At 43.0% G+C, this 72089-nt stretch overlaps 1 long non-coding RNA gene across 1 annotated transcript; it reads left to right on the top strand.

Moving 5' to 3' along the window:
* Nucleotides 1-37586: 37586 nt before the first annotated feature.
* On the top strand, nucleotides 37587-66207 carry LOC143934926 (uncharacterized). The gene is made up of 2 exons (XR_013263432.1): nucleotides 37587-37867; nucleotides 65932-66207. It is a non-coding gene; the product is annotated as an uncharacterized LOC143934926 (long non-coding RNA).
* Nucleotides 66208-72089: the final 5882 nt, after the last annotated feature.

Here is a 72089-nt window from a genome sequence, read left to right as displayed (position 1 = left end):
TAGCCTGACATGTTTCAGGAAAAAACTTCCTTTCTTCAGAGGCATAGTTTAGGAGAGAATGTATATATATATATATATATATATATATATATATATATATATATATATATATATAGTTAATGTTGATTTATGTAAAGAAATTGTGTATAGATATATACAACTACCATTCGTCTTAAGCGTCTAGGTATATTTTGTTGCTGTTTGTCCACCAAAAAGGTGGTGGGCCCCATCCGAGCTTAGACCAGCCCTTGCTAAGGTCCCCATGGAGACGACCAACACCACATAGCCATAGGTGAACCTTTACTCAAAAGAGAGGGGTGGCAAATGGCTGAGAGCATGTTCCTTCCAGCAGGCATGGGTTTTCATAGTTCGGCTTGTTCTAAACTGATGGTGAACTCTTGTTCCGTTGGTGTTCTATAGCAGTGGTCATCAACCCTGTCCTCAGGGTCCACTAACAGGCCAGGTTTGCAAGATAACTGAAATACATCACAGGTAATATCATTTGCTGCTCAGTGACGCAGTAGTCTATTCTCCATCTCCCCAAGGTAATACATAAAACCTGGCCTGTTAGTAGGCCCTGAGGATAGGGTTGATGACCACTGTTCTATAGCGTGCATAGCTCTCTCTCTTTAAACTATGTCACCAATTAAGCTCAGACTGCTCCTCAAATAACAGATACTCAGTTTTCAAAAATTGCCCATTCTTGCCTGTTAACATTTCCTTCATTCACCTCTTCTGTAGACGTCACATCAACATCTTCCTCCCGTTGCCAGTTTTTAACCACAACTTGACCACACCCAACTTATTTCAGAGCCACAGTGCTCATTCTGCTAACCAATGCTCATTACCAGAACTATTTCTAGAACTGCCAGGAGATCAATAGACATTAACATCCACTAAATGCCTTCAGATAACAGAAGACGCAGCTTCTTTACTAAACGGGAAAAGTAACCAAAGCACCAAGCTCTTCTAGTGCATTCCACATATGCCCTTGCACGTTAAATACCGTATAGCTTCAAGTATCTTCAACGGGTCATGTTTCCATGTTTTTTCTCATTTGCACAGGTTATTCAGTATCTGCAGATCAATCACAGCTACAATATTGCCACTTCAAAACACTATTTTAAAAGATTTAAAGGAGAAGTACAGCCGATTTCTGCTGTCTGCTGAGGATGCAGAGCCAGTCCAGGCTCGGGCAAGATCGTGACAATGGAGTCATGATCTGCCCACATACCTGGCTCAGCTGCTGAGAGCCTGCCGCCACTCCTGCCTCCTCCTCAGCCCAATGATCCACGGAGCTGTGAGAACCGAGCGATCGGTCGTGTTTGGGGGGGGGGGGGGGGGGGGGTGACAGATAAATCCTAGAAAAAATAGCATACATCTCTTTTAATATATTTGTTTTCGGTGATTAAACAGTTTCTTGTAAGGAATTGCTTTATTTACAGGTGGATCCTCTTCAATAACCATATCCATCCTTTGAAAGATCTAAAGACTGAATTAAAGTTCAATTAATTGTTTGGGTGGGCCTCCACAATAAATAATTGTTTGTGACTGTGCTGATGTACATTAGGGACTTATTTATATCACTCCTTTCTGTTATTACTACTGCATATCATGGCCCATCCTTTCATAAAATCCATTCCTGGGTATGTCTGCAGTATCCAATGGAGTTCTCTCTGCCTAAAGTGGATATAAAGGCAAAAGTTTTTTTATCTTGATGCATTTTATGCATTAAGATATAAACCTTCTGTGTGTAGCAGCCCTCCTCAGCCCCCCTAATACTTACCTGAGCCCCATCTCGATCCAGCCATTAGAGACTCGGCTGTGCCCTGACGCTCCCTTCTGATTGGCTGAGACACACAGCTAGTGGGACATTGGCTCCTGCTGCTGTCAATGAAAGTCAGTGTGCCAATGAGGAGAGATAGGGGATGGGGCCAAGCCGTGGCCACGTGTCGGAATGGCTCCTTGCTGTGGAGGCACTTGGCAGGAGGGTGGGACCAGGTGCGCTGGCAAGGGGCCCCAAGAATAGGAGGAGCTGGGCTGCTCTGTGCAAAACCACTGCACAGAGAAGATAGGTATGACTTTTTTGTTATTTTTTAATAAAAATAAAAAAAAAGACTTTAAAGTGTTTTTGCCATTTAAAAATTAAAATTCAGCAGCTACAAATACTGCAGCTGCTGACTTTTAATAATTGGACACTTAGCTGTTCTAGGGTCCAGCAACGCGGGGGATCGAAGCACCGCATGTCTCCCCCTTCGTTTGGCAGTGCTGGCATTGTAACTGTGGGCGCCTGGCTGTGGCTTCACAGCCAGGCACCCACTGCGCATGCGTGAGCGGCTCCACGCGCCATGATTGGCCACGCAATCATCTGGGACCTGTCATATGTCCCAGATAATTGACAAGAGGGAGGGGGCAGAGCTGAGCCCTTCCTGCATCAAGGGGAAGTGATGTCACGAGCCCAGGCACTGAAAGAGGCAGACTATGAGGAACCACCTAGCAACAGCCATTTAGAGGTGAGTAAAAAAAAAAATTCCAATTTTTTTTTAGGAACATTGATGATTTTTTTTATTTTTTTTGGGTGCAACTCCACTTTAATATCACTTTAATGCAGCTTTACTGGAGGAGAGTTGGTAATGTGACTTTGACATATTGCTGTAGTTGTATCGCCTACCATGTCAGTAAAGATGGTGTAAGCATTGATTGTATATCCCTTATGGATTTCCAAACATTTGAGTCTTGAAAATCCCGCAATAAAAACTTACCTATCTCTAAGAACTTTGGGGTCAGTCAACCCCAGCAGAAAGTCCGGGTTTCCTATTTCTGGCATCAAAAGTGATGATGTTATAGGACTTATCTACCTGGATTTTAATGAATGGACTACTTTAACCACTTCCCGCTCAGCCTATAGCAAAATTACGGCCGGGCGGTGGTTCAGTTATCCTGACTGGGCATCATATGATGTTCTTCAGGATAACAGCCGCCGCTCGCCCGTGGGGGTGTGCATTGCGGCGATCGTTGGTGCGGTGTGTCAGTCTGACACACCGATCTTGGTAAAAAGCCTCCGATGGAGGCTTTTTACCATGTGATCAGCCGTGTTCAATCACGGCTGATCACGATGTCAACAGGAAAAGCGGTTGATCGGCTTTTCCTCACTCGCGTCTGACAGACGCGAGTAGAGGAGAGCCAATTGGCGGCTCTCCTGACAGGGGGGGTCTGCACAGATTGTTTATCAGTGCAGCCCCCCCTCAGATGCCCACACTAGACCACCAGGGAAGCAAGGACCACCAGGGAAGGGGGCAACATGTACCCCTTGGCTATCCACATGTGCAAATTATGCCCAATCTGTGCCAATCAGTGCCCACAAACTGGCACCATTATATAACATGTGACATCAGTGATGCCCGGTAATGCCACCCATCAGTGTCCATCAGTGCCACCTATCAGTGCCCATCAGTGCCCACCTATCAGTGCCCATCAGTGCCACCCATAAGTGCCCGTCAGTGCCACCTATGAGCGCCCATCAGTGCTGCATACCCATGCCACCTATCAGTGCCCATCAGTGCCACCTATCAGTGCTTATCAGTGCCACCTATCGGTGCCCATCATCAGTGCCCGTCAGTGCCACCTCATTGGTGCCACCTAACCTCATTAAGGGACAGTTGGGAGCTATGCCACTCTTTTACTAAACATATAGCATCCTCTTCCAGCAATTGGCATATTACACCTGTGCCCATCCCTGCCAGATGTTGTCTTAAATGAACACAGATGTGCAATGGGGTGTTTATTTACAGAGTACTCTGACAGTATTTAAAAACCCTATTCCAACTACTCCGGGGACACGCTGAATTAAACTTAAAATAACCATTAGCACAGCCACTTACACTGAGTATACACCAGCCGAACAATGATCCATGTGTCTGACTACAATCAGCATTGGAGTGTGGAAACGGATAGGCGTGCGTGTAGTAACATGTCGTCCAGCATATGTGAATGTGTGGCTGTACAATCAGTCCTACAGGCAACAGCGAAACCCGGGAAACGCTAAGCCTAGGTAAGGAAACACTGCGACGGTACTTACGTCAGAAATTTCTCAAAGATGGACTTAGAGTGAATGTAAATGGAAAAATGTATTTATTTATTTTTGAATAGAATATGGACAAGACAGACACTCTAGGGTTTATTTACTAAAGGCAAACTGACTGTGCACTTTGCAAAGGGCAAGTGCATTGCTCCAGAGCTTAGTAAATGAACAGAAGCTCTGCTGACTTTCATCATCCAATCATGCAAAAATGCTGTTTATTTTTATTTTCCTTGAACGTGATTGGGTATTCTTTGGAAAGAGAAGAGAAGCCTTACCTCATTTACTAAGCTCTGGAGCAACTGCACTTTGCAAAGCGCACAGGCTATTTGTCTTTAGTAAATCAAAACATCCATCCTGTTTCAGTTGCTGTTGGTGATCCCCTTGGGAAGGCTCACCCCTTTATTTGTACTAAAGAATACTGTCATCATGGACAAAAAGTGAGGGGAAGTCCAAACTTTTAGCAACTTTTGTAAATCAAGTGGTGAGGAAAGGTCATCCAATGGGGTTCCAATTCCAACTGCCCAAAGCTGGCCTTGCATCGGTAGAATTTCATTTGAAAATTTTTGTTTTTCGTTTTTGGAATATTAATTTAATCTTCTAATAGCTATTGTGGTCAAATCAGTCAAAAAGTGAATCCGTAACGTGTTATGTTAGAGTTGTCACCAGAGCAAGAGGTGAGGGTAAGTCATTCAAATGGGTTTAAAGGCCAACTGCCTAAAGCTGGTCATACACTAGTAGACTTTGAAACATTTTGGGGTTTCATTTATGGGTGTTTTATTTGATTTTCTAATAGTTAGGTGAGTGTTGACATTTTTTTTTATCGAACAAACAATGAATATAGTTTTTGTTCAAGAAATTCCATACCAAGTTTGAATGTTTAAGGCAAATTAAGTTTTGAAGTACCGTATTTACCGGCGTATAAGGCGACCCGGCATATAAGACGACCCCATACTTTTAAAACTTTGGTTTTGTGCTGTACTCACTGTATAAGACGAACCCTTGTGGGGTAATACCGTATGTTCAGAAACTAAGTTGGTGCCGGATAACATGCTGTCTCACAGTATACATACAGTATACAGCCCTGAGCCAATCACGGCGAGCTATGCATTCTATTATTGAATACAATGCCTGCTTGGATTGGCAGAGGCTGTAACATCATCAGCCCACGCCTCTGACTCTCACAGCCAATCCGAGCAGGCTACTGTATGTAGCCTGCTCAGATTGGCAGAGGTTGTTACTCCAATCCGAGCAGGCGCTGTATTCATTAATAGAATACATCGCTCGCTGGGATTGGCTCAGCGGTGTATACTGTATGTATACAGTATTACCGCACACTCCGGAGGGCTTAACAGTGGGCGGCTGACATATGATAACCTCAGCTTTATACCTGGCGTATAAGACGACCCCCGCTTTTTGCCCATTTTTTTTTACTGTAAAGGGTCGTCTTATAGCGGTAAAATACAGCACTTTTGAACGCTATTCATAAATCTCTGATGACATTATGCAATATATTGACAAGATTTTTCTAGAAGTGTTTGTACAAAAATCTATGCCCAGCTTTAGATGGGAATTCCCTTTACAGTCATGTGAAAAAATAAATACATTCTATGGAAAAAATAGCTTTGCTACTCCAGCAGAAATGACTATAGGCATTTTGGATAACTATCAATCAGTCTCGGACATCGACGCAGCAAAAATCTTTGACCACTTCTCTTTGCAACGTTCCTTCAGTTGCAAGATGTTTCTGGGTTTTCTTGCATGGAGAGCCCATTTATAAATGCCCTTACAAAATTTCAATGGGATTGAAATCATGGCTTTGACTACAGCAGCCCATAACCCTCTATTTCTTCATTTTGAACCATTCCTTGGTGGATTTGCTGGTTAGCTTCAGATCATTATATCATTGAGACTAATTTCTGGTTCAACTTCAACTTTTGGACAGATGGTCTCACATTCTCATCACATACACTTTGATATGAGGCAAAATGTATAGTTGACTAGATGACTGCAAACTGCCCAGGCTCTGAATCAGCAAAACAACCCAAACCTTTACATTTCTACCACCATGCTTCAAATGTCTGCAAACATGTCTACTCTTACTGTGACCATACAGCTCTATCTTTGATTGATCAGTCTTCATCACATTATTCCGTTCATCTCTATGTTCAGTGGCATGTTCAGTGGCAAATCTTGCTTTAATGTTCTTTTTGGATAGCAAAGGCTTTTTCTCACTATACCTCTCATGCAGATTAAAATTATAAAAAAAACGAATCTTTCTGGTTGTAGAGGCATGCACTGTGACCCCAAGAGTTGTTTGAACACTTATAATGGATTTTAGGGGGGGGGGGGGGGTAAGGGTTCTTGTAGACTAATTTTAGGATCAAACAATCAATAGTTGGGTTGAATTTGCTGGGAAAGACCAGTCTTGGCCAAAGTAGCCGTTGTCTACATCTACACCACTACACCACTTGTAAATTATTTCTATTACCATGGAATGATCGATTGGGCATCCACAACTTTCTTTCTGAGGACCTTATGGAGCTCTATTGGTCTTGACATGGTGACACCACACATGTCAATAGCAAAAGAGAACACCGGACCTGAGATTTCTGAGATTTAAATAAGACAGAACTTGTATGTTCTCTAAGGGAGTCTAATCATTGGCACCTAATTTAGAACACCAGATTCTATGTTCACTTTTTCCATATGAGATATCTGCAATTTCACCCAGTTAGGATTTGACCTGCATTCATTCATGAAAATTAATACACCACATCAATTTTATGCATCAGCAAAGGCAATAGTTTCTTAGGGGTGTAGTCGTTTTTTCATATGACTATACTTCTGCAACTCAGAAGTAGCGTGATGCACCTCGGAAGCAGCTCTTTGCAACTTAGAAGCAATTTAATGTGACTCAAAAGTAGCTTAATACAACTCAGGAGCAGCTCAATGCAACTCAGAGGCCACTTGAATCTACTCCTTGAGCACCTGAAAAACAATCCAAAGCAACTCAAGCACAAGCCACAGCATCATAGAGGTACCTGAGAGCACGTTGATTATGACTTAGGCCGCGTACACACGCGCGGACTGTTCGCCCAACCTTGTCCGCTGAACAGTGTTTGGGCGGACAGTTCGCTCGTGTGTGGGGCTTCAGCGGACAGTTTCAGCGGACAGTTGGCCGAACAAGGTCTTACGGAAATTCCGAAAAACTGTCCGCTGAAACAAGGTTTCAGCGGACTGTTCGCTCGTGTGTAGGCTTGTTCGGCCAACTAAGTCTCGCGCATGCTCAGAAAGGATTTCCACGTCGGAAGGTTGCATTGCAGTGTATAGGACGTCGTATTTTTCGTCCCGTCGTACGTGCCGTTCACGTCATCGCGCACGGTTTCAGCAAACTGTTCGTCCGTCGTGTGTGGCCATGTCCGTCCATGCTAAGTTTGAGCGGACTGTTCACTCAAACTGTTGGACGGACAAAGTTGGGCCAACAGTCCGCGCGTGTGTACGCGGCCTTGCTTCTAAGTCTGAAGCCGATGTTCACATGCACCAACAGAGCTCCATTGCTTTATGGCTTTTTAAAATCTATGCAAACAAACTTAAAATGTTAAAAGGCATTTGGAGATGATTGCAAACCAGTGGGCTCTATATAAGTGTTTGCTTTGAGGTAAGCATAGACATAAGATGATGATGAGCTGACTATCTCATGTCTGCAGGTGCATGCAGACAGCCTCTGTTGTGAGAAGTGATCATGCAAGTCAGAATAACTGTTCGCCCTTGTACACGCGGTCGGAGATTCCGACAACCAAATCCGTCGGATTTTGTTGTCGGATTTTGTCCGAAACTGTTGTATACACACGGTCGGACGAAGTTGTCAGAATGTCCGATCGTTCAGAACGTGATGACGTTATTTCGTTACGACGGGACTATGTTCAGGCTAGTAGCCAATAGCTTTGATATAGGAATTTGATCTGAGCATGCGTGGCACTTTGACCGATCGGAATTCTCTACACATGATCGGAGTATGTCTGATCGGAGCATTTTGTCGGAAAATATTTCCGGCAAGTTGGAAAATTTGGTCCGACGGATATTCCAACGGAAACAGTTCGATGCAGACCACACACAGTCGGAATATCCGACAAAACGCTCCGATCGGACACATTCCGCCGGAATCTCCGACCGTGTGTACAAGGGCTTCCAGTCACTGTAGTTACCTCTTCCAGCTCTTGCCAGGTTCTCTTCTCCAGTACGCTATCTATTGACATAAACATGTATGCTCTACATAATTAACAATATACCAGTTGTGCTCAACTCCGGACCTCAAGGCCCACACAGTGTGTGTTTTCCTGCTACCAGGTAGTGATCCAGCTGTATTAATTAGTATAATTAATTATCTCCCTGGTATTTTGTAAACAGAAGTGCAATACACACCAGCGGACCTTGAAGGCTGTCATTGAGCACCATTGACATAAAATGCTCTCCAACCATTCACTGCTTTTTGGTCATTGGGGTCCTTTTATATCCATCACTTATTGAGCACATTCAGCATTCAGATTCCACCACCTTCACATATCCAGATGTCCTATTCTTTATTTGCAAGTCTTGATCTTACATTTGCTGTATTAGTATGGAGAATGTTACAACTGGCAGTTGTGATTAAGGATGAGAAAAGTGATTTCACCACAAAAGTAAGGTGCTTATGGAAATTAAGTGCTTAAAAGTGAAAAATTTTACTTTTTTCTTTTTATTTAGAGGGTACATTTTGGAGGAACGTATTATGGCAGTGTTTAGTGTATTTATGATTTATATTTTAACAATGCGGCTAATGAGACTTTTTTTGGCACAAGAACAGACAGGACAGAAGCATTGGAAGCAGCTTACAGTAACCATTGGGAGTAATTTAAAGCTCATTACACTATTAAAAACAACTTTAATTTTACCTTTCTAAATGACTCCAATACATTTTCCTGAAATGTTGAATTATCATTAAAGTAGAAATTTACATGATGCAGAATATACAGTTGACAAGAAGACTGCAAGCTGCCCAGGCTCTGAAGCAGCGAAGCAACCTCAAACCACAACATTTTCATCACCATGCTTCACAGTTGCTATGAGGTTCTTCAGAAATACTGTCTTCAGTTTGCGGCATACTTGTACTTTTATTGTGGCCACAAAACTCTATCTTAGATTAATCCGTTTTGTAAAGCTCTCAGTTTCTCTATTCACAATGGCCACCTGCTGATCACAAATCAACGTTTTTATCAGTGATTCACCATTGCTTCATATAGAGCAGCCTCTCCCAAACTTTTTTTAGACACACATTTTTTTAATATCCACAGTTGTTCTATACAATAAAAAAAAAATTCTGTGATAATAATGAAAAGAAATATTGCCGCATGGATTTTGTATATTTATTTATTACAGGTACTTACAGTATATAGCACCATCAATATACACAGCACTCTACATATATAGTATATTGTACATTCACATTAGTCAATGCCCTCAAGGAGCTTACAGTCTAAGGTCCCTAACTCACATTCAAACTAGGGTAAATTTTAGAAAGTAACCAATTAACCTACTAGCATGTGTTTGGAGTGTGAAAGAAACCAGAATACCCAGAGAAAACCTATGCAGGCACAAGGAGAACATGCAAACTCTGGACAGGCAGTGTCGTGGTTGTGATTCAAAATGATGAACCTAGAGCTGCCAGTGCTAACCACTTAGCCACTGAATATTTTTGGTGGGCTTTTAGCAGTGGAGAAATGCTCTCTTACTTTGCTGGTTAGTGGGAGGTAGACAGTGGGGGAAAGGACGCTCTTACATTGGTGGTTAATGGGAAAAGGACCTCTTATAATGGTGGTCAGGGGGAGAAGGACCACTTACAATGGTGGTCAGTGGAAAAAGGAAACCTTTACATTAGTGGTCAGTGGGAAGAATGCCCTCTTCTGAGAGGCAGACATTGCGTTACTGCTCTAGGAACCACTAGCGACCTAAGGAAGAACCCTAGAGTTCCATGGATCCCTGGCTAAAAAAGTCTGATATACAGTAGAGAATGTCTAATTGCTTTTCCTTGCTCTTCCACCATCAAATTAATTCCCAACACTTTTACTGTTCAACATTAGTATAGTATGTAAGTTATTGGAGGGGACTATAAGGCACTATATACAAGAATGTGCTTAAGAAAACAGTATCATTAGTAATAATCAACATGGGTTTATGAAAGGTCTTTCTTATCAAACCAATCTGTTAACATTCTACGAGGAAGTGAGCTGCCATTTAGATAAGGGAAGGCCGGTGATTGTGGTATATCTGGATTTTGAAAAAGCATTTTATACATTCCCCATAGATGCTTAATTCACAAACTGAGGTCTGTAGGAATGGACCATAGGGTTTTTCCATGGATATAAAACTGGTTACAGGGGTGGGTTCAAAGGGTGGTAATAAAAAGCAAATAATCGGACTGGTCTGGAGTGGTAAATGGGTTTTCCCCAAGGATCTGTCCTGGGACCAGTTCTGTTTATTTTTTTTCATAAATGATATAGAGGATGGGATAAATAGCTCAATCTCAGTGTTTGATGATGGTACAAAGCTAAGTAGGGAAATAACTTCACAGCAAGATATAGGGGGTTATTTACGAAAGGCAAATCCACTTTGCACTGAAAGTGCACTTGAAAGCACTAAATCTAGATCTGAAATGAGTGGAAGATCTTCTGATTTTATCATCCAATCATGTGCAAGCTTAAATACTTTTTCTTATTTTCCTTGTATATCCCCCTAAAATCTACAGCGACTTTACTTCCAAGTGCACTTTCAAGTGCCCTTGCAGTGCAAAGTGGATTTTCCTTTAGTAAATAATCCCCATAGTAACCTTACAAGAGGATCTCAATAAAATAATGGGGTGGGAAACTACATGGAAAATGATGTTTAATGTCGAAAAATGGAATGTAATGCACTTGGGGGCTAAAAATGTGAATCCTTGATCGAAAAGGATCTTGGGGTCCTAGTAGATGCAATACCAATCTGCAGCAAGCAAAGCTAGCAGAATATTGGTATGCATTAAAAAAGGATATTTTTTTTTTCACAAGAAAGAAAAAAGGATATTTACTTCAGAGATAAAATGATAATCCTGAAACTTTATAAAATTCTGATTAAACCACATTTGGAGTATGCCATCTAGTTCTGGTCTCCAATCCTCAGAAGGGATGTGGGGGAACTGGAGAAAGTGCAGAGAAGGGCAACAAAGTTAATAAGGGGACTGGAGGACCTAGTTACAAGTAATGACTACAATCATTAAACTTGTTCTCTCTGGAGAAGAGATGCTTGGTATGAGGTGGTATGAGAGCGATATACAAATACCTCAATGGCAAATCTGGCATAGGGAATAAACTATTCAGTCTCAGGAAGTGTAAGCCCTTGTACACACGGTCGGAGAATCCGTCGGAATGTGTCCTATCGGACCGTGTCCTTGGATATTGTGTGTGGTATGCATCGGATTGATTCCGTCGGAATATCCGTCGGACCCAATTTTCCAACATGTTGGAAATATTTCCCGACCAACTGGGCCGGTCGGACATACTCCGATCATGTGTAGAGAATTTTGATCGGACCAATGGCCACGCATGCTCAGATCAAATTCCTACATCAAAGCTATTGGCTACTAGCCTGAATGTAGTCCCATCGTAACGAAATTACATCATCACGTTCTGAAAGATCGGATTTTTCGCCAACTTTGTCCGACCGAGTGTATGCAACAGTTTCGGACAAGATCCGACGGACAAAATCCGACGGGCAAAATCCGAAGGATTTGGTTGTGGAAATCTCCGACCGTGTGTACAGGGGCTAAGAAGACACAGGGCCACTCAATGAAATTGGAGGAGAAGCGGTTTAACCATAAATTGCGTAGAGGGTTTTTCACTGTCAAGGCGGTACACATGTGGAATTCACTTCCACAATCAGTGGTGTCACCAAGAAGTATTAATAGTTTTAAACAACTCTTGGACGGGTGTCCTAGCAAACAGTTTACAGGGATATGGGAAATGATTATGAACATGCACACCTATACAGGTTGAACTGGATGGACTAGTGTCTTTAATCAACTTTACTAACTATGTAACAAAGAGGAATTTTAACCTAAATCTGTCTTCGCCTTTCCACTTTCCTTTTGTAACTGCCAAGAATGAGCAGGGCAAGTGGCAAGTGGCAAGTGGCGGGAGATGCTTACATGTCTAGGTGCAGAAATGTGCCTAGTCACCAAATGCTTATAAATATTTTCCTAGATTAGTATGAGAGATGCTACAACAGACAATGTAGGCCTGTATGACAGATGTATAGAATCCATTTATAGTACAATAGCGCTGCATGATAGATGCTATGTATATAAGACGCTGGGGAGCTGTATTTTGTGTTATTTATTGTGCTATTGCAGGACAATTTATGGACAATGTTATTTTTAGTAGCTGCAGCAAGAACTGATGAATCTTATATACAGTAGTAAAATAGTATATTGTGTCATAGCTATGTACATCCGAAGAAAGAGCTTGATAGATCACTAAGAGCCCACTGAATCTGTCAACATCCCAAATAGCAACTACAAAGAAATTTAACCCCAACAAGGACTTCATAGACAGATAGGGGGAGGATAGAAGTAAGAAAAATAAGTGTAATAATAGTAATTAATAAAAAAAGTATGACAAAAGTTTATTGGTTACAATCAACAAAAATGTTCCAGAGTGGGGACATGAATACATAAAAATCATCAAAAATCACAACATGATTCGACATATATGCAAAAGCACCCTGATTACGAGGTAAGCTGAAGCACCAAACTGACCTACGTGGAGTAAAAGGACACCAGGGTTGTGAAGGTGTTCACAGCTAGACCCAAACCCAATGCGTTTTGGAAATGTTATGCAATTTCCTTCCTCAGGGGAGATGATGAGGGTACAATATGTCTACAATTATAATAATGAAAACAATCAATGTAATTTACAGTAAAAATACAGTAAATATGTAAAATGTGTTATGGCAGAAAAACACACGTACAAGTAGGGATGAGCCGTACATTTGAAAGTGGGACTCGAACATTCAAAATCAAAAGTGCTAATTTTAAAGGTTAATATGCAAGTTATTGTCCTAAAAACGGTTTGGGGACCCAGCTCCTGCCCCAGGGGACATGTATCAATGCAAAAAAAAGTTTTAAAAACTGAAGTTTTTTCGGGAGCACTGATTTTAATGACGCATAAAGTGAAAAAAAAAGTGAAATATTCCTTTAAATATTGTGCCTGGGGGGTATCTATAGTATGTCTGTGAAGTGGCACGTGTATCCCGTGTTTAGAACAGTCCCTGCACAAAATGACATTTCTAACGGAAAAAAAGTCATTTAAAACTGCTTGCGCTTTTAATGCAATATCTGGTCCCGGCAATATGGATGAAAATCACTGAGAAAAATGGCATGGGTACCCCCCCCCCCCCCCCCCACCCATTACCAGCCCCTTTGGGTCTTGTACGGATATTAAGGGGAACCTTGTACCCAAATTAAAAAAAGGAAACTGGTACATTTTTAAAGTGTAGCTCCAGTCAAAAAATCTATTTTTAAGCTTTTCAGAAAACATAGGGAAGGGTTATCACCCCTGTAACATTCTTTTTGCTGTCTGTGCACCTCTTCAGAAGATTTCACCTCACTTTCTGTCCCAATGACCAATGTTTTTTGAAAATGTGGGGTTTTTAGTAAAACAAGGATTGGGATAAAGAATCAGTGGAGAGGAGACATGTTTTTTTCCCATATTAACTCTTACAGGAGAGAATTTCCCTTCCTAGGTGTAGATTTCATCTCACTTCCTGTTGTCTTCTTCTTCCGTTTGCAAGTAGGAGACGTTTGTAAGTTGGATGTTTGAAAGTAGGGGCCCGCCCTATATGCTCTGCAGAAATATGGGCCTAAGGTGTTGGTGTTGCCACAACACTGTAAGCACTCAAAGTGACTCTTGGTGGGCGCTGGAATGCCCTGCTGTGAACTATTATATCAAGAATTACATGCCATTGTTGAACAGTGGTAGAAAAATTGGGCCTTTGGTGGTGGTGCTGGTGCCATAACACGCTGTGAAATATTATATCAAGAATTGTAATTACATAAAAATTGGGCCTTAGGCACTGGTGCCACAACACTGCAACACCTCACAGAAACTCTGGTTGGAGAGTAGTTGGAGAGCAGGAATGAGCCCTGCTGCAAAGTATTGGATCAAACATTGTAATTACACGCCCCTGTTAAAGAGGGGCTGAAAAATTGGGCCTTAGGCACTGGTGCTGGTGCCACGACTCTGCAACCCCTCACAGATACTCTAGTTGGAGCGCAGGAATGAGCCCTGCTGCAAAGTATTGCATCAAAAATTGTAATTAGACGCCCCTGTTAAACAGGGGCTGAAAAATTGGGCCTTAGGCACTGGTGCCACAACACTGCAACCCCTCACAGATACACTAGTTGGAATGCAGGAATGAGCCCTGCTGCAAAGTATTGCATCAAAAATTGTAATTACATGCCCCTGTTAAACAGGGGCTTAAAAATTGGGCGTTAGCCACTGATGGTGGTGCCCAGAACCAAAAATGTTCTTCCAAGCTATCAGCAGGATCATTGGGGAGGAAGAGGATAGTCACTCAGCATAACAGGATAGTCACTCAGCATCAGCATAGGCAGTCTTGAAGGGATCTGACATTTCAAAAAAAATTATTCGGTTACATCAACTTCAGGTGCTTGGTAGCTGGTGGTGATCCAAGACTGATTCATTTTTCTGAAGGTCAGTCAATCAACCGAGTCGGTGGACAGTCGTACCCTGCGATCGGTTACAAAGCCTCCAGCAGCACTGAATGTGCATTCCGAGAGAACGCTGGATACAGGACAGGCCAGCAGCTCAATTGCATACTGTGCAAGCTCTGGCCAGTGATCCATTCTCAAGACCCAGTATCCCAGAGGATTTTCGGTGGGAAAGGTGTCCAAGTCTGATCTTGCCCCTATGTATTCCTGCACCATGTAAATCAGAAGCTGGCGATGGTTGCTGGAACCGATCATACCTTGGGGCTGCAGACTAAAAAATTGTCTGAACGCATCGGTCAGATGGCCACCTTCTCCACCGCTCCATCTGTGACTGACCGAAGCCTCAGCAACACGTTGTCCTGGACCAGGAATTTGTAACATCACAGTCTCTGGGAACGCGTTGCATAGACCTTTCTGCAAGGCCTCCCGAAGATGTCTCATCCTCTGCTCCCTCTGCGATGGCAAGATAAGGTCCACAACCTTACCCTTGTAACATGGATCAAGGAGAGTTGCCAGCCAGTAATGATCCCTCTCCTTGATCCACTGAATACAAGGATCTTTCTTCAGGATTTGCAGGATCAGGGAGGCCATGCAGCATAGGTTAGCTGAAGCATTTTGGTCCGGAGTCCTCTGGGTCACTAAGGACGATCTGATCTGCAGCCACCTCCTCCCAGCCACGTACAAGTCCAGGGGTTTCTTGGGGCTGTAAATGATCCCTAAAAGACTGCTGCTGATGCTGAGTGCCAGCTCCACCTCCATGCTGACGCAATCCTTCTCCTTCTCCTCGTCCTCTTCCTGTGTGATCAGTGGGACAGCAGGAAAACTGTCTGGATAAAGGGGGCCTTGAGAGGCAAGGAAGTCCTCCTCTTCCTGCCTCTGTTATGCCTCAAGTGCCCTGTCCATTATTCCACGCAGCGTGTGCTCCAACAGGTGGACAAGAGGGACAGTGTCACTGATGCATGCACTGTCACTGCTCACCATCCTCATGGCCTCCTTAAATGGTGACAGGACAGTGCATGCATCCCTGATCATGGCCTACTGGCATGGGGAAAAAAAAAAAAACTCCCCTGACCCTGAACCTGTCCTGGTGCGGTAGTCGCACAGGTACTCATTGATGGCCCTCTGCTACGTGTGCAGCATGGCCAACATTGAGTTCCACCTGGTGGGCATGTCGCAGATTAGGCGGTTCTTGGGCAGGTTAAATTCCTTTTGGAGGTCAGCCAGCCAAGCACTGCATTATATGACCAGCAGAAATGCACACAGACTTTCCTGGCCTGCCTAAAGACATCCTGTAAGCCCGGGTACCTGCCCAAGAACCGCTGCACCACCAAGTTAAGGACGTGAGCCACACAGGGCACATGGGTCAGTTGTCCCTGTCGGAGGGCGGAGATGAGGTTGGTGCCATTGTCGCAAACCACCATACCTGGCTTAAGCTGGCATGGCGTCAACCACCTCTCAGCCTGCCCCTGCAGAGCTGACAAAATATCTGCCCCAATGTGACTCCTGTCCTCCAAGCACACCAGCGCAAGCATGGCATGGCATCTTTTTGCCTGTGTACTTGCATAGCCCCTTGAATGCCTACGGAACACCACTGGTTCAGAGGACAAAGCACAGGAAGAGGCCATGGAGGAAGAAGAAGAGGAGGGGGTGGAGGAGAGAGGTCTGTCACAATCACCAGTAGTAGCATTGTGGAGGCGTGGTGGCGGAACAACCTCTAACACTACTGCACCTTGTCCTGCATCCTTCCCAGCTGCCAGAAGAGTCACCCAATGCGCCGTGAAAGATAGGTAATGTCCCTGTCCATGTCTGCTGAACCATGAGTCAGCGGTAATATGCACCTTACCGATGACCGCCCTGTCCAGAGAGACATGGACATTGCCTTCCACATGCCGGTAGAGAGCCGGAATCGCTTTCCATGAGACAAAGTGGTGTTTGGGAACCTGCCACTGAGGAACCGCACATTGCACAAACTCACGGAAGGGAAGAGTCTACCAACTGAAATGGCAGCAGTTGAAGTGCTAGCAATTTAACCAAACTAGCATTCAGCCGCTAGGCATGTGGATGGCTGGGAGTGAACTTCTTTCGATGATGCAGGAGCTGGGGCAGAGAAATTTGCCTGCTACAATTGGACGTTGTTGTACCAATAGCAGATTGCCCGCAAGTACTTGGCTATGACACACCTAATTCTACACCTTCATTCCTCTCAGTGCAGGTTTCAGAGAGGACTGAAGGTAAAGTGGGGTTGGAGATCCCAGCTGATGAGGAGCAAGGAGAGGTCCGCTTTGTTCTTTGGTGTGGGTCTTTTAGGTACGCTTGCCAACGAACTGCATGGCAGGTCGACATATGTCTGGTCAAGCATGTGGTGCCCAAGTGGCTGATGTTTTGGCCACGTGAGATACGCTTGAGACATATGTTGCAAATAGCAGCGGTGCGATCTGATGCACTTGTCTCAAAAAAGGCCCACACCAAAGAACTTTTGGAATACGCGCAGAGGCAGCACCCTGCACAGGCGGAGCTCTGTGGAGTGATGCAGTCGGTGTGCTGCCCTCACCCTGCCTCGTTGGAGATGTGCCTCCTCCTCCTCTCTCCTATCAGGCACCCATGTGGGGTCAGTGCTCTCATCATCCCCTCCCTCCTCATCACTGGAGCAAACAGTGGGCACCCCCTCTCTCTGGGCTCACGTTACTGCCTTCCTCTAGATGGGTATCATCATCAGAGCCTTCAAAACGCTGGGCATCCTTATGGAGCATGTACCCAACACTATGCTCAAACAGTTCGGGGGACTTGGTCATCCACTCTACCAAGTCTTCAGCATGTTGTGGTTCAACACGTCCAGTTGCCAAAAATAAGGACAAGCGTGTCCCATGGCCACGTGCTGATGAGGATGCACCGTGTTCACGACCAGCACTGTTGCCTCTAGACACAGAGCCTGCTTGTCCTCTTTTATTGGCTCGTGACTGTTTTCCTCTCCTTGTTAGCCTTCCAGACATACTAATGGCCTGCAGGGAGATGTAGCTGCACAAAGCTGGGACGTATATACTGATTATACTGCAGCTAGCAGAATCAACTGCCTGCCTGTAGTATTATTACTATGAGAACACCAGAAATTGGGGTAGCTTTAAGTGCACACTGTGCAGATGACACAGTACACCGACTGTATTTACTGCAGCTCCTGCGGTATAGGATCAGCAAAACACCCGCAATAGGGATAGCTTTAAGTGCACACTGTGCAGATGACACAATACACCAACTGTAATTGCTGCAGCAGCTGCCTGTGATATAGGCTCAGAAGAGCACCAGCAATTGGGGTAGCTTTAGGTGTACACTGTGCAGGTGGCACAATACACCGACTGTAATTGCTACAGCTGCCTGTGGTATAGGACCAGCAGAACACCAGCAATTGGGGTAGCTTTAGCTGTACACTGTGCAGGTGGCACAATACACCCACTGTAATTGCTACAGCTGCCTGAGGTATAGGACTAGCAGAACCCCAGCAATTGGGGTAACTTTAGGTGTATACTGTACAGGTGGCACAATACACGGACTGTAATTGCTATAGCTGCCTGTGGTATAGGACCAGCAGAACACCAGTAATTGGGGTAGCTTTAGGTGTACACTGTGCAGGTGGCGCAATACACTGACTGTAATTTCTACAGCTGCCTGTGGTATAGGACCAGCAGAAAACCAGTAATTGGGGTAGCTTTGGGTGTACACTGTGCAGGTTGCACAATACACCGACTGTAATTGCTGCAGCCGCTGCCTGTGGTATAGGCCCAGCAGAACACCAGCAATTGGGGTAGCTTTAGGTGTACACTGTGCAGGTGGCACAATACACTGACTGTAATTGCTACAGCTGCCTGTGGTATAGGACCAGTAGAACAACAGCAATTGGAATAGCTTTAGGCGTACACTGTGCAGATGACACAATACACCAACTGTAACTACTGCAGCTGCCTGCCTGTGGTATAGGATCAGAAGAACACCAGCAATTGGGGTAGCTTTAGGTGCACACTGTGCAGGTGACACAGTACACTGACTGTAATTGCTACAGCTGCCTAAGGATAGAATCAGCAGAACACCAGCAATTGGGGTAGCTTTAGGTGTACACTGTGCAGGTGACACAATACACCAACTGTAATTGCTGCAGCAGCTGCCTGTGATATAGGATCAGAAGAGCACCAGAAATTGGGGTAGCTTTAGGTGTACACTGTGCAGGTGGCACAATACACCGACTGTAATTGCTACAGCTGCCTGTGGTATAGGACCAGCAGAACACCAGCAATTGGGGTAAATTTAGGTGTATACTGTGCAGGTGGCACAATACACGGACTGTAATTGCTATAGCTGCCTGTGGTATATGACCAGCAGAACACCAGTAATTGGGGTAGCTTTAGGTGTATACTGTGCAGGTGGCACAATACACTGACTGTAATTGCTACAGCTACCTGTGGTATAGGACCAGCAGAACACCAGTAATTGGGGTAGCTTTAGGTGTACACTGTGCAGGTGGCACAATACACTGACTGTAATTGCTACAGCTGCCTGTGGTATAGGACCAGCAGAACACCAGCAATTGCAGTAGCTTTAGGTGTACACTGTGCAGGTTGCACAATACACCGACTGTAATTACTGCAGCAGCTGCCTGTGGTATAGGATCAGAAGAACACCAGCAATTGGGGTAGCTTTAGGTGTACACTGTGCAGGTGGCACAATACACCGACTGTAATTGCAACAGTTTCAAATGAAATTCAAAGACACTGTCTCTCCGTCTATCTCACTCTCCGCCGACGCAACACACTACGCAAGGCCGCCGTGCAGGTGGCCTTATATAGTGTGGGGCCTGTACTAAACCCCCTGAGCCATAATTGCCCAAAGCCACCCTAGCTTTGGCCAATTACAGCTCGCTGTACAGACGGCGCTGTGATTGGCCAAGCATGCGGGTCATAGTGCATGCTTATTTATAATATCTATACACAAATCTTTTGTATATGTTAAATTGAATGGGTTGTTTTACAAGGTGATCATTTACAGTCATTTTACTGCACAGGAACCCCAAGAACTGGCTATGCTATCTGGCAGGTGTGCCAAGATACCAATTCTAGCTGAACAAAATTATGTAATTCTCTGTACAGAAGCATTCAGTCGAGGAGAGAGAGGGGCAGCACTAGGAGTCAATCAGATTCAGTTGCATGCGTATGTGTTGATACAGAACTGGAGGGGAAAGTGGTCTGGGCTAATGGATGACCTTATCAGGGTACTACTTCTTCCTCATTGTCCTTTCAGGAGGTTAGGGCTGTGTTCTAGGGAACATGTAAATGAAGATTTACTTATCTGGTCCTCTGCTGCAAGACCAGTATCATCTTCTCCCCTATGGTCCACCAGTCTAAGGTCCTGACATCATCAAAATCAACATTGTGGTCCACAGCCCTGCACTGGATGTGAGGACACCTAGGGACAGTCCAACCTCAGAGTAAGAGTAAGGGGGTGCACCATCTGCCAGGGGAGTAGGAGATTGGGAAGGTAAAATGCTTTTACTTTCCCCTAGACCTAAAAGAGCATGTTATCGCTTGCCGTGCAGGCACAGCCCCACTACAAGACTCTGCCCTCTCCTTCAACCCCACGTGGCTTAATTTGCCACCTTAACCTCTGCAACATTTCCAAATTTGCCCCTTCCTAACTAATGACACCACAAAACAACGTATTCACTCCTTGGTTATATCTGGCCTTGACCACTGCAACGTCCTCCTCACTGGCCTACTTATACACAGCCTGCCCATCTATTATAAATGGTGCTGCTAGACTAATACACCTTACTAACCAATCCGTGACTGCTGCCCCCCCTGCCAATCTCTTTACTGGTTTCCCCTACCCCACCCTACCTAACCACAACATACAAAGCCATCCACAACATCTCCCCCAGCTACATCACCAACCTCATCTGCAGATATTGCCCAAATTGTCCTCTTCACTCCTCGCAAGACCTCCTGCTCTCTACCTCACCATGTTACCTCCTCCCAGGCTTGCCTCCAGAACTTCTCCAGAGCCTCTCCCATACTCTGGAACTTCCTGCCCCAGTATGTGCGGTCAGCTCATACCCCGCTGCCTTTAGGCAATCTTTGAAAACTCACTTATTCAGGGAAGCCTACCCCACCTCCACCTAAGAACTGTACCCAAGTCACCTCCATCAGATTATCCACCCATAGCTGTTACCTTTTGTATCACCTCCCCTCCCTTTAGATTGTAAGCTCCATGAGCAGGACCCCCCTATTCCTTCTGTATTGAACTGTATTGTAATTATACTGTCCCCCTTTATATTGTAAAGCGCTGCGCAATCCTGTATAATAATAACCTAGTCATGTCAGAAATACATAGACTGCCACTGCTGACCTATTGCTTATACAGTAAGTGCTTTTTTCTTCGATATATTAAGCTTTGGTTCTTTCTGAGTCACTGACTTGGAGTAACATTCCTTAGCTTTTAGTAAATGTATTCCTTGGGGCATCATTGGAGAGGCTTTAATATGGCTACATCAGTTGGGTTCATCTGGAAATTCTGATGAGGATGTCTAGCCACCAAAAGCCTGATTTTCTTTTTGTTTTACATAGCTTGGGTGAGGGTTAGGACCTCTGTCTCTTTTTTAACACTGTCTGTCTCCGAATTGAAGAGATTCTCCTTCACTTCTTGCCCCCGAGATAGGCAATCTCTCACATGGGGGCTTAGATAGCAGTGAAACATATAATTTTTAGAGTGGGAAAAGCTAATAACCTCTGTTACATTTAAATGTTTCTGGACCTCCAGTCCCTCCTTTTTGTCCTGATGTCATAGGGGTGTTTCCGGCACACAGAGTGACGGGAAATATACCCAACAGAGTCACCGGCATTAAAAGCCATCAGCACTCCTAACCCTTCCCCAGTCTATTAAAGCCAAAAAGAAAAAACCTTGAGCATCTTCAGGTGTTTTTGAAAAGTTTTTCTGTGCTTGCCATTTTCCGGCTTAAGCATTTTTTTTTTAGCCAATGGAAGCCTAGTTGCTAGGCGGAAGTAGAGGCAAGAAATTGCTTAAAAATGCATACATTTAGACAGAGGCACAACTATAACCTCCAGGGCCCATTGCCAAAAACCATAAGGGCACTCTTGGCCCCAGCTAAGCCACCCCCACGGTAACAAAAAGTCAGGGGCCAGTCGCAAGTACAATCTTTGCGACCCTGGTAGTTCCGCCATCAGTGTCAGTAATTTTTAATTTTTGTTATTTTATTCTTCTTTTATCATTTTTTATCATTTTATTTTATATAGAGCCTTGTTGGGGGGCATTGGTGAACTATCAGGGGTCTAAACAGACCTCAGATTTTTCACCGTTTAGACAGAGAAATGAGATTAAGGACATAGCCCTCAATCTCTCTCTCTCTGCAGCCTCAGCTGTACAGACTAAATGGACAGGAATAGCTCTGTACAGCGCTTCCTGTTCATTCACAAACTGCAGCATAGTAAAGACAGTTTACTATGCCCCCGTAATGAATGAACAGAGTCAGTGATCAGTACGGATCACTGACTATTTATTAAGACAAGGAAGGGGCCCATAAATGACACATTTACCAACTCCTTCCCCACTCTCCATCCTGACACATCCCCCGCAGAAGCCTTGCGGGAGAGAGAAGGTACACAGGAGCTCGGGCAGCAGGTGGTGGATAGGAAAATGGCGGGGCGGCATGTAGAGGAACCGATTACCTCCAGTTTCCTCAAGCAGCTGCTGAAAGGCTGCAGGAGAAAAATGGAGGGAATTGATTGCTCTATATGCCACCCTTGCTGCATTCCTATCCAGGTGTACAAGGGGCCACACAGGCCGCCTGGAGAATGGGGTTGCGTCGCAATTACAACCCCAGAAACCCCTCTACGTATGCCACCGCATTCACGCATTTTGCAGGACCCCACATTGAAGTCTATAAGGACCAAAAACATGAGACTCTACCCCAAAGAAACTCACTTTTGGAGCTCTGAACGACAAGCTTCAAGTGACCTGATGCTCAGGTGTGAACAGGCACTATAGGATATAATAGGAACCCTCATGTCAAGCACTGAAGAACATCCCGAAAAGCACTTCAAACCATTCAGGTGTGAACCAGGGCTTGTAAAGCATAACACTTAACTTATCTTGTTTGCCCCCTTCTGGTCTGTTAAAGTCGAACTTCAGTCAAAAAGGAACATCCCATCGCTGGATTCCATTGGCTGGTAAGTACCTGTTTGTTAAAGGTTAACAGATACATCACTGGACACTGTAGGCTGGTAAGTACCTGTTTGTTAAAAGTCAGCAGCTATAGTCAGTGGTGGGACAAGATCACCTAGAGCCCAGGGCGAACATGCCAAACTGCGCCCACTCCTCCAAGATGTATGAGAATTACGTGTCAGTGAAAATCCCAAGCCCCCCCAAACAATGTGGTTCTAATCTGCACCATTACCCCCCAAGCATAAATTCTCCCTCCTCCCAGTAAAAATCCGACCACCACCTTGTGAAATCCGCACTCTCAGCACAACTCTCTGCCCCACCAATCCCCTTAACCTCCCCAACACAAATGCACCCCCCCCCCAAAAAAAAATCACCCGCCCAGCACAAATCCTCCATCCCTCAAATTTCCCCTCCGAGTACACATTCTCTCCCCCCTACTCCAAATCCCCCGCAGCACAAATATTCCCCCCATCTCCCCTTCTAGCACAAACACCCCCAAATCATTCCTGCTAGCACACATCCCCCCCCCCAAAAAAAATTCTCCTCCTAGTACAAATCTCCTCACCCCTTTACCTAATCACCTCTTCTAACACAAACGCCCCCCAAATCGGTCCTCATAGCAAAAATCCTTTTCTCCAACCCCCCCCTCCCAACACAAATCCCCCTGAATCCCCACTCCTAGCACATACACCCAAATTTTCCCTCGTAGAACAATTCTTACCCCTTGCTGCCCCCCAAATTTATCCTCCTAAGGCGAATTCCCTTACCGCCTCAATCTCCATGCGGTACCCACCCCCTCCCCCACCTCACATGATATCACAGTGCCCAGGGCAGCTGCCCCTCCTGTCCACTCCTTGTCCCAGCACTGAAACTTTTCTTTCTAGGGTGACAATGCTACTCCATAGACTAGGGACAGGAAGTGTGTTACTGGCAGGATCACCAGGTGAGTAAATAAAATAAAGGTGGCTGAAAATATAAATAAAACTAATGCAGCGACTACATCTAAGGACTGGTATGCTGCAATATTTTCAGATTTTGTTCTTGGGTTTAGATTTGCTTAAAATTTGCCCTCTACAAGAATAGTAAAAAGCAACGCTGAGTGACAAAAGAACACATTCAATGCTGTCGGACAATCCTGGGATAGGTTTTGCCAGAGTAGAAGTGGAAGTATTTAAGACTATTCCATCACTTTTTCCACTGTGTCTGACTTTCCAGATTCTTCAGCAGCAGAAAGAAAGAGAGAAGGGGGAGAGATGAATTATGGACTAAAAGTCAAGGGGGGGATGGGGAAACAAAAAATAGCACAAGGAAAGGGAAGAATGGAAAGATATAGAGAGGGAAGGAGACTTGGGGGGATGCTACAAAAAAAAGTACAAATACATTGTAATTAAATGAAATGTGCAGACAGGGAGAGCTAGGCTTTCACAGTATATGGGTAAGATAATACAGCAGGGAAAGTCTTTCTAGAAGAAAGGAGGGGGTCTGAAACTCCTGAAAGAGGAAATTATTTTAGGTCCTACAACAATTAACTGATTATTGTAACTTTATAATATTGAAGCATGTCACTTTGATTACTTAAAGTGGACTAGGACAAAAAACCTTCAAGACAAAGTCATAATGAGCTAGTATGCATAGCATACTAGCTCATTATGAATTACTTACCTAAAATCAAAGCCCATGTTACCATCCTCACACACCGCTCCAGTGGCCGACATCGCTCCCGGAGTTACTTCTGTGGTTGGCCGGAGCCATGATGACGTCACTCCCGCACATGCACGCGGGAGCCACCGGTAACAGCACACTCACTGAAGAAACGGCACATGCGTACCATTGCTTCAGTTTTCTTCAGTGTGCATGACACCGGCACATGCAAATACAGGGGATATCTCCTAAACCAGCCTTTCTCAACCTTTTCAACACAGCGGAACCCTTAAAAAATGGTTCTCCGGTCTTGGGGGAATCCCTGCTAAAAATATAAATCTACAAATCATGATACATTAGTGTGATGGTCAGTGGGAAGAATGGTCCTTACACTTGTGGTCATTGGGAAGAATTATCTCCTTACAGACAGCTAAAAAAGATTGATGGTGTCAGTGGGAACGTATCTGAGAGGCAGAAATTGCCCAATGCTGACGGAACCCCTAGCAACCTCTGGAGGAACCCTAGGGTTCCACAGAACCCTGGTTGAGAATTACTGTCCTAAACCGTTCAAAAGGTTTTTTTTTACGTTAATGCATAGAATACATTTAAGTGGATGTAAACCCAATGTCATCCTTTGTAAACTACTGACATAGGGGCTATCTATAAGGATATACATTCTTCCTGCATGTATCTTTACCTGTCAAATGTCTCCCCTCTGTCTGTTATGAGACCCGAAAAACTGCAGATTCTGTGGGTGGGTCTGTTGTCTGGAGCTCGGTGGGTGGAGTCGTGATGTCAGTAGACTCTCCGCCCACCTCTACACTTCCCTTGTCAATATGCATTTTTCTCCTGTGTATTTCTTACACTGAACTTCTGCTATGATCTCTAACCTGCAAACTTTAGATCAGCCCCAATAGCTGCACCTTCAGACCTCAGATCATCCCTAGTTCCTGCACCTTCAAACCAATGATTATCCTCCAATTTCTGCACCTTGACACCTCAGGTTGGACTTGATGGACTTGTGTCTTTTTTCGACCTCATCTACTATGTAACTATATGCAAGATCAACCCCAATTTCAGCACTTTCAGGCTTTATATCAACCCTAATTACTACACCTTCACACCTCAGATGATCTACAATTCCTGCACTTTCAGACCTCAAATTAGCCCCCATCCCTGCACCTTCAGCCATTATATCATCCTCAATTCCTCCATGTTCAGCCCTCAGATCATCCCCAATTTCTCAACCTTTAGCCCTCAGATCATCCCCAATTTCTCAACCTTCAGCCCTCAGATCATCCTCAATTTCTTCACCTTCAGACCTCAATCAATACCTGTACCTACAAATCATGGCCAATTTCTACACCTTCAGACCCCAAATTAGCCACCATTCCTGCATCTTCAGACCTTAGATCATCCCCAATTCCTGTACCTTCAGACATCAGATCAACCCCATTTCTTGCACCTTAAAACGTTAGATCATCCCCAATTCTTGTATCCTTCAGAACGCAGAGCACCCTAATTAATGCATATTCAAACATTAGATCAGCCCCAATTCCTGCAATCAGAAATGCAGGGGTTTTACATTAATATTTGTTTCATTTGTTGGTTCCATTAGGTGGAGGAAGAGTATAGATGGGAGGGCTTCTTCGTGTAACAATGTCCACAGCTGCAGGTGGGTCTACACTGATTATAATAGGAAGGCCAGCACCTGAATGTCAGTGTCATAAGGTAGGCCCCTCTGAAACATCTTTGAGGTGGGTGGGATGTGAGTGCAGAAAGGCAGGCCAGGCCTTGTAAATGACAGCCTACTGAAATATCAACTACAGCCTATGGGAGCTGCATTGTATTTTTAGGGAGCAGGGGCCCAACAGAGGACTGTGCATGACAGTTGATGATCTTCTGGGTGCCCCTGAAAATGTGCCTGCCATGGAACACGTACCTTATGTTGCCTGTCCTTGAAATAGGGAAAGCAATGTGTTGCCTTATTCACATTAACATATTAATAAAGCTTCAGAGCAAACACAGATAGTTGTAAACCTAGATGCATTATTAAACCTGTCCCAATGAATCCAAAATTAATAAAGGTTATCTCATTTGTTTCTTAACAACATATTTCCTTTTTTCTATATGTTGTATCCATTTTATAGAAATTGCTGGGGCCTTTCAATATAATCTCCATACCAGACTCACCCAACTTAAAGCTGGCCATACATGTGACAATTTGTAGCAATAGAGCACTTTTTTTGTCAAAATTGCAACGAAAGCGAAGAAATAAAATGGGCATTTCAATCTCAAGGACATGAACTCTCAATCAATTGCATTGCAGATGTCAATTTATTGCTTAGTTGTAATTTTCAACTACTTTTACCCAGCTTGAGCTTTCAAACCCTTGGTTGCATGATTCTTTTATAAGAACTGGCCTAGACGGATACCCTAAAAGTAAGACATTATAATCTATATCCCACCCCTCCCTCTTTTCGTCTCCCTCGTCAGTAGAGTTAACGGAAAGAGGTTACTCTTAGGGTTGAATGGGAGCATAATGTGGGTGAAGTTGCTTTCAGGGTGTTGTGGGAATGTGTGGGGTTTGTGGGTATGTCAATGAGGAGGGTTAGTTGAGCATAGGGGGAGTATATGTGAGGTAGCCCAAGGAGAAGGGGTGTACAGGTGGTTTGCAAGCAAGAGCAAGAGTTGTGTGGGAGCGGATTTCTTGGATGATGAGTGAGGGATATATGGGTGGGATTGTATGAGTATGAATGTGTGGGGGAAGATGAGGGAAAGCCAAGGCCGTCTTTAATATTGATTGGACCCTGGGCAAAAAATTTTTTGCCCCCCCCCCCACGCAATTTCACTCTCCAACTGCTCTGAGACATACAATAAATAGCAGCTAGACTTACAATCAGTTTACTGTATCAGATCAGGCAGAAATTGCGATTGGTTGACAGCAGTTACAGCATATCATTACTGCTTACTGACTGGTTGCTAGAGGTTACAGCACACACTACGGCTCACTGGTTAGTTGCTAGAGGTTACAGCACATCATCTCCTAAGTGCAGGGGAGCATGATATACATACGAATGCTGCCTTTATTTACATATCAATGTCACTGGCTGCAGCAATTTACTTAGTAATGCTGCCGCTATTTACATATGAATGCCGGTTATTTACATGTAAACACAGGGTTAGCAGGTGAGTCATCTGTACACAACAATAGGGCAGAGCTGGGCAGCATTAGTACCAGCTCTTCACACTGAGATATCGAGACACAAACTGGGATAGTTGGCAAGTATGAGGCTGCTGCTTTGGGCCCCACAACAATGACAGGGCCCAGGGCAGCTGCCCTTTTTGCCCCGCCTTAAAGACAGCCCTGGGGAAAGCAGAGGGTTATATGGGGTGGTATCTAAAGGATGTATATGGTTTATATGCAAGGAAGGTGTGGATGGAGTCTATGTGTGGGAATGTTAGGATGCAAGCAGGTTAGGCAAGGAGGGACATTAGGGGTCAAGCACAGTTGTAAATAGATCTCTGCGTATGCCTTGTTGATACTAGACTAAATGGGAATGGCTTTAGGACCTATATAGGATTATTCTTGGCCAAACAAGAGGAGCATAATGCCTTTCTTTATCTCACAATAAATGGGTTGTTGGTACACGATCTCTTGATGGCCCCATTGTGTACGATAAGGCCTCTGTCCCCTTGCCTGGTGGGTCTGCCTGTTGGCTGGTCTTGATGATTTGATGGGCAGATCACAGTTACTTATTCCTTAAATTACCATTTGTGATAAATTTTATTAGCTGTGGTACATAATATAATATACTTCTGATTATGATATTATTTTTCTTCAGTGTGGTACTATCTTCCCTGATGAAGAATATGTTATAGTTATTGATCGAAAATGCATTGGATGTTGCCAGTTGAAAGACTCACTGTGAAATTACATCTTTTATAACAGATTAATACTTGGTGTAAAATAAGCTAATAGGAGGAAGGAATACAATAGGAGACCTTCTAATTATTGGACATATGATGTCTGGTACCATGTCCTTTGAAAATGTATTCTAAAAAAAAAAAAACCTAGCTATAGAAAAGAAGACTACCACATATTTTATAAAAAAAGTAAATGTTTTATTCTACATATATTAAAAAACATACATGATGTTTTAAGAAGACAACAATATTACATGTAAACATTGTAAGTAGGTTGTAAGTAGGAGATAACGCTTATATATCATCACTCATCATCCCCATCAGACTTCAGAGTTGGACGATGGAAGTCTTGCTGTGACTTCAATGCTTTTCATGGGTCTATGCCCCCTTCATCAGGAAGATAGCATCAGTCAAGATCTATAATAGTAAACAATACAATCATCAAGACAACAGTATAATGAGACATATCACATACATGTTTGTCCTCCCTATTGGAGAGCAAATAATATTACATACCTGTACTTTGCATGTAAAACAATCATAAGCAAAGTGATACACACAACCACCAATTGTAAACTTTCTGGAACAGATCGGTCAGCTCCTCCGAGGCCACGTAAAGAAGTAAGAGGGAACCCTCAATGAGACTAATATTGGGTCATGTGTAAAAATATTGAAAGTACAGTAAAAGGGAAAAATGGTAGTGATAGTATGGCACAGCACAAATAGAAGGGTATGCCTACTAATCAAAAAGGGCAATGATCTATCATCTACATATTCTAAGTGTCTAGAGCAGTATGACAATGGTGCTCCCAATTAGTAATAATATTATCATTGGGGGCCCACATTTCCCAAACTACGCCCCTACCATTGGGTGTACTAGTTCTAAATACAAGATATATGATCTAGATATTTTTATGGATATGTTTTATATTCTGGCCAAGATCTTCTTTTAAAATGCCACATTTTGTGTGATGGCTGATTTACTATATATAACTTAAGATGTTGACTTTTGTATCTTTAAAAAAAAGCTCCTTCTTATTTTTCGTGTACTTTTTTGGTTGCCGACAAGGTCCCATTAGAGGTTCTTTTTGATTTAACATGTTGAATAGTAGGGATGGTGGCAACCACTACCTGCAATTGAAGTGCCATTATTTCTTTTTGATCCCAAAAGCAACCCCCTACTGTTTCTCGTTAATGCTAATGTTTTTGGAGGTAGGTTGTCTTGATCCCTTCTTTGCTTTTGCAGTTGAAATCTGGTTCCAAATCGTTTGAATTGCTTTTTGTGCAGCCATTATAAGGGGTATATTAATTAAAAAATTGCTGATTCTAATCCTATGTGGGTGCCTTGATTTTTCCATATTCGCTGTCCATTTTTCAGCAATGAACATCAAGACTAACGCTAGTTATATTAGGATATTATGGCTTATAGAAATAATGATCAAAACCTAAAATCGCTTTTTGGAAGATGGTAAATGTGGACTTAGTTGAGTGAGGGTTAGCAAGTATAGTTTGTGCCTGTAGCACCCTGGTGTTTAGGCAAGGTTGCTCCTAAATTTAGCTACCAGGTATAGTAGTTACCCTGGCCTATTGTTAGGGATCAATTGATTTCACTCTAAGTCTGTAATTGCTGCACTTCTCTCTTCTGCCCCAGAAGTGGGAACAGGTATCCTCTCCCCCCCCCCCCCCCCCGAAAGGTGCCAATTGTGGCACCGGAGAGGAGTTAAATCTCATTGTTTAAAGGTATCAGTCAGGAGGAGGGTACAAAAAAAATTCCAAGGCATTAGATATACCATGGAACACAGTCATCATGAAGTGGAGAAAATATGACACAACAGTGACATTACCAAGAACTGGACTTCCCTCCAAAGTTGGTGAAAGGACGAGAGAAAAACTGGTCAGGGAGGCTGCCAAGAGGCCTACTGAAACATTAAAGGAGCTGCAGGAATATCTGGCAAGTACTGGCTGTGTGGTACATGTGACAACAATCTCCCGTATTCTTCATTGGCTATGGGCTATGGGGTAGAGTGGCAAGACTTTCCTTATGAAGAAAAACTAAGCCCGGCTAAATTTTGTAAAAACGCATCGGAAGTCTCCAAAAGCATGTGGGGAAAATGTGTTATGGTCTGATAAAACCAAGGTTGAATTTTTTGGCCATAATTCAAAAAGATATGTTTGGCACAAAAACAACACTGCACATCACCAAAAGAACACCATGCCCACTGTGAAGCATGGTGGTGGCAATATCATGCTTTGGGGCTGTTTTTCTTTAGCTGGAACAGGGGCCTTAGTCAAGGTAGAGGGAATTATGAACAGTTCCAAATACCAGTCAATATTAGCACAAAACCTTCAGGCTTCTGCTAGAAAGCTAAAAATGAAGAGGAACTTCATCTTTTAACATGACAACGACCCAAAGCATACATCCAAATCAACAAGGGAATGGCTTCAGCAGAAGCAGTATTGGAATGGCCAAGCCATAGCCCAGACCTGAATCCGACTGAAAATCTGTGGGATGATCTGAAGAGGGCTGTGCACAGGAGATGCCCTCACAATCTGACAGATTTGGAGTGTTTTTGCAAAGAAGAGTGGGCAAATATTGCCAGGTCAAGATGTGCCATGCTGATAGACTCAAACCCAAAAAGACAGAGTGCTGTAATAAAATCAAAAGTTTATTCAACAAAGTATTAGTTTAGGGGTGTGCACACTTATGCAACCGTATTCTTTTATTTTTATTTCCCTCCACCTAAAAGATTTCAGTTTGTTGTTCAACTGAGTTGTACAGTTTATAGGTCACATTCAAGGTGGAAAAAGTTCTGAAATGATTTATCTTTGTATCATTTTTTTTTACATCACAGAAACCTGACATTTTAACGGGGGTGTGTAGACTTTTTATATGCACTGTATGTATTTGTACATGTTGATCATATCCCCTTAATCTCCTCTTCAGTTCCTCTAATCTTTTCTCATAGCTGAGCTCCTCCATGCCTCTTATCAGTTTGGTTGCCCTTCTCTGCACTTTCTCCAGTTCCCCCATATCCTTTTTGTGAACTGGTGCCCAAAACTGAACTGCAAATTCTTGATTAGGTCTTACTAATGATTTGTAGAGGGGCACAATTATATCACTCTCTCTGGAGTCCATAAATTGTGTATCACAATAGTATAAAAAATGTAAAACCCTATAACAAATGTGAACATAGAAAATCCAAAATTTGTAGGCAATATATTGCAAACAAATGACACTGTTCATAAATGACATCTTCTAATATCCATGTTCAGTAAAGGGAAGAGCCGGATCCTGTGTCTCTGCAAAGCAGGGACTAGGATTCATGCCTTCCCCTAGTAAAATAACCTCCCACAGTTTAGTAAAACACAGTGCCTAGGCACAGTTAACCCTTTGATCGCCCCTGATGTTAACCCCTTCCCAGTCAGTGTCATTAGTACAGTGACAGTGCATTTTTTTGCACTGATCATTCTATCAATGTCATTGGTGCCCAAAAAGTGTCAGTTAATGTCAGAATGTCCAGCACAATATTGCAGTCCCGCTATAAGTCGCTGATCATCACCACCATTACTAGTAAATACAGTAAATATATTCCATAGTTTGGAGACACTATAACTTTTGCACAAACCAATCAATATATGCTTTTTTGGATTTATTTTATCAAAAATATGTATCAGAATACCTATTGGCTTAAACTTATGAAGAAATTGAATTTTTTAATTTTTTTTTATTGTATAGGTTTTATAACAGAAAGCAAAAAATATTGTTTTATTTCTAAATTGTCAGTCTTTTTTTATTTATATCGCAAACAATTAAAACGTAGAGGTTATCAAATGCCCCCAAAAGATAGCTATATTTGCAGAGGAAAAAGGACATACATTTTATTTTGGTACAGCTTCGCATGATCGCACGATTGTCAGTTAAAGTAGCGTAATACCGTATTGCAATAAATGGCCTGGTCATGAAGGGGGGTAAATCTTCCGGAAGTCAAGTGGCTAAAATAGTCAGGCTCTTCTAGTGACTACAGAGAGACATCTCTCCAGGGCTATTGCAGTGCAAAAACGTTTTTGCACTGCACCAGTCATTGGGAGATGTTTTGAATGGGCCCTAAAAATGCCTGTAACCTGCAACAAGCCGCATCCCCGTACAGCACTTGGTGTCCCATGAATTTTAGGAAAATGCAGCTTGCACCATTTTTGTTTGAGTTCTGGGGCCTTTCAGCCTAATAACTTTGAATAGGCTGTTTAACCTAATGTAACATGCGCATTGTGGTGTAGACGTGTGCGCCGTCAATACATTTGTTTAGTTTCATTCCATTCCGTTTCATATTAGCTGTTAATTCGTATTTCGTTATTCATGTCCGAAATTCAATTTGGATTTGTCCAAAATATAAATTTGTTCGTTATGATGAATTTAAAAAGCAAAACCTTTCTCAATATGGCAGTCGCCCACTCATTATGTTCATTGTGAGGGGCTCCCACCATCCCTGTGCTGTGTCGACTTCCTCCTGGGGCTGTACCCCCGCTGTGTTCATTATGAGGGGCTTCCACCATCCCTGTGCTATGCTCATTATGAGGGGCTCCCACCATCCCTGTACTCTGCTCATTATTAGGGGCTCCCACCATCCCTGTGCTGTGTTCATTATGAGGGGCTCCCACCACCCCTGTGCTGTGCTCATTATTAGGGGCTCTCACCATCCCTGTGCTGTGCTGACTTCCTGGGTTTTTAACTTCATCATAGCGAATAATTGTAATTATTATGGCAATAATAAAACGATATTAACGAACATTCTTATTTTGTCCGATTGTGAATCTTCCATCAACTACCAGTACCAGTCTCCCACTCCCATATTAAAAAAGTTAATTTTCCGAACCCTCACTCAGCAGCAGCAGAAAACCTCTGATTGGTCAACAAAACACCAGTCACGTTTCCGTTGTAACGGAATTTGGATCCGAAATTTGTCAACGAAATTTCGTATTACGTATACAATTCGGAAGCATAGAAATTCGTATTTCGGATGCTTCCAAATGTGCGAATTCTCGGAAATTCGTACAAATTTTCGATTCGAACGAAACAAACCGCACATGTCTATTGTGGTGTGAGTGGGCTCTTCATATACTTCAGGGGCTCAAGATCTTATACCCTGTACACACAGTCAGAAATTCCAACGGAAAAGGTCGGATCGGATTATATTGTCGGAAAATCCGATCGTGTGTGGGCTCTATAGGACTTTTTCCGTCTGAATTTCCGACGGAAAAAATGTGACAGCAGGACCTCAAATTTTCAGACAACAAAATCCGATCAGACTTTTTGCGATCGTTTTTAGAGAATTCCGATCGGACAAAGTGCTATGCATGCTCAGATCAAATTACCAAAGCTATTGGCTACTAGCTGCAATGTAGGCCCGTCGCAACGAATGAACGGCATCGCGTTTCGAACGATCAGATTTTCCCATAACTTTGTCCGACCGTGTGTATGCAACACCAGTTTCGGAAAAAATCCACCAGAAAAAATCAGACGGATTTTGTTGTCGGAATGTCCGATTATGTGTATGGGGGCTTGATTCCAATGATCTGCATCCACCCAGTCATGAAGGGTAAGTTTCACATGGACTGAGCCTTACGGGTCCCCACCTGTTTTGCGCATGTTAATGTGTGTTACATTTCAGCAGCCTATTCATTTACAGGGGGCTTCCAATGCTAATTTTTTTTATTTTAAACCATAAGTGCACTACGGTGTGCTGCAATGCGTGTCTGTTGGCATCTACTCTCCTGTACATTGGATTGTAACACTCGCTGAAACATACATGAAAGTAAAGTGGCCTCCGCTCTGTACTCTGTTCACTTGATCACCAAGCCACGTCATTCCAGAATGGCCCTTTAACCCTCCTCTGTCTACAGGCATGTGTGGGCCTGACTCCTTGTGTGCATATGGAGAAGTAATACATTCCATATCCCTGCACCAGCCACAAGCACTGAGATGTAGGAGGGGGGAAGAGAGAAAATGGGGAAAAAGAGAGAACGTAGATCCCACATCCCATGAATTCTGGCCAGAGTCCTGTTTTATAGATTACAGCTGGGATATAAAATGTGAGAGGGAGGGGACCCCGCGCTGACGACCAGGGGGCTGCGTGTTGCTATGAAGAGAAGTGTTGCAAGATGTAAACTCTGCACTGCAGCCAGACTAGAAAAACAAAGAGTGAAAGTAAAGAGGACCTATCCAAGCATGGTGAGGATGGCCAGTTTTGAAGGAACCAATGTGACCCTAATTAAAATGGTCAGTACAGCCACAAGTGATCATTTATGGGGTGGAACCTGGTGTGCCGAGTCAGACCCTGGCTTCTAACATACATTATCTTAAAACATTACCCTAATAATTGCTATCATTTCCAACTCTGGTCCTGTCCGCCTATGATTTATGAATGTTCCTGGACACCGTTGTGTGTTTTAGCTTCTCCTATTACAATCTCCATTATATAAAATATAGGAAATCCAACAGGGTTGGTGGAAAACCTTAGCCCTTGTACATACGGTCGGATATTCAGACAACCAAATCCGTCGGATTTTGTCCGACGGATTTTGTCCGAAACTGTTGCATACACACAGTCGGACAAAGTTGTCAGAAAATCTGATCGTACTTAATGTGATGACGTTATTTCGTTAGGACGGGACTACGTTCAGGCTAGTAGCCAATAGCTTTGGTCTAGGAATTTGATCTGAGCATGCGTGGCACTTTGTCCGATCGGAATTCTCTACACATGATCGGACAAAGTCCGATCGGATCATGTTGTCGGAAAATTTTATAGCCCAGCTGGAAAACTTGGTCCGTCGGATACTCAGACGGAAACAGTCCGATGGAGCCCACACACTGTCGGATTATCCGACAACGCGGTCCTATTGGACATTGTCCATCGGAATGTCCAACTGCGTGTACAAGGGCTTATAATGGACACAGCAGGAGTGCAGAGCGAGGAACAGGGACCCCACCAATAGAGCCCCTGGGAGACAGATGGCATTGTTGGGTGGTTTTACTTAAAAGTATTCACAAAACAGAGATTAAGCCAACACAAATTTTACGCCTTTTCACTTTCTGTCTCAATGGCCATCAGGACAAACAAAGATGGTGGATCTTCGTAGTGGGGACACAGAGAGCATTAAAAACCTGACAATGCATTGAGGCGGGTTTACATAACCAACAACGTCACTTCCTGTGACATCAGTACCAGTTGGGGTTTACGCCCCAATGGCAGGAGTCACTGCATTTGGACCAGCTGAAGTAATACACTGCTGGATTCTGCTGGCTCTTGGAACTTCAACATATTGTAAAAATTACAACAAAGGCATCTTTAGAAATGTTTAGTAATGGTAATCTGCAAACTCTAATGCCATGTACACACGGTCGGACATTCCGACGACAAAATACATTGGATTTTTTCCGACGGATCTTAGCCCAAACGTATCTTGCATACACACGGTCACACAAAGTTGTCGGACTATCCGATCGTTCAGAGCGCGGTGACGTAGAACACGTACGACAGGACTATAAACGGGCCAGTAGCCAATAGCTTTTGTCTCGTAATTTATTCTGAGCATGCGTGGCACTTTGTCCGTCAGAATTGTCTACACACGTTCGAAATTTAAATGATCGGATTTTGTTGTTGGAAAATTTTAGACCCTGCTCTCAAACTTTGTGTGTCAGAAATTCCAACGGAAAAAGTCGGATGGAGCCCACACACAATTGTATTTTCCGACAACACGATCCGATCGCACATTTTCCGTCGGAAAGTCCGACCGTGGGTACAGGGCATTATAGATAATATTTAATAATACAGGGCGTTATACATTATATTTTTCTTTTCCTTCCCCAGTTTTATCAAGATGATAGTTTTTACAAAGACTATATTCACACTACTTATTTAAAAAAAAAAAAAGCGTAAGCGCTAGATATCAAATAAACAACAAAGCTTAGAATCAAATCAATCTAACTGTGTGTGCCACAAAAAATGTATGTGAATATAAATATAAAGTGCAACAGTCCTAAGCCCTTGTACACACGGTCGGAGAATCCGTCGGAATGTGTCCTATCGGACCGTGTTGTCGGATAATCCGACTGTGTGTGGTATGCATCGGACTGATTCCGTCGGAATATCCGTCGGACCCAATTTTCCAACTTGTTGGAAATATTTCCCGACCAACTGGTTCGATCGAACATACTCCGATCATGTGTAGAGAATTTTGATCGGACCAAGTGCCACGCATGCTCAGATCAAATTCCTACATCAAAGCTATTGGCTACTAGCCTGAACGTAGTCCCATCGTAACGAAATTACATCATCACGTTTTGAATGATCGGATTTTTCGACAACTTAGTCCGACCGTGTGTATGCAACAGTTTCGGACACAATCCGACGGACAAAATCCGACGGACAAAATCCGACGGATTTGGTTGTCGAAATCTCCGACCGTGTGTACAGGGGCTTAGACTTTACTTAAAAGGGCCAATAGTGATAAAACAATCTATAAGAAAGTGATGCTCCATGCGCCACTCTCACATCAATAAAGGACTCCACTGTGATCTCAATCCTATCCCCTTCAACAATGGGACTCACAGGATGCTAAGACCCATAGTGAAAGTGGGTCTGACAACGTTTGGCCAAAAATCTGGATTCCTGTTTCCACCTCCTCCTTCTATTAAATCTTTAATGAGTAAACTCATACAAAAAGTAGATAAAACACAAAAGACTGGATCAATGCGCAACTGTATTTATTAAAATCCCATTGACATACAGAGAATTTTCCAACTTGTGCACTCACATGTTATGGTGCCTAGAACTGGCACTCAGTAGAATTGTACTCTTTTAGCCGGCTGCTGATGCAGCGTCTCCCACAACTGGTGTCACATTCTCACGTACCTTGTAGATGAGCCCGATAATGCAGAGGAAGGCCTCCCTTACGTATCTCACTTACGACCCCTGATAGAGCAGACGGGGGGCCCGGGAGTGCAGAATGGTATGAGTGCCTGGCAGGTTAGCTGTCAGAAGAGCTGCTTCGGAGTTCCTGATGCCACACGATGACCAGCAAGATGAGAAGTCAGGACAGCGGGCAGGCTGGAAACTGGATCAGCTGATATCAGGACACCACACACCTGGATGTTGGAATAGGCACACAGCTGATTGGCTCCAAGGCATATGGAAAACAGACAGGTACAGGCAAACTGGGTCATACATAGGCATGAGCCATGGCAGGTCGGGGTACAGGCTGGGTCAGTAACAAGCGGACAGCGTGGTAATCAAAGGAGCAGGCAGGATCAAGGTCAATGACAAGCTGAGGTTGGATGCAGGCAGAAGGCAGGAAGAGTCAAAGGCAAGCTGGGTCAAGACACAGGAGTAGATCTCTGAAGCAGGTTACAGGTAGCAGGGGTCATGGGAAAGCTGCAGATCAGACAGTATTGGTCCTGTTTACAAGCCCTGTTTAACCACTTCAATACAGGGCATTTTCACCGCCCCCCTCCCCAGGACAATTTTCAGTTTTCAGCACTGTCGCACTTTGAATGACAATTGCAGTCATGCAACACTGTACACAAATAGAGCTTTCTTTTGGTGGTATTTGATCACCTCTGCAGTTTTTATTTTTTGCGCTATAAACAAAAGAAGAGTGGCAAGTTTGAAAAAAAAACACAATATTTTTTACTTTTTGCTATAATAAATGTCCCAAAAAAAAAAAAAAAAAAAAAAAAAAAAAAAAAAAATATATATATATATATATATATATATATATATTCCCTCAGTTTAGGCTGATATATATTCTTCTACATATTTTTGTTTAAAAAAAAAATCACAAAAAGCGTATATTGATTGGTTTGTGCAAAAGTTATAGCGTCTACAAAATAGGGGATACATTTATTGCATTTTTATTGTTATTATTTATTTTTTTACTAGTAATGGCGGCGACCTGCGATTTTTATTGTGACTGTGACATTGCAGCGGACATATCGGACACTTTTGACACTATTTTGGGACCATTCACATTTATACAGCGATCAGTGATATAAAAATGCACTAATTACTGTATAAATGTCACTGGCAGGGAAGGGGTTAACACTAGGGGGCGATCAAGGGGTTAAATGTGTTACCTATAGAGTGATTCTAACTGTAGGGGGAGGGGACTCACGAGGGGAGGAGACCGATCGATGTTCCTCTGAATAGGGAACACACGATCGGTCTCCACTCCCCTGACAGGACGTGGATCTGTGTGTTTACATACATAGATCCACGTCACTTCTCTGTTACCGGCAATCGCGGGTGCCCGGTGGACATGTGCATCGGCTCCCGAGTGATGCGGCGCGCACCCCCTAGATGGTCGGGAAGCTCAGGATGTTATATGATGCCTGCCCAGGATGGAAGATCCCTCCTGCGGACGTCATATTACTATGGATGGGGAAGGAAGTGATTAAATAGCAAACGTGCACCAGCAGGATTTCCTCTGAAGTGCACTTCCTTTCAACTGGGGTGTAATCACCAGCCGGAACTGACATCACAGGAAGTGACGTTGATGGTTACGTAAACCTGCCTCAACGCATTTCACTATCATCAGCAGCTTCAGGGGCTTCTTGAAGATGCTTTTAAATACAGATGCAGGAAATGCAGGCACACCACCCCATTCAAATGAATGGTCTGCCGTTCCTGTGCAAAAGTGGCTCGCATAGCTGCTTAGGTTTGAACCTAGCCTAAGGGAGTATTAATATATGTTCCTTTACTTCCTGGAACTCTGCCTAAAACTCCGGCTCTGCCTTCTGGATCATGTGATAGGAATTTCCCAGGATGCAGTTGTTGGGCCAGGGGGACATCACCAGTGCCTCACTCAACCAGAAGGTGGAAAAACAATAGCTGTACATAAAAGCAAAAACTCTGTTTAGCTAATGAATGTAGGAGAATTTCATATTATTATACAGAGCTGTATGCTGATGTGATTTTTTTGTAAAAGGGGGTAAAAGTTACCCAGCTTTAACGAAAAAAAATGCCTCTTTTGTTTTAGTTCTGGATAGAACGTGGAAGGGTTGGGGCTGCTCACTGGGCACCCTATTTGTTCTAAAAAAAGGTAGTGCTAAAAACACAAATTCTCGCCGACCCCTATAGCACACTGCTCTGCGCTCCAGGGTGTTTAATTACAATATTAACTTAACTTAATGTGTCATCTTTCAAACAGCCGCTGCTTTAAAAGACAAGAATATATCATAAATACATAAAGCATGAAACAGAAAACTAAAAAAGTCCACTTTTTATGTATAGCAGCGCATGCACACTTTTTTCAGAATATGCGTAAGAGTTCAGTTCGGTGTTCAGAAGATAGGGTGCTTTATTCAGTCGACCTGCGTTTGTGATTGAAACCCAGCTTCCACCATACAAATCACCACTTGTGGTACCAAGGCCGACCCCCTATGGGAATGCACTCACCAAACGTATGAAACCAATAAGCCTTCAGAATGCCATTGCAGCTCTCTCCTTTTACCACCAGTTATCTCCTTTGTGGGAAACGGCTGTGCGGCTGCTGTGCACACACCGGCATGCCGGTGTGTGCACAGCAGCCGCACAGCCGTTTCCCACAAAGGAGATAACTGGTGGTAAAAGGAGAGAGCTGCAATGGCATTCTGAAGGCTTATTGGTTTCATACGTTTGGTGAGTGCATTCCCATAGGGGGTCGGCCTTGGTACCCTATTTGTTCTGTTGACCGTTGTTGCAGTAGTCACCAGAACAGGAAAGCAGGAGAGATATGAGGACAACTGTCTAAAAGGGATCTCCCTCATTTTGGAGAGATTTCCACTAATTCATTTTGTTCCATTGGGACAGGACCAAGGGGAAAGGACACTGACGCAAAAAAAAAAAAAAAGCAGAGGGATTAAATCATAAAATATATATATATATAAAAAAATAAAATAATTTGACCCTTGGGGTTGGTGACCCTTGGGGTAAGTGAAAAAGATGCATTTTAGCCTTTTGCTATGTGTAATTGCTGGAGGCTCTGTTACATAGCAACATTGAATGTTTTCACCACCATTGTCATTCTGCTGTGACTGTATGTATGCCAGAATGTTGACTTCACTTGATGTGAAAAAGTTAAGTGTATTGAGATTTGCCAGGAAACATATGAGCTATAGAAGTCAATATTCCATATGTGCATTCTTCTGTAGGTATGGAGGTACTCAGAGCAAATGCAATGTGTGCAAGATCAATGTAAAGTGTCTCCACATTCTCCAACAGTGTGCCCATATACATAGCTCTCAACTGTCCCTGATTTGGAGGGACTGTCCCTGATTTGGAGCAATGTCCCTCAGTCCCTCGTCCCGCCTCATTTGTCCCTCATTTTGGTCTGATCTATATAGTTCTATAAAAAAAAGCACCTTTTATCTTTCAAAAAGTGTTTCCCAGCGCTAAACCTTTCATCCAATTTCTTAATTACTGCATTTGTACATTTTAAAAGCCAATATAGTAATGGAAAAAAAAAAGTCCTTGTGGATTTAATTTTTTTGGTTAATTCTCCTTTAAGGGGGTGTGGCAGGGGGCGTGTCCTATGCCTACATACAGTTGTTCGTAGGTGTCCCTCATTCCCATCTCAAAATGTTGGGAGGTATGCATATGGCACCATATTGTGAGATATGCAACATCCCCACACAGCTCCCAGTACTCACAAAAATTGAATACATGATGCAGCCTGAAAAATTTACTTTAAGAGAGCAACAAAGGAATTAAACCCCGACTACAGCGAACACATTTTATACAGCAACAGTTTTTTTTCTTCTGGAAAATGGTTCAAGCCATATGATTATTAAGTAACTACTGTAAGCGCCCCAGCAGTGGTATATAATTTGTCCCAACCCCTGCATCTTACACTATTCGTGGCCAGCTTGGTCTGCGCATAAATCTATATACTGAATACCGTCATTAGTGGTGGGCGAATTTTCCAAGGGTTGAAATGTATTTATTTATTTATTTCAGATACTTATGTAGCTCCATCAGTTTATACAGTGCTTTTACATTAACATTGTACATTCCCATCAGTCCCTGCCTTCAAAGAGTTTACAATTAAAGGGTCCTATCTCACATTCATACATACACTTATTAGGGCCAATTTAGACAGGAGCCAATTAACCTACCAGTAGGTCTTTTTGATTGAAATTTAGCAAACCCAAACTCACGGGTGATTCCCATTGAAGTCTAGGGGTAAATCTTGTTAAATTCTGGTCCTTTTTAGGGCCAATAGACAAACTGCTGTATAAAAATGTGCAGGATGCTGGGCACTGCCATATGGGATATGTACTGCACAGGACACCAGGAATGGGTCTTGGACAGGAGATATATTTGCCCACAAAAAAGAATACAAAAAATGAATACAAAAAAGAAACAGCACTCAAAATGCCTAATCCATAAATTTGTGAAGAAATAAAGAAAAATAATTCCAAAAAAGGATAACCTGTGGTCGGACTTTAAAGGCACAAAAAACAGTAGAAATATACAAAAATATTAGCATTTATTGAAAGATATATATAATACAAACAACAGGGACATGAAAGAAACAACAATAAAAATCATATATACAAAAAACAATCTATATATGATATGAGCCCTAACGCGTTTCGTTGTACACTTCTTCAGGAGATATTTGGGGTTCAGTAGTTGCAAAGAAGAGAAAGGGGTCTCACTATCTTGCAAAAGCAATCACATATTAATCAATCAGTGATCGGCAAAGTAATTTCCAACAAAGGGAAAAAGCAAGGTGGCGCAATGAGGTCAGAGCGAATCACCAGGCAAACAACACCCAGGAACCACCTGTGAATCAAGGATCACGAGTATAGGTATGATACTTTCAAACAGGGTAGATAGATAAATATAGATATAAAGATAGGACAATGTAACGAAAATCCCCTAGGAGAGAGCAGGACAGAAGAGTGTCCTGCTCTCTCCCATGGGATTTTCGTTACATTGCCGTAGCTTTATCTATCTTGTATGATAACAGCTCAGATCTGGATTCATTACTTTTGACATATAGCCAAATTTCTTAGTCTGTGGCAACCTCTGACTGAGGGATTCCTATATTTTCTGATATGAACAATCTATGATTATATCCGGTCTTCTATAAATATTCACTTTGATATGGCATCCCCTGTTTGAAAGTATCATACCTAGATACTCATAATCATTGATTCACAGGAGGTTTCTGGGTGTTGTTTGCCTGGAGATTCGCTCTGACCTCATTGCGCCACCTGGCTTTTTCCCTTTGTTGGAAATTACTTTGTTGATCACTGATTGATTAATATGCGATTCCTTTTGCAAGATAGTGACATCCCTTTCTCATTTCTTTAGTATGCAGGTTCATCCACCATGGTGAGATGTTCTGTGGTAGTCCGGTCAGAGAGGAAACGACCGATTTCAGTACTCTCTGAATTGGTAAGTCCTAATTGGGACCCAGAATTCAGAGACTTGAAGAGATTTTAGGTGGGAAAAAGCCCCCAAACCCTGAATGCAGGGGCTTTGGTCCTAAAAAGGGTCCTAAAATCTCACCTGCAAGGAAGGCTTAAAAACTGTAAGAAGGAGTCAGAACGTGTCTGTGAGTGGTTCACAGATATGAACAAGTGTCGACTATCTGGAGACTGAGATTCTGTTTTTGCTGAGCTCTTGCGACTTTTCTTGTACCCCAAAGCAGACGGGAACTCTAAACCCAAGTGTGGGACTGGTATATTTTCGGTGAGCCATTATTTCGTTTTGATTATACCAGGATTATGGACTATTTGTTTATGTTTTCTGAAGAAAGCTGCTCTTTTGTTTTGGCAGACATCAGGCTGCCACAGGCATTGGGTAGCGGCTACTGTGTCTTCTCCTCCTCCCTCCTGCTCGCTTCCTCCATGCATCGCCGTCTCCTCCTAGGCATCCAATAGGATCGCCTGTCCTTTCAGCCAATTGGGTGAAAGGTATCAGACCCGCTTCCCGATTGGCCGGGGGGAGGATTAGTGTTGCAACATGGAATATTCATTTACTATTGTAACACCAGGGTGTGTTCATAGCGCAATATTCTGTGCCACGAGTCCACCCTATTTTGAAGCCTATTAGAGCCTCCGCCTCTAATCAGGTGCTTAAAAAAACACCCCCACCGCTGTAATTCAGGCACCCGGCATCCTGAAAGTGGCTGGACGCATGAATAGGGGGTGGCGGCGGAGATGGATAAAGCATGAATATGGGGTGGCGGCAGAGATGGCTAGAGCATGAATAGGGGGTGGCAGCAGAGATGGATAGAGCATGAATAGGGGGTGACGGCAGAGATGGATAGAGCATGAATAGGGGGTGACGGCAGAGATGGATAGAGCATGAATAGGGGGTGACGGCAGAGATGGATAGAGCATGAATAGGGGGTGGCAGCGGAGATGGATAGAGCATGAATAGGGGGTGGCGGCAGAGATGGATAGAGCATGATTAGGGGGTGGCATCCATGGATTAGGGTGTGGTGCTCAGGCGCCCCTAATGGATGGGCCACTGCAATGCCCCCTACTAATCACTTTCATTTGGAACTGGCTAAAATTTGCAGTGCATGGCTAGCTTAAGAGTTCCCTTGCTTTGGAGAGATTTTCTCTTACTTTCTGTTGTGTCCCAAGGACAGGAAGTGAAGGGAAATCTCCCTGGTGGGGCAAAAAATGTCTGACAGTGGTGTTATCCATTTGTTACTCTATCAAAAACAAAAAAGTTGCATCACCCATAATTGCTCCAAGTTTGCACACGAGTAAAAAAAAAAAAACATTAGATTGTGAGCTCCTATGCATACAGAGAGTGATATTAACACATGTAGTGCTGTGTAATAGATTGGTGCTATAGGGGTCTGTTCTGATGAATATATTTGAAGAAAGGAAAGTTTTATATTGCCCACAGCTGACAATCAGATCCCAGTGCGTAGAGGAAAATGACATCTAGCCTGTGATCGGTTACCACAGACAATGGGGGTTATTTACTAAAGGAAAATCCACTTTGCACTGCAAGTGCACTTGAAAGTAAAGTCACTGTAGATCCGAGGGGGACATGCAAGGAAAATATAAAACAGCATTTTAGCTTGCACATGATTGGATGATAAAATCAGCAGAGCTTCCCCTTATTTCAGATCTACCCCTTCGATTTAGAGCGACTGCACTTCCAAGTGCACTTGCAGTGCAAAGTGGATTTGCCTTTCGTAAATAACCCCCAATGTTTTTTCTAATTTTATAGATCGGTTTCACAGTTGCTCCAGCGAGGAAGCTAAACGGAATTCTGCACAGGAGAGAAAACAATCTTGTGTTTCTATCTGATGCTGATACGTCCTCCAAATACCAGAGAATGAATTTTCCATCTACCATGCAAGGTTTAAACTCCCCGTTGTGACTTCTGATACCATGTAACGTGTTAACAGTTCCTGTAGGAAGCTGCAGACGTGGTAGATGTACAGTCAGCAGAATTACAGTAATGCAGAGATTCCCGAGGATGTACCATCTCCCTTAAATATATTCGAATTAAGAATGAGGATCATTTTTTAAAGTGAGCAGCTGCCTAAATAAATGAATACAACTGATTATGAATGTAATAAAAGCTCGGGTTGCAGCAAGAGAACAATTAAGGGTTGATTTACTAAAGGTAAATAGACTGCACATTGCAAAGTGCAGTTGCCCCCTGCAAGTGCAGTTGCTCCAGAGCTTAGTAAATGAGGTAAAGCTTCAGTTTGCAAAGAATACCCAATCACAATTAAGGAAAAGAAAAAAAAAAACAGCATTTTTTCTTGCATATGATTGGTTAATGGAAGGCATCAGGCCTTTTGCTCATTTACTAAGCTCTGGAGCAACGGCTCTTTAAGAATGCAACTGCACTTTGCAAAGTGCACAGTCTATTTGCCTTTAGTTAACCAACCCCTACGTGTGTAGTTGTGGTGTGGTCCTGTACAGGGTTATATCATTGGGATGAATCTGACACTAGGAAACCCCCAAAATCAGGGAAAGTGCAAGACCAGCATTACTCCTGGTTCATAGAAGGCAATGGGGTGGATTTACTATAGACAAATACACTGTGTACTTTGCAAGTGCATTTTCACTCTACAAGGGCATTTGTTCCAGGGCTTAGTAAATAAGATGGCGCTTCACATACCCAATCACATGCAAGGAAAATATAAAAAAACAGCATTATTGCTGCCACTTGATTGGATGATGAAAGCCAGCAGAGCTTCCCCCTCATTTACTGAGCCCTGGAGCAACTGCTCTTGCAGAGCACAACTGCACTTGCAAAGTGCACAGTCTATTTGCATTTAGAAAACCAACCTAAATGACTGGTCAGTCGCTGTCTTCCTAAATACAGTTAACTCTTTAACGATCTGCTCCACTGTTTGGTAGCGCACATTTTGAGTCACGCTAACTCATGGAAAAATGTGGACTTTAAAGGGTTAAAGCTGAACTTCGCACACTGAAAAACATGCATTGTTGCTGATTTATCTGCCAGAGGATTTGTCTATCTGTTCATCCAGTTCTGAGATTTACACAGCACAGTCCTGTTTATCAGAGCACAAGACCTGATTTTTCTGCTGCAGTTAAAAAATACTACAGGTCCTACATGTCCCCTCCACCAGCAAATGAGTGGCCAGTGAAAGTGAAGCAATATCCTGATGATGAGGTCATCTTTTTGTTGCTTTGCCCTCTCCCCCCATCAGCATGCTCTTTGTTAGCGCATGAGCACAGCTGATTGGCTCCTTGTTCTGCTTCTCCCTATCCCAGTCTGATCTATGTTGTATATGGACTGCATTAGGCTGATAAAAAGTCACATTACAATTTAAAATGTAAATAAATATTGTAATGATGTATAACTATTGCAGAACTGCATCAATTAATGCCTTTATATCTGCCAAGCTTTACATTTTAACTAGACCTTAAGGCCCCTTTCACACGGGGCGGATCAGTAAAGATCCGCCCCGTGATGATCCGCTCGCTCAGCGGGGATCGCTCCGTTGTCCCCGCTGAGCCGGCTGCGGACAGGGCGGTCTCCGCACACTGTGCGGGGACCGCCCTGTCAGCTCTCCGCTCTCCTCTATGGGGATCGGACGAGCACGGACCGTGTGTCCGTGTTCATCCGATCCGCTCTGCAGACGGACAGAAAAATAGGATTTTCCTCCGTCTGCAGAATCGGACATTTGCGGAGGCGGACAATAGCGGGTGTCTGCGGATGCTCATCCGCAGACACCCGCTATCCCATAGGGATGAATGGATGTCCGTATTTCATCCGCAAACGGATGGATGAAATACGGACATACCATCAGCATGTGTGAAAGGGGCCTAAAGAAGAAGTAAAGTCTCCCTCTTTAATTGTACCTACAGGTAAGCCTATAATAAGGCTTACCTGAAGGTACTGTAAATATCTCCTAAACTTGCACCGTTTAGGAGATATTTACTGTATGCGTTGTGTCACCAGCGCATGCACACTGAGGGAATGGCCTGCTTGTGCCGTTTCTTCAGGGCCCGTGCCGTGACTGGCAAATCCCATGCGCATGTGCGGAAGTGATGTAATCGCATCTCCGGCCAATCATAGCCCTGGAGCCAGAGAACCCAGAAGTAACTCCGGGAAACATGTTGGCCCTGTCAGCAATGTGCCGGCACCAATCCAGGGCATCGTTCTAAGGTAAGTATTTCATAATGACCTAGTATGCTCATTATGCCTTTGTCTTGCAGTTTATTATTTTTTTTTTCAGGTTTTCTTTTTTTTTTTGAGATTTGGACCTCATTAAAAAAAAAAACGTCCATCAATTCAGTCTTTCATGAACCCCAGCAGACTTGGTCTAGTAGAAGGCAAGGTTTGGGATCGGGAGTTTGTATTTAGACAATGGGGTTGATTTACTAAAACTTTATTATAGGCTCAAGTGTAGACACAATGGAAATCCAAACGATGTGAAATATATGATAACCATATTTACATGAAGTAGATGCTGAGAGGGTCTTACATCAAAATACTTAATGATGCTTTGTTGAATATGAAGAAAGGAAACAAAGGGGGAATAACAAAGATAAAGGAGGAAATATGGACCAGACAAAATAGAAAAGCAAGATAAGATCATGCAGAAAATACATTTCATCATGTGTACGAAGAAATGGGTGCATTGTCACTTTTTGCCCATGATATAAACTCGGAGGAGTACTGAAGCACAGACCATGCGGTCCAGGTAAGGGAAAACTGACCCTCCTTTCCTGCCTCCTGTGCCAACAGCCATTCAAGGTCTCTGATAGAGTCCAGCTAGGTAGCCCACTCTCCCAGGGAAGGTACAGTAGTTGTCTTCCAGTGGCGAGGTATGACCGCTCCCTGGCCGTGGCAAGAAAATGTTGAAAAACATCTTCTCTTGTGGATTCGAAGGGTCCAGGCAACATGGATAATAGTGCTACTTCAGGGAAGGGCTGGATAGAAGTTGCCATCAGTTTACAGTACGGATCAAAAATACGTTGCCATAATCTCCGTATGGGGGAGGGGGGGACAATTCCATCAAATATGTAGCATAGTACTTTTGGAAGCATCAGATATTGAAGGGTAGTGAGTGAACTGGGTTTGGACAAACTTGGGTTCGGTCCCAACTCAAGCCTTAACCCATGCTCATGACAATGATCAGCATCTCTTGCAACCCCCTGGTTCTCCTGCTGAGTTCAACCAAAAATACTCATAGGAGCATAGTGAAAAAATAATATATATATATATATATATATATATATACATATATATATATATATATATATATATATATATATATATATATATATATATTATAATATGTAAATATCGAGACCTGGTTTTGCCAAGTGCCACTGTAGCTAGACTAGCACTCAGGATAGCTCTAACCCTAAAGTCACGTCAATAAGCTAAAACTAGGCCTGGGTATACGGCTAATATTAAACATTAGATTTAGTACTTCTGAGAAACTAATTTTGTAAAGAAATGAAAAAGACACATTTTCATGAATTACTTACTACTACCAATGTATTACTTATTTCCCTTTGAAAGAGGAACATTTAATTATAATGCATAGGCCAGGGTTTCTCAACCAGGGGTCCATGGTTCATCCACAGGTTGCTAGGGGTTCCTTGAGCAATTAGCAAATTCTGCCTCTCAGATAAGTTTCCACTAAAATCAATGATCTTTTTATCTGTCTGTAAGAGGGTAATTCTTCCCAATGACCATCACTAATGTATCATGAGTTGTCCATATAGCAATTTTTAACAGGGATTCCCTGAGACTGGAAAGTTATTTCAAGGGTATCTCTTTATTTAAAAGGTTGAGAATAGCTGTCATAGACTAATACAGTCCAATTTTGGAGAGATAGCTACTTCCTGTTGTGTCCCTGGGGATTAAAATATAAGGAAATCTCACCAATGAGGGACACAACAGCATAGCTTACATAGGTTCTAACTTTTTTACACTCCATGCAATATTAAAAAAAGTTTGAGCTGGAATTAAACATGTGTGTCTAACCTATGCATTGAGGAGGAGTGCCAACACTGTATAGTCTACTTATTGAGCACTTATCTTTTATTTATGATTTCTGGAGTTTCCCATTTAAACCTTAATTATAGCAGAGATGGTAGATCTATCCTCCTTTTAGTCTGGATAAAGTACAAGCATTGCAGCTTTTCCGAGAGCTGTGGATTCTCTTCTGGATGTGTCCTCAGGCCAAGAAGTAAAATATGCTTAATATTTGCCCAATTTAAGAGCACGCCTACCCCCTTCTCAAAGTCAAGTCTTAAAGCCACAAGGAATAAGCACTAGCAGCCCTCTAGGCTCCCGCAGGTTTTAGCTTGTCCCCAGCCCATCTCTACTGGAAAATTGTGCTAAGAAAAACTTGACAAAAGAAACTCATCTGTACAATGAAGTATTTATTCAATCTGTCTTTCTTCTCTCTTACCTTATGCTTGTAATGAAATAGCACCTTGTCATATACATTTTACATTTCATTTAAAAGTCATTTTTATTTTATAATGGAATATTAAAAGGTTGCAGTAACAGAGAAATGGAAACCCAAATGGAAACAGACATAGAACATTTTTGAATGTCTAAAACAGCATCACTAATTTGAATCTGATATTTTAGCTTTAGGTGATGAGTCTGCAAGATCTACTACTGAGATAGTGGCAATGAACTCTTAGCCCTTGTACACACAGTCGGAAAATACGTCGGAATGTGTCCTATCGGACCGTGTTGTCGGATAATCCGACTGTGTGTGGTATGCATTGGACTGATTCAGTCGGAATATCCGTCGGACCCAATTTTCCAACTTGTTGGAAATATTTCCAGACAAACTGGTCCGATCGGACATACTCCGATCATGTGTAGAGAATTTTGATCGGACCAAGTGCCACGCATGCTCAGATCAAATTCCTACATCAAAGCTATTGGCTACTAGCCTGAATGTAGTCCCATCATAACGAAATTACGTCATCACGTTCTGAAAGATCGGATTTTTCGACAACTTTGTCCGACCATGTGTATGCAACAGTTTCGGACAAGATCCGACTGACAAAATACCACGAATTTGGTTGTCGAAATCTCCGACCGTGTGTACAGGGGCTTACAGGTATTCAAAGCCTCTCTTAGCCCTTGTACACACGGTCAGACTATCCGACGGAATATGTCAAATCGGACCGTGTTGTCGGATAATCCGACTGTGTGTGGGCTCCATCGGACTGTTTCCATCGGAATATCCGGCGGACAAAGTTTTAGAGCTGGGCTATAAAACTTTCCAACAACATGATCCAATCGGACTTTGTCCGATTGTGTGTAGAGAATTCTGATCGGACAAAGTGCCACGCATGCTCAGATCAAATTCCTAGACCAAAGCTATTGGCTACTAGCCTGAACGTAGTCCCGTCGTAACGAAATAACATCATCACGTTACGTACGATCGGATTTTCCGACAACTTTGTCTGACCATGTGTATGCAACACAAGTTTCGGACAAAATCCAACGGATTTTGTTGTCGGAATGTCCGACCGTGTGTACAAGGGCTTAAACCTTTACGGGTTTTGTCCTAGCCTGGCTTTCTAATTTTCAACAAAATGTTATTTTTTGTCAATAAGTCTTGAAAGAACTCTGCAGATAGGCTACAAAGAGGAAATAAGGGAATATGTGGCTTTAATTTGTACAAATTGTAAAATGAGTTTACTGAAAAGGTATTTTTTTGAATAAATATGATTACACGATCAACTGTTGGCATATAAGTCTTATGTATGCTTGAACTCAAGAAAATTGCCAAGTACCTTACAGTGGTGAGGATTCACATAAACTGTATCCTGGGAACAGGGACCTTGATGAATAGCAGACCACTGTATACCAGGGTGTAGGATACGTAGCTTCTTGGAACTGGAGGTTAAGATTTAGTGATATGGACATGTCCTTGAAAAGGTTGAAAAGGCCACCAAGAAAATTGAATGTCAAATACAAGCTGCCTAAGGCACAGATTCATCATTCATAAAAGCCACAGATTTTCCAGGCTCTTTCAGTTCAAGCCATGTTCTGTCTTATACCATGTTTCTGGATTACAAATAGAAATAATGGCTTTTAATTGGGTAACTCGGACAGATTTTTTATGTAACAGCATAACTTGACCACTGGACCTGATTATTTAACACCTCTATTATGCTCCAGAAAGACATAGAATAGCAAGCCTCCAACATGGCTTGACCATTGGCGTCATGATCCTATTACAATTTTATTATGCTCTACATGGACACAGAATATTGTGTCTCCAACATGCCATGATCACTGGACATGATCACAGTAATATTCTATTGTACCCTATACAGGCATGAAAAACGACCCCCCCCCGCCAACATGTCCTGACCGCTGGATGTGATCATAATTATCTGAATTCTATTTTTCTCTATATAGATATAGAACACTAAATCCACCAACACGATCTGACCACTGGATATGATCATAATTCCATCTATTCTATTATACTCTATCCAAACATTGAATACTACACCCACCAACACAACCTTACCACTGGACATGATCCTAATGAAATCCATTCTATTATACGCTATCCAAATATTGAATATTACACCTACCAACAGGACCTGACCACTGGAGACATGATCCTGACATAATTTTATTATTCTCTATGCACATCAGACTTCGGACACCTTACCCTTTTCAGACAAAGAACATTACACCCTTTCAGCAACATCTGACCAGTAGACAACATATATTTCCATTGACACAACTTATGCAGACAAAGTAACACAACTATTATACCATTCAATCGCACCCTATGCAACACCAACCCTCTCTACATGGCCTGACAACTGAACATAAGCATAACACAGTTCTCAGTAGAGACCCAGAACGCCATCTCCAACATGACCCGACCAATGAATATAAAGAAATTATCTTAGGCCCCCTACAGATGGGACGAGCTCCGTTGGAGTCCATCTGCTCAGTAGGGAATCTGTTCACTGATCCCTGCTGAACAGGCAGGTGGCTAGTCCATGTGCACTTTGCTTATGCAGAGCAGACACAGACATTGCCCGCTCTCTAGTCGGATGTAAAAGGGCTGCCTGTCCGTTTACACCCGACTGGCATCCGATCTGATCTGCCAGACGGATGGAGAATGGATCACAATCGGTTTGTTTTTAGTGTATAGGATTGGATTGGATGTCGTCATTAACAAGTCAGATGTCCGTTGACACCCACCACTCCATAGAGGTGACTGGAGAGTTTGATGGTTCCGCCTTAAAAACTGAATAAAAGGGCCCTTATACTCTATAGAGCCATACTTAATCTCACACTTGGATTGACCATTGGAGCATTATACATTTTTTTCACATGCCACACATTCAACATTACTTGGCCAACAGTGCTGGTCATAATGCCATTCTAATAAACTCTATACAGCCATAGAACACTACACCCCCCCAACATGACATAACTAGTAGAAATGTTAAAAAAAAATGCTTGCATTCTATAAGAAAAGAAAATACTATATCTCCAACAAGGCCTGTCTAATGGACATAGTCATACCCTGTTTCCCCGAAAAAAAGACCTAGCGTGATTGTCGGTGATGACTGCAATATAAGCCCTACCCCCCAAATAAGCGTGAGTGTGGCCATCCCCGCATAAAAGAAGTCAATTGTTTAATCGACTTCTGTTGAAGGGACATCTTCAAAAATTGGAAAAATTGGAAAAAAAATTGACAATGTCAGAATATATTGATAATCAGCTGTGGCCACCGATCAGTGCTTTTCTGCTGTCAGCATACAATGTCCTAGGGTAGGGGGTATTCCTCCATCCAACTCAATTGTGTGGATGAAGGAATCTGACTGAAAAAAAAAATGTGTGGCCAGCTTAATGGTCTGACCCAGGGGCAGACTGACAACTCATGGGGCCCCCGGGCAATAGGAGAATATTATAGGGCCCCCGGGTAATAGGAGATTATGGGGCCCCCAGGAAATAGATCATGGGGCCACACAGCATATATACACACACACACACACACACACACATACATACACACACATAGACACACTATATACACACGCAGAATACACACACACACACTGAAAAGGTACTGGAGAGGCGGGGCAGCTATAATCTTGAGATTTAAAAAAAAAAAACACTGAATTTTTCATACTGTCCCTGGTTTTATTGAGGCTGGCAACACTGATGGGGTCCCTTAGTGGCATGGGGCCCTCGGGCAGTGCCCGAGTGCCCGAATGGTCAGTCCGATCCTGGTCTGACCTGTAGTGTAGGTATTACAGCTGGGTCTACTGAATTCAGTGGGAGCTGTGGAGTTCGATATAGGAAGCACTCTTCACTGGGACGCTAATCTTCGAGCAGGATTAATGCCAGTCACATAAGGCTGCAGCTCAAATGAGAGCTGCGTATGCTGCCACTGAGTCTGCCCTCTGAAGGGTTGATTAGATAAGCACGTAATATGTACACTTTTCCTTACCAGTCAAACAATTCCAAATAACTGCTGCCCTCACTTCTTGTGCAGGTCCTGTATTCGACCCACAACCCCTGTAGTTTTCTGCAGGTAGTTTCAAGCAGGTAGAGCCTGCTGGGTCCCTCCCACACCTCTGCTCTATGCACAGGCTATGTACAGTACATTAGTGATGTCACAACTTTTACAAAGTAATAATTGGGTTTCAAAGGCATTTGGTGCACACAAAGTGAATTTATATCTTCTGTAGCTATTAAGGAATATATTTACATTAAAATTGTTTTAAACCTCAGTCATGGAATCTGAGCAAAGAACATATATCTGTAGTGTTTACTTATCTCCCTCCAGAGCTCCAAATGTCATTTCTCTCTGGTGCTTCATTCCTCTGATATAAGTATGAGTCACTTATGAGAAGTTTTCCAGACACATGAGAAAGATTTGTGTCGAGAAGGAGGGAGAGGAGAGCTCAATAGGGAGCTTGCCTATTCAGAACACAGTTCTGCTGTATGGAGGAGGGGTGTGCGTACCTTTCCTCCAATCAGCTCTCACACACTAACTGCAGCCTCTCTGCCTCCTCTCTGCTCCTGACAGATGAAGAAAGTTTTTTTTTAACACAATCTGCCCCTTTGAAGGTGTGTAGAGAGGAGAAGACTGCAGATAAACAAGTAAAACCTAGGTAGGAGGATTCATTTAATCTCTGTGTATCATCTGAGGCTGTTCACTTCACTGGATAAATGTGAGGGTTATAACAACGTTAAAGTTTTATTCCTAGATATCAGCTTTAAACTGCTTGTGATGATTGGATGACTGTAAACAATATAGGGGATACCTACAGGCTGATATTGAGATCTTCCAACATTCCGGAAGATCTCTGCGTGGATGACCACTTAAAGCGGGAGTCCACCGGGACTCTGCGTTTTTTTTTTTTTTTTAAAGCCAGCAGCTACAAATACTGCAGCTGCTGACTTTTAAAATAGTGGCACTTACCTGTCCAGCGCGCCCGCGATGTCGGCACCCCAAGCCGATCTCTAGGTCGTCTGTCGGGTCCTGCCGCCGCCATCTTGGGTATGGGAATCAGGAAATGGAGCCTTTCGGCTTCATTTCCCGGTTCCCTACTGCGCATGCGCGAATCGCGCTGCGCAATAAGGACGCTCCCCGCTGCCTCTGGGATCTGTGTGTTTCCCAGCAGGCAGCGGGGCACTTGCGGGAAGGGGTGGGCACTTGCGGAAAGGGGCGTAAGTTACGCCCCTTTCCGCAGAGAGCTATCCCGGAAGTGGGTGCAGTTACCTGGATTATCCAGGTAACTGCACCCCCCTCCCCCCTGAAAGGTGCCGATTGTGGCGCCGGAGGGGGGGAGGGTTCCGATGAGCGGAAGGTCCACTTTAGGGTGGACCTCCGCTTTAACTCCTCAGAAATTGATTTGTTTTCTCCTAACAACTGTGTGGCGTATGTAAACAGCTGCCAAGAAGATCATTTGGGGTTTTGGCACTCCAAGTATAAAGAGAATATGAAAAAATGTCTCACTACCAGTCTCTTGCATCAGCTGAGCGGCCTTTGGCAAGCCTAAATGAAGAGCAGGTCAACCAATGCCTCCATGTATGTGTGTGTACATTCATACCAGAACAGCATGGAAGAGGCATTACAATGTTACTGGACATACTGTAAAATAGAGACAGGTTAGACCTTTTTCAACTTTTTTCCCAGATTAACCCTTAAAGTAATTTTCAAGCCTCATGGAAGCACTGAAAAAGCAAAATTATTCAGGAGTCCTTGAGAAAATTGCCCAACATTGATAGTCAGTGGGATGAATGCCTTTACAGTGGTGGTCAAAATACCACCCTTATGCCCCGTACACACGAGAGGGATTAAGTCTGACAGACCTCCAAAGGAGTTCCGCCGGAGTTCCGCCGGAGTTCTGGCGGACTTTTCGACCGAACGGACTTGACCACACACCATCACACCAAACTCCGACGGAGTCGAACGTGATGACGTACGACTGGATTCGACGTAGGAAGTTCCTAGACAGTAGCCAATAGCTGCCCTAGCGTCGGTTTTAGTCCGTCGGAGTAGCACACACACGAGCGGATTTTTCAAAGGGGACCGGGTCCGGCGGAGTTCCGTCGGGAAAATTTAAAGCATGCTTCATTTCTAAAGTCCGTCAGACTTTAGCTTCGCTAAAGTCCGTTGCAGCCCACACACGATCGGATAGTCCGCCGGACTCAGTCCGTCGGAGTTTGGATGTCGAAAAGTCCGCTCGTGTGTACGGGGCATTACAGCCAGCTAAAATGGCCATTGGCATCATTTTGCTGGCTCTGCCAAGTGAGGATGGACCTGGATGTCACTATGGAGACACCATTAAATGGAAGGTTAATTAGCCACAGCCCAAGGAACCCCTAGCAACTTATGGAGGAACCCTATGGTTCCAGGAAACCCTAGTTGGAGAATGGCTTGGTTAGATCCTTGTTAGTGCTGTCAGAGTTCCTCTAGCAAAGAGTTCAGGACTCACCATTGCATTCTATAATTTCTCAATACTGTTTGAAACGCTGTTTTAAAAGCTGTATCTTCCAAGATAGGGTTACCTGACACAAGTTTAACAACCAGACCAGTGTATGTCTTACCAAACATTTAATCATTGGGCTCTGCATCTACCACCACCATTACATTGCTGCTTGTCCTCTGTCATCTCCCTGTGTAATACATAGCTAACTGACTATTCCTCATCCATCTCCCTCTTATACCGGTAGAGGAGCCTGAGCCACTCTCTGTCAGCTTCGGCTCAAAGAGTCCACGTATGACATCCATCACACTTCCCCCCACAGGCTTTGTCTGTGCTCAGACTTGCAGCTGCACAGACCCCCACCTGGTGCATATTTCTTACTATATACCTTGTGGCCCATACCTGACCCACTGGAGTGAGATAATGTTACACCTATATGCGTGTGCATATACTCACAGAACAACGGAGGCTGCTAATATAGCCCACTCCTTCTGGAAAAGCCAGTTGCCTTGTTGCCATTCTAATCCCCTGGTTTGAATAGTCTCTGAGAGCTGGGGAAAGTTTGCATGTTGGAAGTTGGGAAGATTGGGCTGCCTAATTCTAAATTCTAAAAATATGTCTTAGGTGGTGATGGCCATACCTTTTGCTCATGCCAAATGTCTATCTCACAACTACTAACTAACCCCCTTTTAGAGGGACCTCCTTTTTTAAGGCTGGGCATTGCAGCAAGCATGCAAAAAGTGTGTTTTATTGCACATTACTGCAACACACATTGGGGGAGATTTACTAAAACTGCTGCACACAGAATCTGGTACAGCTGCGCATAGTAACCAATCAGCTTCTAAGTTCAACTTGTTCAATAAAGCTTTTGACAATACATAATTGGTTACCATACACAGTTGCAACAGATTCTGTGTACACCAGGTTCAGTAAATCTCCCCCGTTAAGTCATGATGTGAAGTATGCCCCAATGGCCAAGCATAATATCCTGCAATGCACCTGCACTATACAACACCACAGTGCATATGCCATGTACTGTGGTGTGCCATGTAAAAAGCAAACTCCAGCTTGCATAATTTGTTAAAAATAAATATCTCAGGGAAGTTTTAATAAAACAAAATACATTTGGAGATCCTGCCATGATGGTAGTTCTAGCACTTCCTGTCATGGAGCGACAATTATGCTCCAGCATTTCAAACTTGCAGGGGCATAGATAAGAGAGGGTCAGGGGTGTTCAACCCCCCCCCCCCCCAGAGCATCCTGGTAAAATGCACAGACAGTGTCCCTGCTGTTTAGCCTCAGCATCAGCACAGTAGAAGCAATCGGAGTGCAGTAGCCAGCCCCCCTTCTATTGTGCTCCATGTCAAGGGAGGAACACTTCCTGTATAAAGGTCACACAGCCATACTGCGCAGTTGCTCACTCCCACTCCACCAGGAATCCAGAAGCACAACATGGCTGTAGCCTGGTAGGAGACAACACACAGCCACAGCGCAGGGGAGTCATTCAGCATAGCCTAACAAGGACGTGGATACACATCCATAGACCTTCGGCTGCAATACCGGAACCAACCACTGGGGTTTTAAGACTAAGAGCAATTAACAAACGGCCCTGCATCGACACATCATCTCTACTGTACTGAGAGTGCTGAGATGTGGAAAGATACCCCTTACAGCGAAAGAGAATTCGCTTGCAACACTATAGCACCCATGTAGTGGTACACTACCCATCCAGCTTCCTCTATCTATATCTACTTTTATACATGTAAACACAGACTAGATTTGGCTCTCTAAGGCTCTGATGAAGAGGATAACCCTCGAAACACGTTAGCCAACTATTATACGTAGTATATATTCTTTGTGTTTACAATAACCTCTTCGTTTCAATTATTCGTGCAACAGGCTATGCGCCTTTCTTTTCCTTTTTCACAGAACAGGCTGAGCAGCTAGCTGAACGAAAAAAAAAATAGGGAGCTTAGAAGGAGCTCGCTGTACTAATGAGTACACTACTGCACCACAGCTGCATGCATTGCGTTCTATTCAGTTGAATGGGGATAATTTTTGCTGCGCTGCATTGCAAAGCCCCATGGTCCCACTCTGCTGTCACATGTTTTTACCATACCTCCCCCAACATAAAAGTGTAAATGATGCCTTTACGTTTTTGAAATGATTACGTAAAATATATTATTACATTATTTTCCTTAATTTTTAACACATCACATTTTTTAAATAAATGCTGGTGTATATGTGATTTCATAAAATTGTTTATATTCGTTTTCTTTTTTTCGCTGATGTTGATTGCAATAGGTGCCGTAAAAAGACTGAAAATGTCCCTCTTAAATTCTAATAGAATAAAGTAATGGGGATATGGAAAAGATACCTCTTTTTATCAACTATGTGCATGCTGGAAGATGTCACTGTTTTCTAAATTACTAAGTGCTATTAAATAATCAAAAGTGCTGATCAATTGCTATGTAAATGGAACAAATGGCTTAAAAACTAAATAAATAGTTAATTAAATAAATATATAAACTAAAAATGAGCATGATGAAGTGTACACGATTACACAATATGTGTGCTAAGTATTAAAGGAAGCTACATGCTGCTTGAGTAGCTCACACCAAAGTAGCCATTTGTGTGTAGCGATCGATCCCTTGCCATTTTAATAGCATGACTGAGCCAACTTCTGCACTAAATGGAACTTTGAGCTTTTTGGGGGGTTAAAGCTGGACTACGGGCACAAAGAGCCAATAACATAGGCTCTTTACCATGTGATTGACCATGTCAAATCACAGCGGATCACATGTAAACAAATGTTGGTTATCGGCATTTCCTTTCCTCAGCACTGTCAGTGTCTGAGGAAAGGAAAGCCAATAATCGGCTTTCCAGTTACAGGGGACATTTACACCGATGATCAGTGCAGCCCCATCAGTACAGTATATTAGTGTCCATCAGTGCAGCATGTCAGTGTCCATCAGTGCAGCATGTCAGTGCCTATCAGTGCATCATATCAGTGTCCATCAGTGCAGCATGTCAGTGCCTATCAGTGCATCATATCAATGCTGCCTATCAGTGCTCATCAGTGCCGCCTTATCAGTGTACCCTCATAATTACATATCAGTGCCCGTTAGTGCAGCTTATTAGTACCATCAGTGCCGCCTCATTAGTGCTGCTTATCAGTGGCCATTAGTAAGGCCTGTTCGCATGCTCCACGTGCAGAGCCCGCCAGGAAGGCGGCGCAGCACTGCGCTAATCACAGGCAGTGAGACATTGCCCTGATGTGCGGCTGCAGAGATCGGGCAATGTCTCACTGCCTGTGATTAGCGCAGCGATATGCCAACTTCCTGGCGGGCTCTGCACGTGGAGTGTGTGAACACGCCTGAGCTCATCCCTACCCATCAGTGCTGCCTATCAGTGCCCATCATTGCCACCCATCATTGCTGCCTATCGGTGCCCATAATTGCCACCCATCAGTGCCAGCCATCAGTGCCTCCTCATCAGTGCTGCTTATTAGTGCCCATCAGTATAGCCTCATCAGTGCACATCAGTGAAGGAGAAAAATTACTTATTTACAAAATGTTATAACAGAAACTAAGAAAAACTTTCGGTAATTTTTCATTTTTTTTGCAAAAAATAAAAAACCTAGTGGCAATCAAATACCACCAAAAGAGAGCTCTATCTGTCTTAAAAAATGCTAAATATTTAATTTGAGTACAGTGTTGCATGACAGCGCAATTGTCATTCAAAGGTGCAACCAGGGGCAGACTGACCATTGGCCACTTGGGCACTGCCCGAGGGCCCCCGAGCCACTAGGGGGCCCCATCAGGGTTGCCAGCCTCAGTAAAACCAGGGACAGTATGTAAAAATCTGTGTTTTTTTATATCTGTCTCTGAAATGTCCCTTACCGAAATCCTGAGATTATAGCTGCCCCACCTCTCCTGTACCTTCTCAGCCAATAGAAACATGTCTGTGTATACATGTATGTGTATATTGTGTGAGTGTATACTCTGTGTGTGTATACTGTGTGACTCCATAATCTCCTATTGCCCGGGGGCCCCATGAGTTGTCAGTCCACCCCTGGGTGCAATAGCACTGAAAGCTGAAAATTGGCCTGGGCAGGGAGGGGGTGATAGTGCCCTGTATTGAAGAGGTTAAATTCCCAATTGCCTGTCTGGTGGTGACTCAAAATCTTTGCTCTGGTAAAGAAATACAACTACTGCTGCTTTTCAACCCTTCCATGTGTGCCCCATGCTGGGCGCTGTAGTTGTTTCCACCAGCCACTACATCACCGCTGTGTCTTGCATGGAAGTAGATTCCATTTGTATTTCCCTCCCACCGTTTATGGAAATTTGTTTATATTTTTGTGTACAAGTACACAGGGTTAAAAGCAGGAATGTCTCTTCTGAATTGCAGGCCCTCTGCCTGGGTCTCCTTTTATGGCAAGTGCACATGAGTAAGTGCTATAGGAATGTGTGTGAGAGCTGTGCGGGGAGAAGGAGAGAACAATATTACGAGTGGGATTCATGGAAGGGTCTGTTGGAGTGTCTCTGCGTATATACGTACCACATTGTATCAGCATACGTGGAGGCATTTTAAACTCCACATGGGTAGTATATAGGAAGTATCAAGTTGCAGCTGGAAAAAGTAACACACTTGGCAAAAAAAAGAAAATTTGCTTTACAAAGCTGTAAAATGCTTCAGGAAAATTGTTTATAGCCCCCAATTTTCGAAGGAGACTATAGGCAAAAGACAAGCCCCTGCCCCACCTCCACTCTTCTTCTACCAGAGGCTAAAACAAACAGGCCATCATTACATCATTGGGGAAAAGTCTGTAAATCAGTAAAAGATCTGCTCATCCCCTGCCCACCGCGGTCTCCTAAACAAATAAACAAGGCTTGAAATAATTAAATTAGCTGAACGAAACAATGTTCTAAAATCCCATAGAGGGTGATCACATGACCAAATGCCTAGGCCAATCTGGATACAGATCAGCTGAGAACGTGTAGCCAAATGACTATGTCATTTGTTCACGCAACCAGCCCCATGGGATCCCAAAATAGTCATCTGAACTGCTGATCTTCATAGTTGTTCCAGCTAAGTAACAGAAGTCACCATTTTTGTTGTACTCCTGCCTAAAGAGACAACATTCCCCCTATTCTGGGACCCCTAGGGATTTGGTCTTCAGAAAAAATTGCCTTTTTTGTTGGAATTACAAATTCTGTTTAGAGCACACCAACGTAGACCTTCGGCCCCAACGATAGCCACTGACTGGCATTCACCACTAACCAGTGGGAAGGGGGAATAGTACTGACTGTAGTTTATAGCTCCTGTGTGTATAGCTCCCATATTCAGGACACCCCCTTTAGTCAGGGCCTAGGAGGTATAAACCTTACCCCCCTTAAACCAGGTTTGAGGTTCTTTTTAGTAGTAGTAGTCATTTACAAACCGTGTTATTATTGGTTACAAAAAAAGATCATACCTGGAGTTCAGCTTTAAAGTGATACTAAACCCAGAACCCTTCATTCACAATATCTGGTCTCCCACAGTACACAGAACATGGAAATGCAATTATTTTAGTAAATATTGAGGATTAGTTTTCATTCTCCTCTGACTGTCCCATGAGTTTGCATGACCTCTGACCCTCTGTCACACTCCCAAAAAATAAAAAATAAAAAAAACTTAAATACACACCAAACTGAGCATGTGCAAGTGCCCCTAAGGCTCTGTTGGATTGGGGACTATGGAAGAAGGTGAGAATCACAGAAGACAGGATTAAACAGCCTTTTTACATAATGCAGAGGATTAACCTCTTAACTTCCACAGTGAGTATAACAAGCCTGCTTTACTGCATATACAGCCTGATTTTACTAAATCTATTTGGTTGACTGATAACTGTACCTCTAATGCAGGGACCAAATAATACAGCTTTAAAAAGGCTCTTCTCTGACAGAGTAGACTAACTGCAGGAGCAGGAGGATGAGAACTCTGGATAGTCCTGCTATTTTTAATAATAATAATTTAATTATTTTAGTTACTTATATAGCACCAACAAGTTACAACCACCAAACAGCACTTTACATATACAGTATATTGTACATTCTCATCAGTCCCTTCCCTCAAGGAGCTTACAATCTAAGGTCCCTAACTCACATTCATACATATACATACTAGGGTCAGTTTGGAGGGGAGCAAAGTATTCTACCAGCATGTCTTTGGAGTGTGGGAGGAAACCAGAGTACCTGGAAGAAACCCATGCAGACACAAAGAGAGCATGTAAACTCCAGGCAGGTAGAGTCATGGTTGGAATTTGAACAGACAGCTCTAGTGCTGCCAGGCCAGGCAGAGGTGCTTACCACTAAGCTATTATTATTTTTATTTTTCTATATATTTTTTTAATTGTTGTTATTTTAATTATTTAATCAGTTTAATTAAATTAATTAATTGTAACATTTTAAAATGTAAGGCATATATATTATGAAAAATAGAATAAAACACATTTTTAAATGTACTTTTCCTTTTTCTTCTTTTTTGTTTTATTATTATTTTTTTTAACTCTACTTTGTATCTGCTGTCGGTATAACATAACATGTGTTCACATGCTTTTGACAGCTACTAGCCCTTAGCACATTAGCCTTTTCTCTCAGCTTTTTCATATAGTTTTTTTTCTTCCAAACTACACCTTTCAGATCTGGCTGTAGTGAGTTTGTTCATTAGGACATTCCAATGTAAATGAGAAAAGTGGAAGCACAGTATGGATTTCTGTAGTCTTATTTTCTTTGGTTATCTATATATGAGAAATATCATTCACAAATGAATGTGTTTCCTGCCAAATTCATGATACAAAGTAACACTAATGCCCTGTACACACGGTCGGACTTTCCAATGGAAAATGTGCGATCGGATCTTGTTGTCGGAAAATCCGATCGTGTGTGGGCTCCATCAGACTTTTTCCGTCTGAATTCCCAACACAGAAAGTTTGAGAGCAGGATCTAAAATTTTCCGACAACAAAATCCGATCATTTAAATTCCGATCGTGTGCAGACAATTCTGAAGGACAAAGTGGCACACATGCTCAGAATAAATTACGAGATGAAAGCTATTTATAGTCCCGTCGTACGCATTCTACGTCACAGAAGTGCACGTACAGGCAGATTAATGTACCTGTATGTTGCCCTTTAAGAGGCAGCTTGAGGGCGCGCCCGCTGAGAGCTCCGTGACCGCGATCGCGGGTCCTGTGGACTCAATGTCCAACCGCGATCGCAGAGGAAGAACAGGGAGATGCTAATGTAAACAAGCATCTCCCTGTTCTGGTTAATGACACTGATCATGCACACTGTAATCGGGAGCAGTGATCAGTGACGTGTCACACACAGCTCCTCCTCCCCACAGTTGGAATCACTCCCTGGGACACACTTAACCCCTACAGTGGCACCTAGTGGTTAACCCCTTCACTGCCAGTGACATTTTTACAGTAATCAATGCAATTTTTTTAGCATTGGCCGCTGCATTAATGCCAATGGTCCCAAAAATGTGTCAAAATTGTCCGATGTGTCTGCCATAATGTCGCAGTCACAATAAAAATCGCTGCTCGCCACCATTATTAGTAAAAAAAAAAAATAATTATCAATAAAAATGCCATAAAACTATCCCCTATTTTGTAGACGCTTTAACTTTGGTGTAAACCAATCAATAAATGCTTATTGCGATTTTTTTTTTACCAAAAATATGTAGAAGAATACTTATCAGCCTAAACTGAAGAAAAAGATTGTTTTTATATATTTTTTGGGGATAGTTATTATAGCAAAAAGTAAAAAAAAAATGCTTTTTTTTCAAAATTGTTGCTTTTTTTTATTTATAACACAAAAAATAAAAACCGCAGAGATGATCAAATACCACCAAAAGAAAGCTCTATTTGTGGGAAAAAGGACATCAATTTTGTTTGGGAGTCATGTCCCACGACCGTGCACTTGTCAGTTAAAACAACGCAGTGCCGAATTGCAAAACGTGCTCTTCCCAGGAAGGGGGGAAATTCTTCTGGGGCTGAAGTGGTTAAAATCTGCCTAGTATGTCCTTCTTACATTGCACCTTTTCAAGCTCCTTGCATTTTGTGCCGGGACTGTACATTTTTTCTGACTATAATCATTTAATTTTTATTTTATTATAAAAACCTGTTTCCCCTTCCCCTCTCTCTTCTTCAACCTGCTGACATACTGTGCAGGGACTGTACAATATTTTTGGCTATTGCCTCTGAAATATTACACACATTTTTCAGGATAAAAACTGCCTTTTCTCTCCCTGTTACATTGCGTTCTAGCCTAATAAAGCAGTTTACATACTCTTCACCATATGTACAATCTTTGTGGCTAATGTCTCTGAAATAATACACTCCAATTTGTATTTAGTGATAACTACCTTGTCTCTCTCTTTTACATTGTGGCCTAATCAAACTGCTTATTTACTGTGCAGTGACTGTGCAATTTTTCTGGTTACTGTCTCTGAAGTAATACACTCTCATTTTAATTCATGTTAATTCCTGGCTTTTTTTCTCTTTTTTTTTTCTTTACTGTGGCCTAATCACGCTGCTTAGATGCTATTCTGTCTTTGTCCCTAAAAGTTAGATTCAACCTGTGTTTGCTTTGGTGGCCATTGTCACTGGGACAGAAAGTGAAGGTAAATCCTCCAATTAGGATGTCCGTCTTGGAGAACATTTCCCTTTACTTTGGTGTGATTCCCTACAATTTCTGCTGTGTCTTCAATATTGGAAGTGATGGAAAATCTCCTTCACAGGATATACAGAAAAAAAATTATAGGAATTTTAACCATTTTCTACTCACTTACACAATAACACTTTGCTAGAGCTAGACCTTAATTTCACATATTTTGTTGGGATAACAGTGTCTCTTTAAATTAACTGACACCCAAATTTACTGTCTCTGGAAAAAAGTACTATGTACGGGAAATTCATCATGTGTATAACATGGAACGAAAGTTATCTGGCTGGTAATAACATGCACGCCTGAAAGAGTGTATACGATAAAACAGGTGTCTATATGTAATAGACGTATGTATATTTATATATGAAAAGTATAGCAGTATCGGCCTGTGCTTTCTACTTTTTGTTGCACAACGGGGGAGGGTGGGGGCTGGCAGACATAGTGGAAAATATAACAAATAGCAGGAGTTAAAAAAAAGTCTGATCTGTAAAACTTATCCCAGCGAGAGAGAGAGAGAGAGAGAAATAGAGAGAGGGAGAGCATAAAGAAAAGGAAAAGTAATTCAGCCAGAGATAGTGGGGCCAAGGGGAATATGGTGAGGGCACAGGGCAGGGTCAGCAGAACAGGGCACACATGGTGTGATATAGAAAATTATTATATTGAAGTGTTAAAGCAACTCTTTCACAAAACAAATGCACAATAAATGGTTTACTTGCAAAGAAGAAACTAAATACTTATATCTCCCGCTGATTGTGCCACCAAAAACCACTCCAGTGGAGGCAAATTGTTCCCCCGAAGTCTCTTTAGAAACTGCCACTTCTGGGGGTGTCAATCTTCTGTGCCTTCTCCTGAGCTCATTAGACCCTACCATCAACCCTGATGTCCCTATAGTGCCCTGAAGTGACATTGGGATTGGTGGAAGGGACCACAGAGTGCAGGAGGTGACCCAGCAGATTGACACTCTCGCAAGTGTCAGTTTTTTAATAAACTTTAAGGGATCATTTATGTTTGTTGGAGCAGTATGTAGTGTGGGAAAGGTAAGTATTCATTTTCTTCTCTGTAGAGTAACCCAATCAATTTAATGTGTTTGCAGGGTAACGCCCCACTTCCAGTTGGTGAACGTCATTCTCCTGATCTCCTCTTCTAACAAAAAACCTGAAAGCGCTCAGCTCTGATCGAATTTAGAGCTCTCAAAATCCCAGCTGAAAAAGTTGGATCAGTATGTGCTTAATCGGATGGATCAAAGACTCTTCATGAAAAAGGACCATATAGAGAACTTGCCAATGCTAATCTCATATCGAAAGGAAGAGATTATTAAAGTTACGAAAATTCTCGTACGACAGAATAAAAAAACGGAAGTGCTGTCATATTTTGTATTGTATTTGTATTGTATTTTCGGACAAGTATAATGAGTAAACAAAAATCGTACGATCTGGTATCGTACGGGGAAAATTTTCGTGCTTGCACCATCAGATAATATCAGATGAACTGTTGTGATTGGCTAGCGAAAGTTGTGTACTAAAAATCTGATTATCGTACAATCCCTTCGAAAACTGTATTTTTCATATGATTTCAGATCGCGTGTATGGGCCATAAGAGAAATATTTTTAGTTCCTTCATCGACAGTTAACTCTAAAATGATGAGCTGTAAAGGCATTTAAAGGGACATCTATTGACCATTTTGAGTACTATAATGTTTTGCCATTTAGCAGGTACACAATTTTTGAGGCTTCACATACTGGGTATCTATTTACTCAATGCTACCTCATCAATTATTTTGTATGACAAAATTGAGGCTTAAATAGTGTTTGTATGTACCAAAATTAATTTTAGTGTATTTTTTTTCGTGAAAAATATAGATTTGACAGTTTTTAAAGTAAGCTCTACAGTCACTTGTACAATACAGCTTTGGGTCTATTAATTGTACTTAAAAATGGATGTAAACCGCTAACATAAAAAATGAACAAAGAATATCTCTCTGTAGTGTGTACAAGCCTCAAATCCAAAGTACCAAGTGTAATTTCTCTCTGGTTTCCTCTACATGACTCCTAATAGGTTAGGTTGACTCCACAGCATTCCAGGGAAATCCCCGCCCCCCCCCCCCCCCCCCAGCCTTGGTTGTGCATTCACAGGAGTGACGTGACTGCAGCGCCGCCATTTAGATGGCTGGAGGACGCAAACCAAGAAGGAAGAACGGGTGAAGATGGAAGCTCTGTCAGCAGCAACAGGGCGCCGCTGGAAGGCTTTGTTCTAAGGTAAGTATTGCATAATGTGCTAGTATGCAATGCATACTAGCACATTATGCAATTGTCTTGCAAGATTTCAAAAAAGAAGTGTGGTTTACTACCGATTTAAGAGATTAAGCTGCCCTCCGAAAGTCACAGTTAGAGGGTTGAGACAATATATTTTACACTGACAGAGGTACTAAATCTGCTAGGGCAGTGGTCATCAACCCTGTCCTCAGGGCCCACTAACACTCCAGGTTTTTTATGCATTACCTTGGGGAGATGCAGACTAGACTATTGCAACAAATGATATCACCTGTGATGTATTTCACTTATCTTGCAAACCTGGCCTGTTAGAGGGCCCTGAGGACAGCGTTGATGACCACTGTGCTAGGGCATCTAATGCTGGCCATACATGGTCGAATTTTGAAAAAACTTTCTTTTGAAAATCAGAAAATGTGTGCGTTTTGTGATTTGATGGTGCCACCATTGATTTCGAAAATTCGACCAACCCAACCTTCAATTTTACCTCATGTTTCTACAGAAAAGAATTTTCCTGTCTGGGAATCTTCTTTTCTTTCTGGGAATATTCTTTTCTTGCACATGCGCATTTAGTTTTCGATTACATTTCTCGCACGATTCTCCAATCATTGATTAGAAAATCGTTCGTTTTTTCAAAACATTTCCAACATGTCCGATTATTAAAATTCGATGGCAGCGCAAAAATCGGCCATTACTGCAGCCCACTAATGGTGCAAAATTCGTACGAAAATTCTTAGATAAGATTTTCGAAAGAAAGTTCTTTCGAAATTTGACCCGTGTATGGCCAGCATTACACTACCTTCTCCCCATATTGACAGTGCTGCTGTCCAAGGGTGACCCTGTTGATTTTCCATCCAGATTGGAGACACTTTAAGATAGGAAGAGAGTTACTGCCCAGATCGCCAGGTGAAAATAAAGCAAAAAAAAAAGCCCCAAAAAATGAATGAAGCCACCACATTCAAGGATTGGTAACACACAATATTAAAAAATGTTTTTGTTTTTGGATTTAATACTACCTTGGCGTGAAACGACATCATGCTATGGCACCACAAGATAGTTACACCAATCTGTGCAATAAAAAAAAAAAACACAGTAGCTTTTGTGCTTTTTATTGTACCTTTTAACTAAAAAGAGCAAAAACTTGCACATAAATCTGCCCCGTTATCTTCTCATGTATTTAAACAGACTGTCATGGCTCAGAAGAAGAAAGTGGTCTGCCACTTCCCCTGTGGGTCTCCATTTCTTCCTTGGGCCCCCAGGCTACGTATCTGTCTATCGTTCTATCTCCCGTGTCTTTTTATAATGTACACCTCTGATTCTCCTCTACATACAGCAATAAAATAGGAGCAATAAAATAGGAGGGGCTCTCCTATCCTTGCCCAAAACTGCTGACTGCTTTCTTCCATGTGGAAGCCAGGTCCAAGACACTTGGAAGCCATGTGTCTCTGATTATGCGCTAGCTATTCAGAGAGTCAAACAGTTTAATGTGTAAACCAGCCGCGGCCACATAGGCAGGCCAAGCTGACAGGCGCTTGAATACTGCCCAGCACGTCAGCAAGATGGATGAGATGATGAAGGACTGTATTTTTCACCCTTCACCACTGGTATGTTACAGAACAACTTTTTTTTATACCGAGGCACAAAAATGTTGACCCTAAATAAATTAAATTTAGTTTTCCAAATTTCTAAGTATCATAAAATGACTTTTTTTTTAATAAAAAAAAACTTGACTGATGTGAATGTGCAATGTATATGTAAAGTGCTGCGTAAATTGATGGCGCTATATAAGTAACTGAAATAATAATAATAATAATAATAATTGTTTTGACCTTTTTTTTTTTTTTTTTTTCAATTCTTTGTTGCATCTCAGTACTGCTGAACCTCTGCCTCTTTGTTGGCACTTTCTGTATAGATGGACTTCGTTGATGGCTACATGGTATTTCTCAGTGCCTGATGGTGAGAACAGTGAATCATATCTACATAGGATGTGTCGAAAAGACCGCTTTCTTCCAATTGGAAGCCCATGTGTCTGGGTAGCAACACAAGAATACACCTGAGAGACAGAACATTGTCACCTTATTAAGAGAAGTGTTTGATCAAGGACCTTCATAGAAGGATCACAATTAGTTTCATGAAAACTGCAGAAAGTTTGAAAATTTCTTTTGAAATTGTACTAACATGTTAAAGCTTATATGATATTTTCATTGGCTTTACATGAACTTCAAATACAGTAACTAGCACCAGTGTGTTGGGGTTAACCAGTTATGCCACGTACACACGATCGGACTATCCAGCGGACTTTGCAGCCGAGATTTTCCGAACGAGCAGCCCTGCCCACACACGACCGGACTTTTCTGGCGGGCTAGGCGGACAACCCGGCGGATTATGGGGGGAGTCCGGCGGACTTTTGAAATGAACGGACTTGCCCACACACAGAGAAAAGTCCGTTCATTTTGAATGTGGCTCCAGGTAGCCGGGACTATCAAAGGAAGTCAATGTCACCGCCTCCATCGGCAAGATTGACACCTCGCTGGCCCGTCACCTGGTATGGATTTAAAGGGGAACCCCTACACAGAAAAAACTGTGTGGGGGTCCCCCCAAAGTCCATAGCACACCCTTATCCGCGCACGCAGGAAAGGGCGTGGGGACGTGGGGCGTGGGGACGGGTGAGCTTCCCCCCCTGAGCCATATCAGGCTGCGTGCCCTCAACATAGGGGGTGCTTTGGGGAAGGGGGGCCCTGCGGCCCCCCCCCACCCCAAAGCACCTTGTCCCCATGTTTATGAGGACAAGGGCCTCTTCCCAAAAACCCTAGCCATTGGTTGTTGTGGTCTGCGGGCGGGGGGCTTATCGGAATCCAGGAGCCCCCTTTAATAAGGGGGCCCCCAGATACCACCCCCCACCCTATGTGAATGAGTATGGGTTATGATGTACCCCTATTCATTCACCTGGTGAAAAAAAGTGTAAATAAAAAAAAAAACACACGTTTTTAAAATAATTTATTAGACAGCTCTGGTGGTCTTCTTCCGTCTTGGGGGGTCTTCTCGCCGGACTCTTCTGCTATCTTCTGCTCTTTTACTAGCGGAGGTGCCCGGCTTTCTTCTTCATCGCCGCCGTCCGGGGCTCTTCTGGCTTCTGGGGTCTTGTCCCGCTCTTCTGGGGTCTTGTCCTGCTCTTCTGGGATCTTGTCCCACTCTTCGGTTCTTCTTCTGGGCCTCCGCTATCTTCTTATAGCTCTTTTACTAGCGTTGGCCTGGTCTTCTGTCGCCGCCACTGCCTTCTTGTCTTCTTCTCTTCTTCTTCTTCCTTGAGATGTTGACACGATGCTCTCTCTGGCTGCAATGGCAGGGACATGTTGTGCAGCGACTTATATAGGGACAAGGGGTGGGGTTACGGGTGATGCCACATGGTGACCCCGTCCCTTTATGATGTCACAGCCCCAGCATCCTCTGGGACTGTGACATCACAAGGGGTGGGGTCACCATGTGACATCACCCGTGACCCCACCCCTTGTCCCTATATAAGTCACCGCACAACGCATCCCTGCCATTGCGGCCAGAGAGAGCATTGTGTCAACATCGCAAGTAAGAAGAAGAAAAGAAGAGAAGAAGGTGGCAGTCTGGCAGACAATTTTGAGTCAAAACTTCTTTCCAAGTCCGCCGGACTTTTGGAAAGAAAAAGTCTGCCGGAGCCCACACACGGGCGGATTGTCCGATTGTGTGTATGCGGCATTAGAGGAACAACATGTAAAGTTTAAACTGTCTGCTGTGAAGTTTTAGGGAGCAGAACTATATGGGACACTTATTGGAAGTTGTTGTCGGGATGTAGTTTCGCAGAAAGTTGTCAGACACAGTATGGCTGTAAGTTGTTTTTTGGGACAGTGTAGTTGGAAGTTGTTATCTGGGACAATGCAGTTGGAAGCTGTTATCTGGGACAGTGTGGTTGGAAGCTGTTTTTGGGGACAGTGTAGTTGGAAGTTGTTGTCTGGGACCGTGTGGTTGGAAGCTATTGTCAGGGATAGTGTGGTTTGAAGTTGTTATCTGGGACAGTGTGGTTGAAAGTTGTTGTCGGGGAAGTGTCGTTGGAAGTTGTTGTCAGGAACAGTGTGGTTGGAAGCTATTGTCATGGATAGTGTGGTCTGAAGTTGTTATCAGGGACAGTGTGGTTAGAAGCTGTTGTCAGGGACAGTTTGGTTGTCGGGATAGTGTGGTTGGAAGTTGTTGTCGGGATCAGTGTAGTTGGAAGTTGTTGTCAAGGACAGTGTGATTGGAAGCTATTATCAGGGGTAGTGTGGTTGGAAGTTGTTATTGACAGTACAGATGGAAGCTGTCGGAAATGGGTGTAGTTTGAAGTTGTCACAGTATGGCCCTAATTTGTTGTCAGGTACAGTGTGGATGGAAGCTGTCAGAGACAGTGTAGTTAGAAGTTGTCAGAGACAGTGCCATGGTCAGTGTGACTAAAGGTTGTCAAGGACAGTGTGGTTGGAAGTTGTCTAGAACAGTGTGGTTAGAAGTTCTCAGGAACAGTGCAGTTTCATGTTGTTGGGGACTGTGCGGTTTGCAGTTGTTGAGGACAAGGTGTTGTCAGGGGCAAAGCAGGGTTAAACTTATGGAAGTGAGCCAAGAGACAGAAAAAGAGAGTATCTTTTTTTTCTTCACATCTATTTTCATATTTGGCAATTTCATTGTTGTGCCTACCATTTATCTGCTATTGCTACTGCTACCGAACATGAGAATCACAGCGCGTACACACGACCGTTTTTTCCATCAGAATAAACTCTGACGGTCTTTTCGACAGAGTTCAGGTGGAGTTCCGCTGAAACTGACTTGCCTACACATGTACGACGGGACTAGAAAAAGGAAGTTCAATAGCCAGTAGCCAATAGCTGCCCTTGTGTCGTTTTTGGTCTGGCGGAATAGCCTGAAAGATTTAAAACATGTTCTATTTCTAGGTCCGTCAAAATTTTCGAAAGAAAAAGTTCGATGA

This window comes from Lithobates pipiens, unplaced genomic scaffold (genome assembly GCF_037356315.1).
Source record: "Lithobates pipiens isolate NorthernLeopardFrog02 unplaced genomic scaffold, aLitPip1_a1.2 Scaffold_28, whole genome shotgun sequence".
Lineage (NCBI taxonomy): Eukaryota > Metazoa > Chordata > Amphibia > Anura > Ranidae > Lithobates > Lithobates pipiens.
The sequence above is the reverse complement of the archived record's forward strand: the minus strand, read 5'-3'. Positions and strand labels throughout refer to the sequence as shown.